Raw genomic sequence first — 72,089 nt, 5'->3', positions numbered from 1 at the left:
CAATAATAATACGCATCTATTGGAATGTGGATTATTAGTACCGTAAATATGCACCTACCACTAGCAATAAGGCCCCTAATGTAATAAAAGGCCCAGAGAAGGTCTAAATAAATGATTCCCTTGCTCAATCCTTGGAAGCTGTCACCGAGCACGCAGTCTTAACTTAAGAGACAGGTGTGTAAAACATTTTAAAACAACAATACATTAAATAAGTAAGACACAACATGCAATAAAAACCCACAACCAATTTATAACAATAGGAAATATTTTGTATAATTGAAATGACATGAAAATGACAATTATCCAACATAGGGAACTGGCAATATGATTGTTTTAAGAATAAACACCTCCTAGTGCTTAAAAACATGCAGAACCAACTTGGCCCATCTGGCCACAGACTGGGACAAAGTCAAAGTTTGGGGCTGACCGAGATGGAGCCCGGATACACTAAAGGGGAAGCCCCGGTTAAATTTTTACCTTCACATTTAGAAACCTTTCTGGAGGATTTTCTCTAGTCGTCGAGTGAGGCTCCCTTTCAGGCCAGGATTCAAATTGACAATGGCCGCTTGGCTCAGAGTGAGGCCTCAGTAAAATCCTTGGAATCTTCAGCTCAGAATCTTTCAGCGGACAAACCTGAAATCAAGGTCAGGTCAGGGTTTGAAATCAGCGGCCTGAGTCTCGACGGCGGGTCAGTCACCTTATGGAACGTTTTCCAAAAGTTGCTCCAATCTTCTCCAAACTTCTTGAACTTCTTCCTGAATTTCATCTGGAGGGTTCAAAGTGCCCATAAAAAAAATACAAGGTTCCAGAATCTCTGAGTTGCTCCTCTAAAGTTGGTGCTACAGTTCCCACAATGCACCTGGACAAATTCTTAAAGGTCTACTGGACACACTCCGGGCTAGGGACTTCTTGTGGAAGTTTGTGCAGGTGAGTTCTGTTAACCTGTTGCTTTCAGGTAGTCCACTCCTTAATCCTTTTTGAAGCAAGGCAAAGTCCTCTGGGCTGTAGATCCAAGTGTGCAGCAGGAGCAATCCTTCAGAGTGCAATCCTTTGAGGTGGAGAGCAGGGTTCCATCAGGGTTGCAGCAGGGCAGTCCTTCTTCTCCTTGTAGTTTCAGGCAGCAGAACTGAGTTGCTATGCTTATCTCACATATTTGTACAATGTTCTGGGCCAACAAGTAGGGGGCACGCCTGACCCCTGGGGTTTACAGGGTGCCACCCAAAAGCATGACACCTTCCTCCAAAGTGTGGAATTTTCTTGTCCCACAAAGCACTGCACTTTACAATTCAAGATGGAGAATTCTATCCCTGAGAGTAAGAGCTGGCTAAGCCATCCCACTGGTGTGGCTAATTTCCCTTAACACTCCATTTTCCAGACCTAATGCAAATTCCACACTTCGGGTTGCCATCTGGCTGGGGAGCACAGGAAACGGGTGTAGGCCTGGCTGGCATTCCTTACTGTCCTGCTCTCTTTGCAGTCCAGTTTGATATACCCAGCCACCATTCTGGCTTGTTCTGTGCAGCTGCAGAATTCACCCACCAGATAACCTATGTCTCAATGCAGGCCGCGTTCACCTCATCAAAGCAGTTTGGCTAAGCCTATTAAATGCTGACCTATCAGGAGAGGCTGGTAGAAGGCTGGATTTTGGCTCACAGAAAAGAAAGTTGTATAACTTTTCTTCTGTATTAGTTATGATAAATTCAACAGTGGCAAGTTGTTGGATCTATCATTACCAAGTCTTTGAAATATTATTTTAGCTCACTTCTGTCAATAGATACACTGTATTACAATATTCCCATGTTGGCCTATGGAGCTAAAAGGGCTACAATTGGGGGAAAACAAAATTGATAGTTTGTCCTCCACCAGCGCATTAAGACATTTTTTTAAAATGTCGCTGATTATTTCTACATGGCACCCTACCCTGGGGGCACCTAGGGTAGATTTTAAAGGTGACCTATATGTAAAATAAGGTAGTTTAATACTTTGGAAGAACCTTTAAATCCAAAATTTAATCTGCATGTCATTTCAATTTAAAAGCAGCTTGCAAAGCATGGCTGACCTTTAGAATCCAGCAGGCAACACACTGTCTCAAATTTGTTGGGCCTCTAAACCTAAATGCCCTACCATATACTAGGGACTTGTAGGTAGGTTGTAAGGGCCAATTGTAATTACACCCAATTACCATATACATTTTTAATGAGAGCACTGACCCGGGCCTGGTTAGCAGAACCCCGGGCACAGTACGAGTCAGTTACCAGAAATATCAGTCATAAAAATTGGGGTGATCAGGGCACAAAGGATAACTTTCTCACAGCATCTATCCACCCATGCTCAGATACCCACTACTTTTTGGGTCAGCATTGGGGTATGGTAGGTCTGGGTTCTAGTCCAGAGTGTGACAGTAAAAGTGCTTGGTTCAGGTGTGGGCTAGCTGTTGGAGAACCTGAAATTGCCTTGTTGCATGCCAGTGGTATAGTATGGTGCACATTTTGAGAAAAAAGTAAAAAAGGGGGGAAAGTGATGGAATTTGGTTCTTAAAGTGGACAAAGAGGTGGAATAGGTATGTTCTTGCTAGTAAATGTCTCTGTTATCTAATTGCAATTCTCTGCCTGTCTCACACAGTTGCTGATCTATGAAGCCATTCCCTGGAATTTCTCATTGTATCCAGTGACTCAAACTTTGTGCCCGGGGAGAGGTCACATGCTGTCTCAAAACACTGCATGCACTTTACAACAGCAATACAAATAATTTATTTACAAAACAACCCATGGTGTCTCCCAAGCTCCGAAGTGAGTGACAACAATTTTGAAAACTATTTGTTTAAGATGCAAAATACATTTCAACTACGTGTACCATTTTTATCACCAATTCTGGATCACACTGTCTGTGTATCTGGAAATATTCACAGTTTTTACAGCTCTCCACAGAGCTGCTGATCACAGCAATCCCTGAGCTTCAGCTGGAGGGTCATGATCTGAGAAGTTCTGGCTGAAAGTGTCACATGCTGCAGGGCTGCACTGTCGCTGGGGCCCGAAAGCAAGCTAGATCACGATCACTGTTGTAACAATGTTTTTCACATGTGTAGTGTTAATTTGAACTACTCACTCAGATATAAATGTGTCAATTGAGCTTAGTAAAATGAGGCAAAAGGGACAAGAGTTGGACAAGCCAACCTAGTGCTATTAAATGCATGAAGTTTACTACTGAATTCCATTAATTTAATTTGCAATTCTGTTGTGAGATACGTTCATTTAATTGCTACGTGACTTTTTTGCATGCTCTATTGACTCTTTTGAGTGCTGCCCTAGTAAAGTTTATGGACTGGGTTTGCACAAGCCAACCTAGTGCTATTAAACTCAAAAGTTTACTAATGAATTCCAAGAATGTAATTCGCAATTCAGTTGTAAGATACATTCAATTAATTGCTACGTGACTTTTTTTGCATGCTCTATTGTCTCTTTTGAGTGCTGCCCTGGTAAACGTTATGGACAGGTTTTGGACATACCAACCTAGTGCTATTAATTGCATAAAGTTTACTAATGAATTGCATGAATTTATTTGCAATTTAGTTGTAAAATACATTTATTGAATTGCTGCCTGGCTTTTATTGCAGGCTCTATTGAATATCATCCAGTGCAGCAGACTGGAAGCAGCAATGAGCTGGCACACTTTAGTGGTTTGCCTCAGGCAATGAGCAGTTCATGACCAGCTTCACAGTGTGATAATTATGTGAGGTACTGCATGGTATAGTGTTAATTTGCCAACAAAGGCCCTAGTAAAGTATGAAGATGCTGTCCATAAGCCACCCCATCATTTATATAATGAGAGCTCCATCCCCACCAGGACCAGCTCCAGGATTTTTATTTGGGTGGGTCAAGGGTGCATTTGGGTGGGCCACTATGAGCCTAATTTGTCCTTTCTCGAGGTAGCCTATAAGCTTTAGATTGCAATATATCCATGTGCAAACAGTCACCTTGATACAATGGTTAGATTATTTGTGTATATAGAGCATCTGTAGAGTTATTTGAATGTAAGATCAATGTCTGTTTCTAAGTGCAAGCCATCACATTTCAGCAGGCCAGGCTTCAAAACAAGTACTTGAATACCAAGCATATTGTAAATTTGTAATACATCAAGATTAAGGAGGTTCCTATTACTCCACGAATTGCTTGACACCATTGTACTAGAAAGGGTGGCTATTTACACTTTGCAATTTGTCCAACACATATTTCTCTGCACAATAGGAACGTTATCATTTTTATTTTCTTGTCATTCTTTTGCGATACACTTTCATAGATAAAAATCTTTGAAAAATAGTAACACATTTGAAAAAAGTGAAAGGAGAATTTTTGAAAACTGCTAGCAGATTTCATGCCTGACAATTGCAAAACTAGTAATACAGTCATAGAGGTTATTTTCTGTTGTTCTTTAAACCCCCCTTACAAAATCATCCATACAAAGGTTTGCTGTAAGCTCCTTCTCATGTGGTAAAACAGAATCTTTCTGTTTCCCATAATGATGAATCATTGTGCAATGGAAATGTATGAGGACACAAGATACTGTTGAAAAGGAGCTGTCATAAGCTGCAGTTGAAACCCCATAACCAGTGCAGATACATATATTTCATGAAGTGCTGGGAAAGGTTCAACATATTCATGTCCCAGTTCACAAATGGTTTCAACTTCTGCACCATCTGTGCCTTTTTTGTAACAATGGTTTTACAACAATTAGTTCTGCTGCAAGAGTCGCTTTGCTTACATTATTTAAACCTAGAATGGGTGCACATTTGTTCACAGAGGCAATGAAGAAATGGTTTCAATAAGTTCAATGTTCGTTTTGGAGAATCTGGGCTTCATGTCAGCATTGCTTTGCCCAGAATGTTCAAGAGGGGCTGCCTGAGCACTTGCTGCAGAGAATAGGAAGAGTCATCTGTGTATTGTCCAACTGTTAAAAGAACCACTGAGTCTGCAAATCAGCAGTTGAGAGTCCTTTTTCTTTTTGGTCCATGATTAACACGTGGTTTCATCGAACACATCAACAGAAGACAGAAAAAATTGGTTCTGCACTCATTGCTTTCAGGGCACTGAGTGTGGGCTGAACAACTTCCACTGCAAAGGACAAATTTGTTTGCTGTGTCTGTAACACATCATTAGCAGGTTTTAAAACTAAAAGTAGGTATTGTAAAACTTTCCCAATAACATGAACATTTTTCAGTTGAATATGAGATTATAAACCCCAAGCTTCTGCCTTCAACTCAGATGTAGCATTGTCATCATGATATATGTCTGATTTAAGTTTCAGAAATGGTGTCAATGTTTTCAACCATACATTTTGTAACCTCATAATGGCTAGTCTATCTAATTTCAAGAAGATGTTTTAGAGTTGGTCCATTCTCACATAATGACCATGAAATAAATTATACAGCATATTACAAAGATCAAAGAATCGCTTTGCCCTTGGTTCACTCTAGAAGGCATTTATGGCCAACAAGATGAAGCTGATGATTGGAACAGTGTATGTAAAGAATATATGTATTTAGTCTTTTCTGTATCACAGCCTGAACACCCCATTGCATCCACTCACCACTGATGCTCCATCATAGCACTGACTTCAAATGTCTTCTGGTTTGAAATCACAGGCAACCAAGTGGCTTAAAATCTGATCAGCTATATATTCAGCATCTAATTGTTCTATCTCTAATAGACCAAATAAACGTTCCTCAGGTTTGTCTTTGCTAAAAAACGCACCAAGAGCAACAGATTTTCGATATTACATTCATCATGAGTGCAATCACTTACTACAAAACTTTTTCGAATCACAACTTTTCTACTGCTTTTTGACTTGTGAGAGAACCATACCAGTTAAAGTATCTATTACTTTGTTTTGGATACATTTAGATGTATATTTTTCATTTAAGGGAAATAGAGTGTATCAGTTTGGCTAGCTTTTTATCTTTTTTCAAAGTGTATTGAAAAAGCATTAAAAATAATTAACTTGTTGAATCAAAAACATTTTTACTGTCACCATCCAGGGGTAGTTCATTTATAATAAGAAATTGAATGATGTCTCCAATGCTTTTTAAATTATATCAATTATTTTCTAATACTTTCATATCTAATAAAAAGGCAATTGTGTCTTCTCTTTCCCTTCTCTTAGATGCCTCTACTAGAGGTAGTACAGCATATGTGTGTGCTTGACTGGCTATATGTTTAGCAAAACCTATACCAGAGGATAGCTCACTGTTCCAGTTATGGAAACCAGTTACAGTAAAAACCATATCCTTATATTTTTTACCATTAGTAATCACGCAAAATGGGAAACAAAAGCATGTATCTAGACTAACAGAGTACTCCAGCCATGGTTGAGTTGTGTACCAGTCTGAGCTGAATGCCCTCTCGCAGTCACCAAATCTACTTTGTGGATAAGATTTAAGAAATGGTTGGCATGGTTTATCCCTATTCAGATCAGGAGCATTGCTGCTGAGATGACCTTGATGTTTTTCATTATTTTTCAACTTCCATGTGGGGTGCTGGAACAAGACTTAGATTATAACTCAAGGGATTATGGCTGGTGTCTGACGAACCTCTCCGAATGATGTATATGTCCATTATGCCCGAGCTAGGCTTAGAGGAAACTGTAAAAAAATTATTTATAATAAAAAAAAACATTGATTGGTTAAAAATGTTCCTGAAATATCATGTCAAAAATCCACAGGTCAAATACCTTAAAGCTTTTTTTTACTGAAAATTGATAAAAGTGCCCGTAAAATGATTTTTTTAAAATCATTAAGTCTGGGATTGGTATTAAACACCAGAAAACTTCTCAATAAACAGTGGTAAATTGCAGCCATGGATAGCTTTGGTATAATGAAATTATCTGGATATACAGAACAGAATCTCGAGAATGGCAGTCATGGTGTAGTTCTATATAAACCCTTCCTCCCCCCAGATTTCCAGATAAACACACAACAGGCCTGAACTGTATACAGCTAGCCATGGAAAATAATAGTCCAACCAGCAGTGATGTCAAGTGATTCAGAGGAGTCCAACTGTTACAAGCAGCCTGAATAGATGTGCTTAGCTAAAGTATTGCATGGACAATGGCATCTAGGCAGGTAGCTAGATGTATTTGGGTCCTTTAAGCCATAACAGATGAGCATGCCAATGCATGAGAAGGTTCAAAGGTGTTATAGGCAGCCAGGATATATATGCACTATGCATCCACCCAAGTACGACAGAGTGATATCTGAATCCTTGCACCAGATGCAGGTTGCCAATGTAAATTTAAGGCACTTGTACAAAGCACAATGTCATTCAATAATACAATGCCTCTAGGCATTGGCATTATGATTTCCTCCCCTACTGCATACACAGCTTAAGTAGGGAGTTGTTGACACATAATTATGAGTTCTGTCTGTAGCCCTTCAGAAAAATTATCCTAAAATACAAAGTAAGGGAAAACTGTACCAGAGATCAGTGATGTTAAGTCAATCACACTAAAGGAGCCCCAAAAGGTGAAATGAGAGAGTGGGGGAAATAGTGTGCAGGGAAGTAGCTTTCATTGGTGCAGCAGGTACAGTGGCACCATGGGCTGAGTGGCTCTCTGAACCTTTTTATTGTATGATTCAAGCAGCAGTCAGGGCGGCTCATGTTCTTCCTGCACTAGGGCCTACAGTACACTGGTTATGCTACTGGCCATGTGAGTGAGAGGGAGAGAGCAGGCTGGAATGAAGAGTGAAATGAATGACTTGTGAAAAGAAGAAACTGTACTCATGTATGTGGTAGTAGGGGCTGATTGGCAATTTACCTCTTTAGGCATTTCCACACAAAGGGGTTATGGAAACTTGGAAGGCCTATGGGACAATAGGGGCCTGATTCTGAAGGCACAGAGCCACCTTCTAGTAGAGCTAGATAGAGGTGGGCAAGTAACTGAAGGCTTGAGCCAGATGCCTGGCTCAGCTCAAGGTCCTCTTAGACCCTTATGCCCAAAACAATCCTAGCTTTCATTTGGCTTCTGCTTGCTGCCCAGGCTGTAACTTGCCCAGTGTAAGGTCGTATGCCAAGAATGAAAGATAAAGCATTAATCTATAATACAAAACAGGAGAATTAGATACCCATCTAGTGGCTGAATTGAACAATGGGAAACTAGAAAACCTGGAAACAATCCTGGCTTTCCTGATTGAACGAATTGTGTGATCCTAGCTGTGTCTTTATTTCCCTGAGTCTCCTTTTTTCATTATCACTTAAGAGGGCACCTCAAAATACATGTGTTTAAGATGTGCACTGTTCAAAAACATTTTCTGTTTGATTTAGTATACTATACAATATGCAATACGAGTAGAGCGCACTTGTCAACAGACTTGTCTTTTAGTTCACTAAAACCTTCTAGCGGGGGGGCATGAATGTTTCTGTTGATTTAAAAAAACGATCAATTTGAATAAATGCCTTTCAATTCAGGGATTTAATCTGATGTACTATGGTGAATCACTCCTGCATTTTAAAGAAAAGCACTGCTTTTTAATGTTGAAGAGATCTTACATGAGGTATGTTTCACAATTTACAATGCATTTTTCCGGGCTCGGCTTGTTTCTAGGTTCTTTGAACCAAGCCAAACATTTGGCTAAACTGTCTCAGTTCTTCCTGTTAATTTGTTGTCCCTCCCACCTTTAGAGCTGGGCCCATATGTCTAGCCAGGCCTGCATCAGGGCCCTCCTTTATCTCGACCTGGCATTACAAGGCCTAGTAAAATGAACTCTTTTCCAAGTCTCTAAATGTTAATTCTCTCTAAAAGTGATTTTTACATGTAATGTTCTTTGGTGGTAAAAGGAGGTTTCTGAGGTGGGATTATCAGGCAAGTGACATTGCTCAGGCTTCCAAACGAAATAAGAGACAGCTTTGACTGAATTATTATATATTGTTTACAAACTGTCCTTGTTAATTTTTCCAATAACCTTTTACACCTCCATTATTTTTTGTTTATTTATTTTTGTGAGGTTATGGTTTTCTTCACTGGGGTTCACTTTGCACTGCGAATGTAAGAAAGAGAGGAGTTGTGTATATACAATATGTTTTTATATGTGATTTAATGAAAAATTTGTGTTAAATAAAAGACCTCGGCTGAGGCTTGGTAAATTATGAAAGGTCGTGTGTAGGCTTACTGTGTTTAATACTGACTTCATGTTTGTTCTGTGAGAGATTAATTCAAACACAACTATTGATGTTGTATGCGATAGATGATCATTTTCAAATCAGTTCCTTGTGAACATTGTTTTGTAGTACTAGTGGGTGGGGACACAGGCCACTTTTTGAAAAGGACATGCGTGTTTCAAAATTTCTGTGAGGTAGAGTCCTGACCCAATCACCCAAATCCTAGAACAGGAAGAAAAAGAAAGTTTGGAGAAATGTTTTTAATCACAGTGGGTATTTTCTATTGGCCCTAATGTCATCACGGGGAGGGCCAAGGCTCATGATTGGGTGGGCCAGGATCATGTGTGGGTGGGCCTGGCCCATTTGGTTTACCCGCTTGAACCGGGCCTGATCCCCACTCTAAATCTAATCACCATCACAGCATATTACCTGACCAGTTCCCTTCCCCAAGGCAGCTCCCTGGTTCCCTCATGTAGATATTAGACATCGGAAGGTAACCTGGCCTTTGGCACCATCAATCAGAGCTATAGGTAGGGCCAAGTTAAAGTAACATTTATAAAAACCAATATGCGCAAGTTTATTTTTGTTTAGTGTAAGAAAAGCTGCACACCCTACCTTAATATTTCTGGAAGATGTTCCTTAAAACTTAATTCCTTTGCAGAGTGAATTTAGACAGACACGTGAGGAAGGGTCAAAGGAACATTTTTATAAACAGCAGCATGACACAAGTGAAGTAGAACTGAAAAACATCCTCCCACTAGAGGGCAGAGTTCAGGGATGATCTAATCAGCAAAAACACTCAAATTCAACAGTGGGAAGATTAGATTGGCCTTGGACACGTCACCACTAAGTAGGCCTTGTAGTTCACAAGGTAGGATGCCCTGTATTTAAACATGGGACATGTAGAAATGTAATGTTAGCATTTTCCTACAGTGACAAGCTGTCAACAGCTATTTTTACTATGGAAGGGTCTAGGTATCGTATGAGAAAAAACTAGAGTTTGTGTTAATATAGTAATTCTGACACACCACAGAAATGGTTCAACCACCATTTTTCATGTTTATTAAAATCCAAATTATTGATCAGATTAGACGTTTCCTGCCTGAAGCTCTTAAAGTCTAATTGCATGAGCCTTCCAGCACTTGCCAGTGCTTGACATCACAAGGTGTGAAAACTGCTCCCAGAACAACGACAATGGCTTTGACTTGGTGAAAGGATGCAATGGGGGTACAGAGTGTGACATCTGTCAGTCCAGGAAGCTGGAGGGTTCAAGATTTTAATGTACCCCAGATGCTTAAAGGAGAGGCCCATGAATTGATAATTTAGTGTAAGGAAAGACTTGGGAGAGGGAAACTATTTGATCCTAGGGCATATGGTAGTCAATCTCGATGTATCCCACTGGAAAAGAGAGCTGGTCCCAGAATTACTTTGGTGTAGCTTAGGTGGAGGCACACACTGCTCATTTCATTAAACACAACCCTGAATGGCATACAAGCTTCCTCTAAGGGCAGAAGGCCTGTCCCAACTTGGATTTCCCTTAGACCAGTGCGCTTGTGGATAGTTTGCAGTAAGGCAAACCGGATGTACAGTAAAAGTGGCTTGGTTCCCCCCCCCCCCCCAGGGACCTTTTTCTCTAATTGGTTCTGGGATGTCCAGGAGTCACTTCTGAACTGTAGTAAAATGTAACTCATGACCAGCGCCTCATATCAATTTCTGAACTTGCAGAAGAACAGAAGAGGACTCACCGAAACCTGTGAAGATATCTGCCTCCACCTCCTGAATGCTGTGTTTATTTGCACGTGGAAAGCTAATAACTTGTATGTGCGAATTCGAAGTGGTGGGAACACTATACAAATGCTGGGTTACAATAGAAAAATATTTGACAACTCTTTGCTCAAGGTTTCACAAGTCAGTCCATTTCTAGACGGAGCAGCACCGATTGCTCTACAAGCAGCAAATGTTCTCCTAAAAAGTTTATGTACGCATCAGATTCGTTTGAGAATGAGAATGCTGCTTTCTTTATCAACACTTTAGGTCTGGTGGATAAAACTGTGAAGTTCAACTCAAAATCCAGGGAAACCATGAAAGAGGAAATGAAGCGTATTCAAATGAAAATGTGAAAGAGAAGAATAGAAAGAAAAATATAGTGGAATATTAAAGTGAGGAGGTGTCACAGAAATGAACCAGATGACATGCAGATAGGCGTGATGGTTAACGTTAGATATGGGGAAAGAGCAATCAGACAGAGGTGCTGACATAAGCAGAATATACACAGATAGTGATGAGCACAAGTGATTCAGAGTTTAGAAAAGCTGAGTGCTCTACTGGGCAATGAAATTCCTTAACCTGCAAACACCACAGAACGGTGAAAGATAAAAAACAGGATACAAAACAGGAGGTCAGTGCTGGTAAAAAGTTGCATGCACCACTGGTGAAAAGGTAGATAATATGTATATTTTGCGGTAAGAGAAGAGTGGAAAGAAGGGGACAAGGACGGTTGGAAAAGGCAATACAATGATGTGCAAGGATTCCCCTATCTGGAGGCAAGTTGGCAGTGTGGGCCCGCACAGCTCTACGTGCAGCGGGCCTGTGAGTCGTACGGAGCTCCAGAGGAAATCTGCTACTGCAGTCCTATGACCGGGTGCTGCAGCACAGCCCGAGGCCTGGAGTGAGTCTTTAAGCTGCAGTGTGGGGGGACCCAATGGCAATGACATCAGCCATGGTTGGCCGTTGGAGCTTCCTCAGAGGGCTCGCCATAGTGCAGTGGGTGCACATACGCCCGTAGAACATTTGAAAGGGGGTGCTGACCCCTAGCCCTTGAGGCGGTCGAGACCGGCGGAGGACTGGGGCCCTTTCGGATGCCTAGCCACACTGCTGGTCCCATCGCGGGGCAAGATGTCTAGTCTACAACCTGGCTTGATTCCCCCGTGCAGTGCTGGATTTACCTGCAGACTCCTGCGCGCCGCCTTTGCCCACTACCACCCTGCCTTCTATCCCTACGGCCAGCACCAGCTCTGGGATCACTCCAGGCCCAAGAACACCGCCTGTGTGTGCAACTGCACCCTGATGGCCTGGCTGAAAGAGCACTGGAAGAACCCCAGCAATGGCGAGAAGATGATGCTCTGTAAATATGTAATATATATTTGTCTAACCCTAATCGCTTCAACTTTCCTTAAAATGTAATCTTGAGTGAATTTGCAACTTGTATATTTATAACTCTAACCACTAGTATGTGTAGTAGAGTTATGTACTTACTACCATTCTTATATGAGTTTAGAGTTTATCTGTTTTCGTATCTTTTATGTAATTCATGGACTCTGAAATCCTTATGTAATGTAACTGTCTCTTTTGTAAAGGGCTCTGACTCCTTCCGGTAAAGTTTGCGCTATGTAAAAATGCATAAATAAATAAATACTACTGTCCTCCACTGCTCACGGTTGTTGCTAAAGTAGCCTCAGTGCTTTAGACCCTATGATAAATAGTAGATCTTGTCAACACTTCAGCCATCTAAAGTAAGGTCTATAAATAGTTCCTTAACTGTTACAAAGCCCAGGGCTGAGAATGACCTGTACATCCCTGAGTTCTGGGTCATCAAGTGTCTCTGTTTCCTGTCTGCTTTTGACTGTTAGACTTCACACGATTTACAGGTTCCCCTTCCTTACTCAAGTCCAGGCCCCAGAGGCAGTACCTCTACTCTTAGTTGAATATGCTTTTAAGAGTGAAGAAGATGGAGAAAAGAGGTAAGTAGAAAGAAAGCTAGGAAGGAGAAGAGAAAGGTGGAGAGAGAACTTCAGTGGGTAGGAAATGAGGGGAGATGGGAGCAAGGAAAACATATTATGGAAAACGAAGAGGGCCGGGACGAGCAAAGAAGTAAGAATGAATGACGAAGGAGAGAGTGATTTTAAGAATGGAGGAGCAGATAAAAAGAAGGCATGGAGAGAAAGTCACAGAGATGTTATGTTAGAGAAACAGGAGGAGAAGGATTAAGATAAATAATATGGGAGTAAAAATGAGAAATGAGTGAAAATGATATGGGGAAAATCAGTACATGATGAAAAATATGTTGCATAAGGTACAATTTGTCCCCTCTTTCTAAAATGTCTTGGGTTGAATATCCCCCAAACACATCTTCTTGTGGCAAGGCTCACTGCTGTGCTTGGTCACTTCTCAGTCTGACCCTGGTATTGCCTCACCTCAACGTGGGGAAGTAGACATGTTTAATTGTGTGAAGGCAGGAGCGCAGCTGTTCTGAGACTTCCATCGTCATTAAACGTGGACACGTAGAGGAACAGAAACATCTATCTATATGTCGCAGTAGATGAACATTATATTTCGCTTTCATATCTATAATTCCACCGAGCAATAAATAGCTTCATCGCTGGTCGCACGATGAAATGTGTGTACCCTTCGTAGAGCAGGACATAACAAATTAAAAGTGCTGCCCTTAAATACCTTTTCAAGAATAATACAATGTAATCGCACTTCGTCCTTTTTATCGGCAGTGAAGATCAGACGCATTGATCAAAGGCTGTGACTAAACCGCCGTGATTACATTTCAGCTCATTTGTTACTTCACAAAACTTTGTAATAACCGAGAAATGCCGCAGCACGAGGCGAATTCCTGCTGCCAAATGGTTCTTCGTTTGGAATGGATCGGATGCGGAGAATCACAAAAAGTAATTTGGCAGGTCTGCAATTCAGTTTACAAAAAGATATATTATAAGTTGGTGCCTTGCAAGGGCAACGGGAAGAACACAGCTCGCAGCGGAGCTACTGTTTAGTTCTGACCAAAATGCAACTGGAACAGGAACAGGCATTGGATAGTCACTGGGGGCCTTATTTATGAGGCTTTGCAACACTTTTACACCTCTGTAAAGCCCTGCGCTACATTATATCTGCGTCAGGGTGGGCGTTCCCCCGCAAAAAGCCTCGTAGAAGTGGCGCAGTGAAATTTATCAGATTTCACTGCACCCCTTCTAGGACGCTACCGCGTCAATATCTTATGCCTGCCTCACAGCAGGGGTAAGACTGACGCAGGCCCTTTCACATGAGGTTGCCCCACGTGAAAGGACAAATTGCTGGAGTTGTGTCTGTTTTCAGACACACTTCAGCAATGCATCACTTTTGCGCCGACAGATACGTCAGTAAAACTGAGGTATCTGTCATTCCTTGCGACATGAAGCACCATAGAGTAAATGTGGCGCATGCATCGGGTCGCAAGGAGGGCACAATGAAAACTGTTACATTGCTGTTTACATGCAGCAATGCAACAGTTTTCTTAATGAGGCCCTGTGTGCAGACGTGTGCTGTGATTAGCAGATGTAGTTTACAGAAATCAGTGTTACCAATAGGCCACACCAATTATTGCTTTACAGCATGAATTACATATACAAGAACTGGGCCTTTTCATTGTTTGTAGTTCACAGGAAGTTTTTTATTCAGCAAAACTAAACAATATTGGGGCATATCAGCAACAACCGGCGATAATTATCGCTAAGCGCACTTAGCGCTAGGATAATTATCGCCGGCTAGCGTGGATTTTTATCGCTGAGATAGCGTGCTATTAGCAACGCTTATCTCAAAAACGATAAAAATCCTAGCGCTAACTGCCTAACGTGAGATTATCGCTGGAAACCCAGCGATAATCTCACGAAATGTGGAATTAGCTTGTTGATAGGGACTCACAAACTTAGCCATGATATCCACCTTCCATAGGATATCATGGCTAAGTCAGTCCTGAAGCAGGCATAAGGAAAGCAGCGATAACAGGGGTTATCGCTACTTTTCCTGCCGCTATGCTTCATAGCGTGGGTCTTGATGATAGGAGAAATGTCGCTTAGCGACATTTCTCCTGTCATGTCAGGTCAGGAACGCCCACTTTGCATCTCATTAGAGATGCAAAGCTGGGCGTTAAGAATAGGTGCACTAATGCAAGGTTTCACGCATTAGCGTGATCTTGCTAATTAGGCGATGAAACTATCACCGCTTTTCGGCCGAAAACGGCTGAAAAAGCGGCGATAATTTTCTATCGCCGCCTTGTAAATATGCCCCATTGTCCTTCAGCACAAGATCTTGAACTATATTGCCTGTCTTCACGTTTTACAGTCTCTTAAAATAACCTGCATGGCACCATCTTGCATCGTGTACCGCGCAATTTCGATACCAACATTTGTCAGCGTTTGAATGGGTACAGGTGCAATTCCGTAGTGACAATTGCACTGTCCAACAAGTGCAAATATTATATATAAACTTATTGACCAACGACAAAATTACATGTATGCTTTAGCTGGTCGAAATGTTGGTGGCCCCGTTGTTGTACATTTTTACCACTAGAATCTTTGTATAACAGCCCGTTCTGTGTCGATTCATTTATTGATATAGGGGGGCACAGGCCCTTTGAAATCAGGCCGAAAAGGTGTTTTTGCAATTTATTGTTTTATTGCATTATCTGCCTTTTTCTTATGACCTTTCTGCATTATCTAAGTGCGGGATCACTATACAGTAGGCAGGGGTTCTCGAAGTGTGGCTCGAGGACAGTTATTCTTGCACCTGGTCATTTGCTCACACCACGCCAGGTAGATGGTAGTGGTTATCACAAGAGTAGAGTCTACAAAAAGTAAAATAAAAGGCAGAAGCATACAATGGCCAAACCGTGGGTTATGATTTCCAGAAAGAGTCATCACTCAGCTCACCTGAACGTGGAGGTAGAAGGTTCTTTGAGTAGTTCTTCTCCACTCTCCTTTGAGGGTAAGGGAATGCTTCTTGGTGCGGCTTCCAAGCAAGCACAGTCAAATCAGAAGCATGGCAGGTTAGAACAGGGTCAGCAGGGCACATGACGATTTGTAGCTCTATTGGAAGTGGTTTCTGTGAGTCAACATAGGCCTCACAAACTGCAGTGGTATAAAATCATGCAACCACAGATGTTATTAGTTGGTAAGCAGCACAATTTCAGTCAGTGACTTTGCATCCACTAAATTTCAAATCGCAGCCTACACAGAGAATCTCTAGCAGTTTTTGCCTGGTTCATAGAATGCATTATGGAGGAAACCTTGTATTTTTTCTTCAGATGAGACCTGGAAACAAAGGAAGAAGAAAGAGTAAGAAGTGTGAAAAGAGCTGCCATTGTTGCTTTTGTATGGGTAGTCACCATCCTCCAGCTAGCTGACTTTCCCTGTTTTATACTCAGGAAGTTTGTCATCATTTAAGGTTAAATCTAATGTCAGGTGCACCGAAGGTGATTGTAATTAGCTTTAATTTAATTTCACAATGTTTTATATCAATACCACGCATACAAAATAAAATAACCATAATGGTCACTGAATGTAATTTCATTGAAAAGGCCAGTATTGCCTCTCAAAAATTATATACTGCAGTGACAAAACTAGACCTAACAGAAGGGGAAGAAGGGCACTAACTTTGTCAGATTCTGTTTGCTCCTGGAGTCAGAGAATAGTGTCGGAGGAGGATCGCATCAGGGGAGGTGGAGTTCAGCACCTCAGTCGAGAAACAGGAGAAACAGCCGCCAGGGAGCAGGAGCTCCGGCAGAGAGCTACGGCCAAGCCTGTCGGACAGAATTGAGTTGGAAGGTCTGACTTATCAGGGGCACTTGGAATCTTGGGGTTTGAGCGAGTCTGACGCCTTATGCTTCAGGTGTGTGGCTGAGCATTACAAGGACATGGAGGTGGCAAGCTTAGAAGCTGGTGAGGCTTGCACCTTCTCAACTCCCCTACCTGCCCCTGCGCCACTTCTGCTCTTCCTTGCCACCATCAGGCTCACCCCTCATCTGACTCTTACTTGGCCCCTGGCTCCGGCCCCTTCGATTTAGAGCAGCATATATTCTCTCTCCCCTCATTATTATTGATTAGGCCACATATGTATATTTTGGCCCTATGTATTAATGAGATATAATGTAACCCACAAGAAGAAAGTGCACTAAAAAGCAACATACGAAGTGCACATGCTATATAATCAGATTTATACATGTGTGTTCAGTAATACTTTGTTTTTAATAATAGTGAATGATAGCTTATATGCAGTTCTAAGAACATGTTTTGCTTTTGTTATGTAATGGAATATGTATATATGAGAAATGCATTTAATAACGTGAATGTTCATGAAAAAGCATTTATTTTATTTATAATGTGTATTGAAGTACCTCATTAGTTAATGTAGGAGGCTGGCACTCTATATAGTGTCCTAAAACGAAGTACACTGTGCAGAAAGTCCAGTGGATCCCTTACTGGTATACAGAGGCAAAAGTAAATTATACTGATGCTCTTTTTGTGGTAGTGTGGGCGAGCAGTTAGGCTTATCAGAGAGTAGTGCCAAGCATTTGTTGTACTCACAGAGGCAATACATGAGAAACACACTCAAGAATAAATTTGAGACCAATTTGTAAAAATCACATCGATTTTTATATAATTTTTCAGCCCAAGAACTTTGTTCTGTGGTAAGTACTTTTTAAGTTATGATTTTCCAAAGTTCGCAAAATAGAAGTCAAAGGGAGAAAATAGGAAAAAATCAAATAAACTCACACACTCATTTCTCAAGGTTCACCTTCTGGATTCAGGTTCAATGTTAAAGAAGCAGAAGATCAGGAGCGTCCCGAATTCAGCTGGGAGCAGGGTGCTGAGGTTTGGTAGCCGGTACTCTATGAAGAAGGGGGCCACCTGAAAAAAGCTACACAGAGGGACTAAAGTCCAGGGTTTCCTACTCAAGGGAGTAGGTCGCAAGGGCCTCAGGACCATGGGAGCACAGCTGGGTTATTGTTACATAGGCAGGCGGGCTGCGTCCAGAGCAGATAGGGCAGCAAAGCATCGTGTGATGGGATGGTCCTTGCGTTTAGGGACGATTCCGGGACAGCTGGACCACTTACAGAGTGGGTCTCAGGAGTCTCAGAGTCACTCGAGGTGTGTCTGCATCCTGGGTAGGTGGAGTCCAGATAGGGCTTTCTTTTCAGTCTTTGGCGTAGGGGATCCTGTACCTTGGGTATTGACATGGCTCCGGTAGTCCTGGAGTCCTCTCACTTGGTGGGGGCACAGATCATAACTTCTGTAGCTGATGCACCTCTTCTGGCGTGGCTGCTTTGTTGGAGTCACGGGGGAGCAGCAGCAGTTCTCTGTTCCAAGGGAGGTTCTCTGCAATTGGTCAAAGGCTGGCGGTGCTGCAGGGTTCCTGGGGGCCTCACAGTTGCAGGACAAGACAGCACACCACAACTGTAGAGTCCTGGAAACAGCCGCCAGATTTTGCCGCCAATTTCCTGCAGCAGGTCTTTGGTTCTCAGGTCAGCAGCTCTGCTTTCTCTGTTGCTCTTCCTGGGCCCGTTGAATCTAAATTCAGGGTCCGGGGATGGCACCTGAATACTACATTTAGGGGTATTAAAGGGGGTAACAGGAAGTGGGCTACCTACCTTTAGGTTGCCAACACCTTCTAAGTGCCCCAGCCCTGATAGGTTGATTTCCTACCATCACAAGATGGAAGAATTGGAAAAGTGGTGCCCACATTGCCTGCCCCACCTTAGGGGTGGTGCTGGCTGAATGTGAGCACACCTCCTAATCTAACTAATTTTCCTGACTGTCATCCTGACAAAAGGGGAGCAGGAAAGGGGGTTGGCATCCTCCACTATTTGGTGATGCATGTGTTTCACTTTGTTCCTGGCCTCTGAGAGCACTGGCTCTCCCCCATGATGTCAGAAACATGTCTGGTGGTGGCAGGCTGGCTAAGACTAGTCACAGACCAGTTCTTGGTAGGTTTCTAAATAGACAATGCTTGTGCCTTTGAATGCACACTACACTGACATTACTTAGGAGAGGAGAGGTTTATACCTCTGTGACTTATGTTTCTATGCTCTATTCTAGTTGTATGGCTTCATGCTATACCATTTTTTATTTTGGAAGCTTCTTCTGAAGTTTCACGCTGACACCTTTCTCTTTATCATTTGGATCTAATTGAAGCCTAGTTTAGTTTTTCATAGAGTATTTTAATTTAAGATTTGGAAATCTCCATACATCATGAGCAGAAAGATCAGACTTTCCAATCATCTCATTCTGATGTGTTTTGTTTGTTTTGTACCATCGCTACTGTGGTTCTCATTGGTTACTTACTTTTGAGAATTACCTTTGTTTATAGAGCCGGAAGTCCATTGACATCTTTTTATTGTTATGCGATGTTCTTGAGATTGATTTATATTACACTGACTTTAAATTTGTAATAAATACATGTTAAATCTGATTTCCTGACTTGGAGTTTTACTGTGTAGCCAAATGGGTTGCACTGAATTATGAAATTTAACTGAAATCTAACTCCTTTATTTTTAAGCTTCCAAAAAGATCAGTACCGAAGGGGACAAAAAAGGGCCCAAATACTCTTCCCTGGAGCACCTTCCTTTCACTTGTTTTCCCTCCATAATTCTGTGCCATATGTACGAAAACAACAAGCACATTTGCAAAATGTAATTTGTAAACCTTGCACATGGTGTCAAGGTAGCATGATAGTGTTCTTGCGAAGTTGATTTTGTAAGCAAGTACAGTTTCCAAGAAACTAATCCAGACTGTCACAGATGCAAAATTTGTGTCAGAAGTCCTCGCGTTAAAGTGATGGCAACCTTAGGAAAGACCTGTGTATTTGTAAAATGGCAGTGTTTCCCTCCGGGCCTAACTGGAAAATATGGTAAGTATTGCGACTGGAAGTGGTTTCTTCTGAGGGTTGAGAACAGGCCTTGCTAATGCTTCCCAACTAGGTCAGTGTTAATCCCGCCCACTCCTTTCCTTCTCTTTGTTGTCTGCCTGCCAGCCCAGCCACCCGCTCACTTGGCATCATTTTGATGGGCAGTGGTTAGTTGCTGCCACTCAGAAGATACCAGTTCCTGTCACCCACAATGCCATTTTCCAAACCTATTCACAGCTTTAATTAATTTTATCCAGACCATCATCTCCATCATCTTTTCACTGCACCCTTAGTAGGTTGAAGGGGGCAGGGAGCCAGGGAGGAGAACATACAGCTCTAACTTCTGAAAATGTGACCTGGCAAATCACTACTTCTGACCCACAAAAAAGAGAGGACCAAGAAAAACAACCTAAAACGATGTGAAAAGAAAATGGCTCTCTTGAGTGCTACACCCTTAAGAGAGTCATCAAGCGACAATTTACTAACTCTCCTAGAGCTAGAACTACAGGCGAAAGAGATTAAAAGCCCAGATGCCTTGATACAATAAGATAATGGCATTAAAAAAACAACTTGCAGTGGGGGAGCCATCAGACCTCTGCTGCTTTTTTAGACTTCAATCTTGGTGATGGGTTATTGCAAGATTTGCATCTGCCAACTCCACTACATCCTAAATTAATTAAATCTACCATGTTCGACTTTGATTGTAATTTATCTGTTAAGGAAAATGTATTGCCTATAGACAGTGGATATAAGAAATGCTGGGGACCTGATATGGTGATGAGAGCTTGATATTTCTAGACCTACTCACGGCCAACTATACGATATGTGCACTGGATACAACAATAATAGAGGTGGGCAGGTTCATGCCTCCCATGGAGCCAATATTTCAATGCTCTTTGGAGCACCTGCCTTGCACACTAAACCAGTGAATAAGGTTCCATTATCACCTACAGTCAAGGTCATCAAAGCATGTGCCCATGGTGCAGATTGGGGTGTACAAATTCTCCCTACTTCCACGGATAGAGTAAATTCACAGTTACACGCACATACACTCATCATACGCTTGGGCCCATTTCACTAACTTACACTCAGATTACTCCATTAGCACTGAACCTTTGGAAAGAAACCTTCTAAACACCCTGCATCTACACACATGGTCGATAAGACCTAATTGACACTGTCTCGAGTCATGATTTAACCAATAATAATCAACAATAATCAAAAATAGAGTACTCAATAATTGACAAGAAATAATAACCAATACTGTATTTAAAATTATGATTCTTTATCTAAAATTAGTTCAAATGGAAAAGCAATCAAAATAAAACATTATTCTCATAGTTACCTATTCTAGCTAAATGTCAGAATGGGTCAGGACAGGTCTCTCAGTAAAAGTCTCCCGAGTCGCCGTCCTCACAGCATAAATCCTCACCAACGCAGGTTTGGGAAGAAGTGGCAAAGTGGCAAAAACCCTCTCTAGGCTAACAATATTTATAATAATTCTAACAATAGAAGGCAACATAAAATGTTTTCGATATCCGCTGAACCGCTGAGCAAAGCGAGCAGGAAAGGATGTAGCATCGCTACATTTGGAAAATCTCCGCTCAGAAAAATCACAAAAATAAAAAGACGGAACACGGAACTAGATTTGAAAAAGTATCTTTTCATATTCACATTTCCTCGGAACCAGCATTATGATCTCAGAGTTCATTCATTATGGCTCCTTTGTCCTCCAAGGTTGCTCAGATGTATTTGGAAATTCGCCCAGAACTGCTGTCCTCACAGAAAACTTTAACCAGGCGAAGACTGTGGTCAGATGACTCTCGACCATGTTCAGCAAGGCCTTCTCATCACAAATCATTCACTCGAGGCCAGGCTGCAAACGCCAGCCATTTTATACTAGGCCAGAACGTATCATCTTAATTAAAAGAGACAAAAACAACGTTACCACAGCATAGTGATTAAACAGTGTTAACCCCACTAATACCCTTATGTGTATGTAATTATCTAGCCTTTGCAACACAAGAAAAGCATTAGTACATGACATTTAAAAAGCGTTTTCGTGCTTTAAAATAAACAGCACTCAGCAACATTTATTAATAAAACATGCACATTATTAATAAACGACACAAATGCTTCCCCACGTGTAGTTTTCTCTTGTTATTTCTTGTTGGTTAATTAGAACACTTACACAAAACAAATAATTAGTAATTATGAATTAATAATTTTAATTTCTTTCGACAACAGACAAACCAGAGCTTTAAAAAACCCAATAGATTTTCAACAGAAAACTCTGCTCCAGCAATCCCCCCTTTGGTGATATTATCATCAAATAAACAACCAAAAAAAAAAAATTAGTAAAATTTTAGTCCCAATTTTTAGGAGAAACTGGAAATGTCTTTTTCTTTTTGACAACACTAGACACCAGACTCCCTTTCATCATCCCTCTTTGTCTCCAAATAAACACTCTCCCTCAATTCTTCTAATTCTATTTCTTGTGGATCTCTTTTTCTTTTATTTATCCTTTCAATATTTCTTTTAATTAATTTCTTTTTCCCTCCCCTGTTTTTACAACACAAACACACCAATCTTAATATCAATAAAGCAACAATTATACAAGTCAAAGGAAACAATATCTTACCTATAATAGTACTACCTATCTTTGCAATAAAACTCTTAACAGCAATTATTTTATTAGCTATTTTAGTCCAAATACTCAGCTTTCAGTGGTACTAATTCTTCATGCAAATCAGTAATATTTTTGATATAGACCTTCAGGTCTTTGCTTTCGTCTGGAATGTAAGTGCAACAATGTTGAACTTTCAATATTCCACAGACCCCACCCTCTTTAGCTAATAGGATATCAAGGGCAAGTCGATTTTGCATAGACATGGCACGTACGGCAATCAATTCCGTATTCACCAAAACAAACCCTCCAGCGGTATTTGTCGATAAGCGATCCACCACTGTTGACAGTTTCCGAATTCCATATGCATTCAAAGAAATTCCCACTGCTGGAATTAAAGCTCCAAAAATGTCACCCACTATTTCTGACCAAGTTTCTCTCTTAAAACGTGTTAGTAAATTAATATGTTCTACATCTTCTATTCTATCTATATGAAAAATCTTTGGAAAGACCAGGCCCGCATAACACGTGCCATACCAATGGTCAGGCAACTTGTAATAAGCCTTGTTCCCACAAACATAATACACTCCTGGGAAAACTGGATCCTCTCCTCCTCTAAAACCCCATCCTGTCGCAATGAAGTATGTATCATGACACTCACTAGTCCCAACAAAGTATGTATCATATTGGGATTTCTTTCTTGTAATGCACAGCTTACGGTGGTGCATCTAAAGCTAAAGTTGGACTAGCTCCATTTCTCAATTCTTTTCCCATCTCAATGTCCCAAATTGTCTCACTCACTTTATATTTCCCTACCTTTTCATGCATGCTCAATCTCCTTTCCTCCACCATGTTTAGGAAAGCTTTCTCCTCTTCTTTCAAACTGCAGGTTAAATTATTCTTAAAAATGTAATCTAATGTTAATTCTTCTTTCTCAATAAAAATCTCACCAAAAATGTTAGCTTCTTTAGCTGGATTCAGCTTTTCATTCATAGGCAATTGCCCAAAAATACTATCTTTGTTAGACATCTTATAATCTATTTTCCCTAGCAAATAAAAAACACTACTCAACACACTACAAGAAATTCCATACGTAGCTGGTAAATGGTGATAAGTAACACCCACTGAAACGGATGCAGGTAATTGCATACAAACATAGCAATCCCTCACTTCCATTGTCTTCACATATTCGTACAACTTTGAAAAAACATTGCTAGAAAAATCATTAATTGACCTATCTTTATGCATATAAGTATTACTAATTCTAGTTGGAACTACTTTTTGTGAACTCTTCTCTACATTAGTCTCATTCTCAGTATGTATTTCAAATGTACCTATTGTAACTCTAAATGTAACTAATAAAGCTAAAACACCCCATAGTAGCATTAATAATCCAGTACAGCAACAGCACATTCTACACCATCTTTTCAAAAAGGCACATCTACATTCTCTATGTTAACCATTTTACTACTTTGACCGTGTCTTTTGACTTAGCCTCTACTACTCCACTACTGTATTACTTTTTATTTCTGGATTACTTCAAACAGCTGAATTTCAGACTTTCTCCTTTTCACTTTTCTCCAAGTGATTCCTTCAGTTCACTCAATTTGGATATTCATCACTTTTCACTCCTTCTTCTTCAGCAACAAAAAATTGTATCAGATCATCAACAACATCCTGTGCATCCGACTCTTCTCCAATGTCTGTCAGGATAACTTTTAAGATTCCAACAGATTTGTCCTTTTCCTCAACCACTTTTCTCAAGATCCCCTCCGGATTGTCTCGATTCACTGTTTCTTCTTCTTCTCCTCCTTCAGACAGTGCCACATAAGACCATTCCGGTGATCTGTACGTTTGGTTGGGTTTTCTAATTCTCTTTATCTCCTCAGGTTCTCTTGACTCCTTTTGCTCCTTCCTTTTTACTTCGTTTTGACTCGACACCTCATTCACTTGTTCAGCTTTCGATGTATTTGCTCTTATCAGTCTGTATCTCAGCCTCTTTACTCTGTTGTTAGGCCAAAAATCTCCTCTTACAACCTTTTTCGGTCTTGTTTCTGTATTATTTCTTTCTCCAATCCAAGTTCTCTTTCTCAGAACTCGACCTTCTGATTTTTCATTCTCACTTTCATCCGATTCTGTTTCAAATGCCTCTTGTTCTTCAGCAGTTTTCTTTCGCTCCACAGTCTTTTTCACCACTGTTTGAGACTTCCCTACTTCTTTCCCTCCTGGAGTCTCCGACACGCAATCTTCTTGCTGTCTACTTGTCCCTTTACCTAGCTTATCAGGAATGTTCCCTACACCTCCTCGGGGGTCTTCCACAATCTGTCCCTCTCTATCTTCTTCTGACCCTACTTCTTCTTCAGGTATAATCTCAAGTGGTTCTTCAATCTCCTCCTCTTCTGATTCAGGAGTAATTTCTGTGGAACTGCTCTTTTCTTTTCTTTTTCCTCCACTGCTTTTTGGAACTTCAGGCTCTCTTACAGAATCTGATCTCCCTTCTGAGACTATCAATGGTTCTCTTGAAGTCTTTTCTGCTTCTTTTTCTGAACTTTGATTTTTTCTCACTGGTTCTGGGTCTTCATCATCACTGGAATCTGATTCTTCAAAATACTCCTTGCCAGTCCCATCCTTTGGGTTTGGAACTCTCAGAGTATGACTCGCATGTACCCAGTTTTTCACACCAGCACACTTCACTGCAGTTGTCGTAGTCAAAATAACTTGTCTTGGTCTTCCCCACCTTGGAACCAAGCAATTTCTTTTTCTGTGTACTTTAATCCTCACCCAGTCCCCTGGACTCAGATCATGAGCTTGCTTCTTCTCAAGTGTGGTAGCTTCTTCTCCAACCTGGTGAAACACAGAATGAACTGCGTCAGCCAGGCCTTTACAGTAATCCAAAATCATGTCATCAGTTATTGTCATCAACTTATTGACAGGCACATATGCATGTCGCATTGCGCGTCCCATCAAGATTTCGTGCGGACTCAACCCAGTAGTTCTATCTGGAGTAGATCTAATAGTCATTAGCACTAGAGGCAAGACATCAGGCCATTTCATTCCAGTGGCTAAACACATCTTACCAATCCTGTTCTTGATTGTGCCATTTATCTGCTCAACAACACCAGAAGCCTCTGGCCTGTATGCACAATGTAGCTTTTGCTGTATGCCCAATGCTTCACAAGTCAAACTCATGAGCTCATTATAGAAGTGTCCACCTCTATCAGACTCAATCGTTACTGTAAACCCGTACCTAGGAATCAACTCTCTTAACAGTAACTTTGCCACTGTTATTCCATCATTTCTCCTAGTCGGATAGGCCTCCACCCATCTTGAGAACAAACAGACTACCACTAGAACATACCTCAGTCTGTTCACTTGGGGCATTTCAATGAAATCTACCTGCATTCTCGTGAAAGGACCACCTTCTCTGCCTATTGTTCCCAGACTCACCACTGTCTTTTTCCCAGTGTTAAATTGCTGGCAAATCAAACATCTCTGACAGATGCTCTCTGCAATTGTCCTGAACTTTGCATTGTACCAAGTCTGTTTAAAAGACCTGATCATCGCATCCCTTCCCAAATGTCCCTGGCCATGATACATGCTTGCCATTGTCGACAACATGGAATTAGGCATGACTGGTCTGCCATCTCTATAGACCCAAACATGGTCTGTTTCTCTTGGGGCACAACCTGCCTTGATCCAGTCTTTCTTTTCTTCCTTTCCTGCCTCATCCTGCAACTGTTTCACTTCATCCCACGTTTCTAAGACATTAGTAAACATCACAGAACAAAAAGACATTTCTCCTTCTCGTTCCCTATTAATCGAGTGATTGTTCTTAGCACAATATTGTGCAATGTCGTTAGCAAATCTATTGCCAACAGTCACAAAATCATCTCCTTGTCCATGAGCAGCACATTTCACAACTGCTAATTCTTTAGGCAGCTGTATCGCCTCAAGCAATTTCCCAATCACTTCAGCATTCTTTATTGGAGTCCCCTTCGACGTCAAGAAACCTCTCTGTAGCCAAAGTTGGCCAAAATCATGCACAACTCCAAATCCATACTGACTATCAGTCATCACAGTCACTCTCAGATCTTTCCCAATTTCACAAGCTTTCGTCAATGCCACCAATTCTGCAACTTGTGCAGATTTCACTCCTTTCAATGATGATGCTTCCATAACTTCTGAAACCTTGCACACTGCATATGCTGCACTCAGCACACCCTCATCATTCCTCAGGCATGATCCATCTACAAACAGCACATGATCACTCTCAAGTAAGGGAAGATCCCTTATGTCTGGTCTCGGTTTTGTACAGTAATCCAACACATCCAAACAATTGTGATCATCTTCTGTCTTCACACCCACATTTTCAATATCCGGCAACAATGTCGCTGGATTCACATTCACACATCTCTCCAGAGTCACATTTGATGCTCCCAGAATGACTTTCTCATATTTAGTCAGCCGACTATGTGACATATACTGAGTTCTGCTTCTTGTCAAAAGAATTGCCACATTATGAGGTACGAATACCCTTACAGGATATCCCATTATGATTCCCTCACTCTGTTCCAGACTTCTACATGTTGCAGCCACAGATTTCAGACAACCTTGTAAACCCACAGCTACAGGGACAAGTGTCGATGAGAAGTACGCAATATGTCTTCTCAGTAATCAATGTTTCTGAATTAACACTGAAAGTGCACATCCATTTCTTTCACTGCAGTACAATTCAAACTCTTTCTCATAGTCTGGCATACCCAAAGCAGGGGCTTCACACATTCTGCTCTTCAGCTCCTCAAATGCTGCCATTTGTTCTCCATCTAGTTCCAATGGATCTGTCATTTCACTTTTTGTCAGCTTAATCAGTGGCTTTGCTATCAGCGAGAAATTAATTATCCACTGACGACAATAACCCACCATTCCCAGGAACATTCTCACTTCCCTTTGGGTCTTTGGGGCTTTCATTTCTCTGATAATTCTAATCCTGTCATTAGTCACTTTTCTCAGACCTTTTTCAATATTGTGTCCAAGATAATGCACCTCTTTCTTGCAAAATTGCAATTTAGCTGGAGATAACCCTCCATCTGCCAGATGATTCAGTAAAGCTATGGTATCTACTTCACAAGCTTCACGTGTCTTTGATGGCACAAGTAGGTCATCAATATATTGCACTAGCACTGAGTTTTCAGGCATGATCAAACTCTCTAATGACTTTTTCAATAACTGATTGAATATCGAAGGACTCTCCGTATACCCCTGTGGGATACGACACCATGCTAAAATACGCTGGCCAAACCTAAATGCAAAAATCGGCTGGCTGTCATGATGCAATGGAATTGAAAAGAAAGCATGACACAAATCAATCACTGTGTACCACTGTGTACCACTCAGCATCATGTGGAATCTGATACAAAATCACTGACGGATTTGGCACAATAGGACAACATGCCACCACAATTTGATTAACTTTTCTCAAATCCTGTACAATCCTGAACTTCCCATTAGGTTTCTTTAGCCCCATTATCGGTGAGTTACACGGACTACTCAATAGTTCTCTCAAAACTCCTTGCTGAATCATTTTCTCAATTATAGGAGTTATTCCCTCAATTATTTCTGGTGTCATTTTGTACTGAGGAATGTTAGGATAAGTAATTCCTTCTTTCACTGCAATTTTCACAGGATCTACATTATTCATCAATCCCACATCCTCTCCAGTAAAATCCCAAACTGTCCTTTTCACTGTGTCTCTCAGCTCTTGAGGCAAATCCTCCGGATCAAACACAGCATATGCACCAATTAACTCACTCTCTCTATTTTCTAGAGTCACTCGGTACAAAACATCCTCATCTGGTGTTTCAAAAGCTATTCCATCCGGTGTACAAAAAATTGTACAATTCATCTTACAAAGTAGATCCCTACCTAACAAGTTCACTGGACTAGTGTCACAGACAATAAATCTGTGCATGTCTGAAAATTTCCCTATTTGTACTCTTACTGGTTCAGTAAGACGTGTCTTGATTTGTGTATTGGCTACACCAACTACTTGGATTGCTTCATCCGAGAGAGGAAGATTTTTAATATCTGTTGACCTGACAGTTGATCTTGTTGCACCTGTGTCTACTAAAAAAGTAACACCTTCTTCATTTATTTTTCCATCCACAAATGGTCCTGCCTGGTCTATTTCTAGAGTTGCACCAAGTATGCACTCTTCCTCCTCTCTTCGGCACCGTCAATAATCACCTTCAGACTCACTCCCTTCATTCTTTAACAAGTACTGCTGTACCTGGTTAGAACGCCTTGGTTTGTTTACCTGCTCATCATTGTAGAATCCCGAATCCTTATTATACTTTTGTGATCCTCTATTCTGCGGCAAGGGCGGTTTTGGCTCTTGACTCTGCTGTTTCACAACAGAAAGTTGTTGCTGCTGTCGATTATTCCCTTCGTTCTGCACCTGTTGATTTAATGATTTACTTTCATTATTCGCTAATGGTGGATTGGTACATTCAGATCTCCAATGTCCCAGTTGGCCACAGTTGTGACACGGGAACTTTTTTTGGCTTCCTCAAGATTCCCCTTTCCTTTCCCTGCATATCTAGGTCTATTCCCTGGATTATTTCCTGCATTATTCGCCTGTTCCACCAACTGTGCTTCCTGTCTTTCCGCAACTTTCACTTGTGCCCACATTGCTTTCTCTTTCAGCTTTCTCTGTTTTGCTTCAATTTCATCACTGAAGTATTTTGCATGTCTCAAAATCTCATCTATTTTCTTACTCTGCCAGTCCACTGTATGCTCACGAATTCTCTCACTAATCTCAGGTCTCAGGCCATATACAAATCTGTATACAAAATGACTCAAATCCTTGTCACCCAGGTGTTCATCCCCACTGAATTGTTTAAAAGCCAGTATCAGCCTCTCATAAAAAGCATGAACCGATTCTTTTGCTTCCTGATGTGTTCGATCTATTTTAACCCAGTCTGTCTCTTTTGGAGGTACTTTATTTTTCAGGTATACGATCACCTGCTCATACTTTCTCATTACCTCTGGATCTGGTGCTCCTGTTCTCTGATCTCTTGGATATTCCTCAGTAGGCCAACTTACAACTATTTTACATTCAACCCACAAGTCTGCTGGAACAATGATATCAAACAGACTATTCAGGTCAATCCACAGCACTTTTGACAATTTCACAAACCTGTCTACCTGCCTATACCACTCGACGGGCTTTTCTCTCAGTCGAGGGAAATCATTCGTAAATGATAAAATTTCCTGTCTGGTCCATGGAACATGTACATATCCTCCTCCAGGTATTTCTCTCATAGGATAAGCATCCACTGTTTTCTCTTTTTCTCTCACAGGAAATGCTGAATAAGTCTTATTCCCTGATTCTTCTCTTTTCTTGTACCACCTATCCTTCCACTTCTCAACATCACCCCATTTTCGCAATAAAGCGATCATCTCTTTAATCTGTCCTGTTCTACCAGCACCATTCAGATTTTCAATATCTTTGTCTGTGAAATCCATCCTGTAAGACTTCTGCAAAACTTTCACTTTATCAATGTCAACTCCATGATCATTTGCTATTGCTCTTAATCTGTCATGTGTATTTTTAGTTCTCCAGGTGATATTTTTACACATAAATAACAATTCACCATCATGATGATTTTTTAGAATTTCTGTAGGAACTGTCCCTGCAACAAGCTCTTCTAATTCTACACGTAACCTAGCCACATCAATTGCCTGTGAATCTTTATCCCTCTTTTGAAGAACTTTCATCCATTCATTCAAATCCTCAGCTGTTATTTCAGTAGATTTTCTCACTGGAACCACTTTCTTCTGCGGTTCTAAAATCGGCATCCCTGAACAACTAGCTTCACCAGCATCCAATCCTGAATTAGACTGTATCTCTAATCCTTTACTACATGTCTCATGTCTGGATTTTTCTGTCCTTTTTCCTGAATCTCCTGAAGGACCAGCCAAACTTGTCAATCTATTCCCAACATATGGAATCACCAAACCATTCTCACCTGTCCTCTGCTTATCAAAAACAGGCATAATCGGACCTATGGGTACGGGCACCGTAACAGCGTCTAAATTCTTCGTCAGCTCTTTAATTTTTTCAGTCAACTCCGATGTAGTTCTGGCTAATTCTCTCGTATTTTCACCACCGCTTCTATTCTCTCTTTCCCTGAAAGGATTACCACTTCTTAACTCAGGTGTCACATTTTCTGTCTCAATGATACGCAATGTATCTCTTATCGGAGAAACAACTGGTGTGCTCTCTTCTGGTTCTGGTCTATATGGAGGTGGTCTTTTGTAAATCATGTCATTCAAGACTTCATCCTCATACTCATTAACTCCATATCTTCTCACTTCTGCCTCAGGAACCCTTTCTGTACCCTTCTCTTCAATTGTTCTCATAGGGTATAATCCCTCTGACATACTAGCATTTCGCCATCTCTTCATTCGATCATGATGAGTTTCACGATCATGTCTCCTCCCAAACATGTACCTATAATTTCCCCCAGACCTCTGTTTTTCTCGCTCATGTACTTCCTCTTCCCATTCCACTAAAGCCTCAAACTGTGTCGGCCTTGGTCTTGGGTCAAGACATAACATCTTTTCCCGCAAATTTTTCAACACGGCCAGATTAAATGAACCATGTTCTGGAAATGCTAGAACACCATCCTCCTTTGTATACCTAACCCAATTCTCCAACCATATACAGGTATGATACCCATATCTCGCAGCCATGAAGGATGCAGGCATTTTCGATGGAGGTAACAATTCACCTTCTCTCGTTTTAACATCTTTGTCCTTGTCGAACCAATTTTTAATCTTTCTGAACAAAGATTTTTTCTTTTTCTCTTCTTGGTAATACATTTTAGTTTTTACCAAACTTTCTAATCCTTTCCGTAATACAACTGTACAGTACGATATTTAATCCAATAACAGCGCGACTCACACTAACGCACCAATCCTGGAGCGTCTACGTCACAAGAATACAAGATGATTCTTTCCAATCCTTGCACGGCTCACACCAACGCACCAATCTCAGCGCGAGCACTGTTCTGATCTAATATCCAATCAGAGTGCGGTCTGTTTGACGTCAGCAGTCGCTGCAGTCTCTTGCTCCTGTCTCCTGTCAGTCGTCTACCCCTCCTTTACAAAACTTCTCAGTAGACTTTGTGTCAAATTCTACAAATCTATTAGTTACAACATATAAACATCTCCATTGTCTGCTTCGCTAACCAAAGAATAGTAAAGAAAATCTATTTCACAAGAATACCGTTGACACAGTATCATGCATTCATTAACTGTTTCCTCTAGGACTGCTCCAAAGAGTATTACAATTAACTAAATATATGAGCATTCACGCACATTCATACAAGAAAATGTAGTACATACACACAGAATCCTGCTTTTCCCGAGAACAGCGAACAATCTGCCCCACTACAGAATTATAACATACGTTAACCAAGCAGTGTTTACCTCTGCCCAGTCCTTCAAACAAGCTCAGAGAATACCTATTACTCCTCCCGCGATAAGCTTTAACGGTGAACCTTACGGATCCCTGGGACTTAAGACCAGAGTTTCACAGATAACCTTCGCTACCATTCACACTCCTTTTATACCAGAAATATTTCTAATAGTAACACACAACAATGTCACTAATTCCGAACACAGACAATGTGACGCGTAACTTCAATTGTCACACGTTTTTCCTGCATACGTACAGGACCAACAATCCCGTCTTTCCCGAGAGCAGCATATACTTCCCTCTGCCCTACTACGGAACTGCTACCAGCTCCCAAATTCCAGAAGCACTACATAAAACTCAACATGACGACCTCAACATATAGTATTAGTATATATACCAACATCAATCAATAATCAATAAATCAAAGCCAATATACAAGCAATCTAATCAGATCAAGACAATCATCAATAACCATCAAATTCTGCTACCAGGAAATTGGTGCAGATTGGGGTGTACAAATTCTCCCTACTTCCACGGATAGAGTAAATTCACAGTTACACGCACATACACTCATCATACGCTTGGGCCCATTTCACTAACTTACACTCAGATTACTCCATTAGCACTGAACCTGTGGAAAGAAACCTTCTAAACACCCTGCATCTACACACATGGTCGATAAGACCTAATTGACACTGTCTCGAGTCATGATTTAACCAATAATAATCAACAATAATCAAAAATAGAGTACTCAATAATTGACAAGAAATAATAACCAACACTGTATTTAAAATTATTATTCTTTATCTAAAATTAGTTCAAATGGAAAAGCAATCAAAATAAAACATTATTCTCATAGTTACCTATTCTAGCTAAATGTCAGAATGGGTCAGGACAGGTCTCTCAGTAAAAGTCTCCCGAGTCGCCGTCCTCACAGCATAAATCCTCACCAACGCAGGTTTGGGAAGAAGTGGCAAAGTGGCAAAAACCCTCTCTAGGCTAACAATATTTATAATAATTCTAACAATAGAAGGCAACATAAAATGTTTTCGATATCCGCTGAACCGCTGAGCAAAGCGAGCAGGAAAGGATGTAGCATCGCTACATTTGGAAAATCTCCGCTCAGAAAAATCACAAAAATAAAAAGACGGAACACGGAACTAGATTTGAAAAAGTATCTTTTCATATTCACATTTCCTCGGAACCAGCATTATGATCTCAGAGTTCATTCATTATGGCTCCTTTGTCCAGGCTAAGACAGTGCTTCTCCTTGTGAGTACCACTGCAGGCTAGATGCTGACAAAGAAGCATCCGACCATCGACTGGTGGGGATATTCAGCCGCCCTGACAAAAATCCAACCTCAGTATCTAAGGCTCCATTAGAAGTTAGATATTCTTCTCTAGGCCTGCTAGCAAGCAAATGTCCTACAAAAGTGATCACCTGGCGGCGAACGTTTAAAAAAGCGGTCTTCTCAATAGGGAGAGCACCTGAGATGCAAGCAGATAAACTGAACATTCAAATTGCGATCTTGCAAAACCTAGCAGACTTTACCTAAAACATTGACCACAAATTGTACAAATAAAGCACTTTAATCATGCGACTACAGTGATCCACTCTGACGATTATGTCAGCATTAATTGTGAATTTGAAAAATTAGGTCCACAATAAAGGAAACGTCCTTCACGCCTCTACAACTGCTATTCCTCCGCCAAAAGATCATGCAGAAGAAGGTAATGGCCCTGAAAAGCCACAAGATATCTCTCTTGTATCAAAGCAGGTACCTACATTTACCCTTGACCATTAGGGGTTGTCAGCCTCTGACATCGACATTAACATGGATATACATTTAAATAAAGAAAATGATCTGGAAAGTGTAACCTGTTTTAGGAAACAATCCTAAGGCAAACAATGAGCAGCTTCGAAAGTCACCAATCACCTCAAGAAAGAATAAAAAAATGTTTACGAAAAAGTCAAATTTAATGGTCTCTTCATGGCAAAACCTCTTTTCCATCTTTTTCAAAATTGGCTCGCTGCATGCAGACACTAACAATATCATGGAATCACGACCTATGATAGGTAATATTGTGGGCACTTCTAACTCCTCATCCACGATATCTAAGCCATTTTCTAAATCTGGAGAGGTAGTGCTCCCGATAACTCATCTATCGCCACCGGGGCTGAGCCACTTCCATCTGCTAAGCAATCAAATAAGTGGAATTCTCCTATCAGTAAGTGCAAATACTCACAGGCCACACAAACTGAGCAATGTACAAATACTATTACACCAAGCAATGTGGATGACGGTACTCAGTCATGTGCCTTGGTGAGGGCATCTTCAGGCATGGTCATGCCACCTCAACAACTGTATAGTGGATCCGGCACGGTCATTCATGATTCTGCCTTGCTCATTAGTCCTTTAAACGCAGATGGTGTTGATAGAGCTCCGCAAGGTGCAGGGGCGTGGGAAAGACCGTCCTTTCAGCCAGTTTTCTCAGGTACTGAGCAGAATCAGCCGAATAAGGCTGGTTTCCACATTAGTCGTGCTTACGATTCTGGCAGCTCCCAAGACACCAAGTTGAGGATCACTCCAACCGATTCAGAGACTGCTGCACAACAGTGTAATATTATACCCTGAATACATGTCTTATGGCAAAGTAGACATACTTAATAGAGGAAACGTACTAAAATTATTTTCTGCCAACCAAAATCTAGGGAATGACATAGATTTCATAGTATTCATGCCACAGTTAAAGAAGAAATCACTGAAAAAACTGAGATACTTTTTTTGATAGGAAAATTATTCAATGAGTCTACACAGAAAAATGTTTGAGCAATAAGTATAGTTGAACCACCAAGACCAAAAAATCCATAAACCTTTGAAATCTCCAGTCCGTCTATAAGAAATCAACATGGGGTCTGTGACTTTCTTTCATGGAACTCAGTTCCACTACATCAAAACATTTTAGAAATCTGAGTCCCCGTTGGGACGCTTCTTTTGAAAAATCAGGGTTTTTCCATCGATTGTCCACTGCAAGAAAACATTTTAGATCACATATCACTCTTATAAGACGCTGCTGTGCCATTTTGCCAGCAGTCCTTTGGGCAACCTCACTGTTTGTCCCCTGGGTGTTGTGTGATTTTTGTGGGTATCTGAAAAGGTCCAGAAGAAGGTGGTCAATCTACTCTTCCCAAGCCACTGAAACGCGCGTCAACCCAATGTTCAGACCCTTTTGAACATATATATCAAACTTGGTCGTGGAGATTTTGCAATCTGTAGTCTCCCCTTTTCCCAGATGCGTTCTGTGTGAATGTTATATGAGTCTGTATGTGTTTGGAGGAGTTTTGTATTTTTGATATACTTATGTGGTTTTCTCCGGGGGTTTTATTGTTCGACAGTACATTGTATGTATTTTTTACTTCTATGTGGAAATACTGTCGATTTTTATTGTAATATATACCCAAAAAAAGTTCGAAAGATGGAATAGAAAGAAAATGAACTGCTATGAAATATATCAAGAAATTAAATAAACAGTCATGATGAAATCAAGCATGTTAGCGTCATTGAAATTAATTAACAAGTTGTTGAGCCCTCGTCGAATTCGGTAACAAAATAAATATAGGGTGGTTGGCCTTCAAGAGATGTCTCAATATATGTACACAAACAATTGAACCTGACCGCCACTGTCTTAGCACATTTGAGTGGCTCATTGATTATAATAAAACTTTCATCACTGGCTGATCAACAACACTCTTCTTGTTCTATGATGCTATAGAATATTTACAGAAACCCAAACGCGGGCAAAAGAAATTAGGCTTTAGAGTGCCTAATCGAAATTCTAGGTTGATTAGGACCTGACACCTTAAGAAGCATATGGCAATTAAGAGGAGATTATAGCGCCAGCCTGCTATCCATAATGAATGATCAGAACTGGCTCGATGTGGAGGACTAAGATGCATTTAGCTGAGCAACACACTACTGCCCTGAACACTCTAATCTTGCAGTCACTGAATGGCAGAAGTATAACTGATCAGGCCGCAGCTTACACGTCTACATCGCATCAAAGATCGCCCATGCTAGATTACTTATGGGTAAAAATCCAGCACTTCAGTCACACTATAAACTTCAAAATCGACCATACGCTTGTAAGTAATCATGCTATTTTGTCCTGCAAATTTAACCTGCATGTTGAACCTTGACAGAGAGAAATTATGCTGGGAAAATAATAAGAGATGGAATAATTTAGAAGGCTCCTGTGGGATGGTGTTGTAGCAGCCAGGACCTTCCCTGGTAGGTCGCTCCCCCCCGCTGCAGCTCTGCCTGCACCCCCACTGTCTCTACTGCCGCCGGTGAAATCGAGGCCCTCCACCACCCGCAGGCATCCACCTGCACCTCATCCCTGGTGGCCAGTGGTGGTCTTAGGTTTGTTTCCGCTTGTTGTGTGTGCCTGTAACTGTCTGCCCGCTCCTCTTCTGTGCCCCTCTGCCCCCCGCTCACCGCTTTGCATCTGTGCCCCCTTTTGAATTCTGTATCCCTCGCCAACCTCCGTGCCCCCTTTTATTTTGAACCGACTGACTTCTGTGCCTTCTGTGACTTCTGTGCCCCCTTTGATTTTGTACCCCTTGTGCTGACTTCTGTGCCCCCTTCTCGAGTCCATGCCCCGCGCCGGTCTCCTTTCCCCCGACCCCGCCGCTGCTTCCCCTGTGGCCCCACCCCCTCTGCGCCCATTCGCTCTACCCGACCCTCACCTCCCGCCTCCCAGCTGCTCCTCCCTCCCCACCTCCCCATATATAGCGGCCGCTGCGCGGTGAGGAGAGTGACCCTTGACCTTTCCTGGAAGGTCGCGCCCCCCCGCTGCAGCTCCGCCTGCACCCCAGCTGTCTCTACTGCCGCCGGTGAAATCGAGGCCCTCCACCACCCGCAGGCATCCACATGCGCCTCATCCCTGGTGGCCAGTGATGGCCTTAGGTTTGTTTCCGCTTGTTGTGTGTGCCTGTAACTGTCTGCCCGCTCCTCTTCTGTGCCCCCCTGCCCCCCACTCGCTGCTTTGCTTCTGTGCCCCCTTTTGAATTCTGTACCCATCGCCAACCTCTGTGCCCCCTTTTATTTTGTACCGACTGACTTCTGTGCCTTCTGTGACTTCTGTGCCCCCTTTGATTTTGTACCCCTTGTGCTGACCTCTGTGCCCCCTTCTCGAGTCCGTGCCCCGCGTCTGTCTCCTTTCCCCTGTCCCCGCCGCTGCTTCCTCTGCGGCCCAGCTCCCTCTGCACCCATTCGCTCCACCTGACCCTTGCCTCCTGCCTCCCAGTTGCTCCTCCCTCCCCAGATCCCCATATTTGGCGGCCACTGCGCGAGCGCACGCAGTAGGCGCGCCACCGGCGCGCTGCTGGGGCGCGGCTGGCGTGCCGCTGGGGCGCCGAAGGCATGCCTAAGGCAAGCACGTCTGCGCCCGTCCGTGCCTGGACCGCACCCAGCGCCAGAACCCCTGCGCCCCGCAGCAGCCACGAGGACCGCCGCCACTCGAACGCCAACACCCAGGAAGGACCCACACCTGCTGCAAGGCCGCCCCGAAGTGCCCCCACAGCCCTTTCACCTGCCTGAACTGCAGCTTCTCCTGCCTCGTAAGCGCCGAGACGCCCACCACGACAGAACCCAACCAGCTTAGATGCATCCTGATCAACACCCGCTCCGCACACAAACACGCCGTCGAACTCTGGGACCTACTCGACACCGCATCACCGGACGTCGCCTTCCTGACCGAGACCTGGATGAACGAAGCCTCCTCGCCAGACATCGCCATAGCCATCCCAGACGGGTACAAGCTCACCCGCAGAGACCGCACCAACATGGCCGGAGGAGGAATCGCCATCGTCCACAAAAACACCATCAGGGTCTCAACAAACACCAACGACACCCTCAGCACCGCCGAACACATGCACACAGACCCCAAGACCACCCTAAGAGGCACCCTCGCCTACAGACCACCAGGACCCCGGCCTCAATTCTGCGACTCCATCGCCGACCTCATCAGCACGCACGTGCTGACCTCCACCAACTACATCCTCCTCGGAGACCTGAACTATCATCTGGAGAACAACAACGACAACAACTCTTCCACCCTGGTCGACAACCTCGCCAACCTCGGACTGAAACAGCTCGTCACGACTCCGGCCCACATCGCCGGTCACATGCTGGATGCCATCTTCTCCTCAAGCCCCCACGTCACCTTCAGCCATGCCTCTGAACTCACCTGGACAGACCACCACTGCATCCACTTCTCCTTCCGAAAACCCCTCACACACCACCGCACCCTACAGACACCCCGCCGCTACTGGGGCAACCATTCAACCAACCCCACCAACCCCAATGATGGTGCACTCACCCTCGAACGCTGGATGAACGACTGCGCCAACACCGTAGCCCCGCTGAAAAAACCCACCAACAGAGACACCAGCAAAAAAGTCAGCTGGTTCACCCCGGAACGCCTCGACTCAAAGCGCACCTGCCGGAAATTGGAGAACATATGGCACAGCGACAAGACACCGGACAGCCACGCTGCCCACAAAGACGCCATCCGCAACCACCACCTCCTGATCAGGACCGCCAAAAGGACCTCCTTCACAGACCTCCTTGACAACAACGCACACAAGAGCAAGGAGCTCTTCACCATCGTGAAGGAACTCTCCAACCCCAGCTCCAGCGCCAACGACATCCCACCATCACAAGCCCTGTGCGACTCCCTCACCACCTTCTTTCACCGGAAAATCACCGACATCCATGACAGTTTCAAACCCCGGACGACCCCTGCAGACCTCGCCACACCGGACCCACCGCACCCCAATGCCCATGACACCCTGAGAACCTGGGCCAACGTGAGCATCGAGGACACAATCAAGACCATGGGCACAATCCACTCCAGATCCCCGTCCGACCCTCTCCCACACCATATCTTCAACAAAGCCAGCAATTCCATCGCACCCCACTTGCACAAAATCATCAACCTCTCCTTCGAGACCGCCACCTTCCCTGAGAACTGGAAGCACGCAGAGATCAACGCCCTACTGAAGAAACCCAAGGCGAATCCGAGCGACCTCAAGAACTTCCGACCCATCTCCCAGCTTCCGTTCCCAGCAAAGGTCATCAAGAAGGTAGTTAACACCCAGCTCACCCATCACCTCGAAGACAACAACATCCTGGACCCCTCCCAATTAGGATTCCGCAGCAACCACAGCACCGAGACCGCCCTCATCGCCACCACAGATGACATCGGGATCCTTCTAGACAACGGCGAGACGGCGGCCCTCATCCTCCTGGATCTCTCCGCCGCCTCCGACATCATCTGCCACCGCACACTACGTACATGACTCCAAGATGCAGGGATCCGGGAGAAGGCCTTGGAATGGACCACCTCCTTCCTCTCCGGCAGAACTCAGAGAGTCCGCCTCCCCCCGTTCCGGTCTGAGGCCTCCGAGATCATCTGCTGTGTCCCACAAGGATCTTCCCTCAGCCCAACACTGTTCAATGTCTGCATGGCACCACTTGCACGCATCGCCCGACAGCACGACCTCAACATAATCTCCTATGCCGACGACACGCAGCTGATCCTCTCCCTCACCAAGGACCCTCTCACCGCTAAATCCAACTTCCACCAGGAAATGAAGGCAGTCGACGACTGGATGAAGGAAAGCCAACTCAAGCTGAACTCAGACAAGACAGAGATCCTCATCCTTGGGTCCAACCCCTCAGCATGGGATGACTCATGGTGGCCCGCATCACTGGGGGCCCCCACCGACCACGCACGCAACCTGGGAGTCATCCTCGACTCAAAACTCACCATGACCAAACAAGTCAACGCAGTCTCCTCCACCTGCTTCAACACCCTCTGCATGCTCCGCAAGATCTACAGATGGATCCCGACAAACACAAAGAAAACAGTCACCCAGGCCCTAGTCAGCAGCAGACTCGACTAAGGAAACGCCCTCTACGCCAGAGCCTTGTCCAAGCTCATCAACAGACTGCAGAGAATCCAGAACGCCTCTGCACGCCTGATCCTCGACGTCCTGCACCGTGACCACATCACCCCCCACCTGAGGAACCTGCACTGGCTCCCCGTCGACAGGAGAATGTCCTTCATGGTCCTGATCCATGCACACAAGGCACTCCACAAGACCGGACCAGCCTATCTCAACAGTCGACTCTCCTTCTACGTACCCAACAGGAAACTCCGCTCTGCCGACCACGCCCTGGCCACGGTCCCGCGCATTCTCAGAACCACTTCTGGAGGCAGGTCCTTCTCCCACCGCGCCGCCAAGACCTGGAACACCCTCCCCCTCTACCTACAACAAACCGAAGACCTGCTGACATTCAGGAGACAACTAAAGACCTGGCTCTTCGACCAGATAGCAGCAGCACCACCCCCCCCCAGCGCCTTGAAACCCTTACGGGTAAGTAGTGTGCTTTACAAATTAAATGATTGATTGATTGAGTGCGATTGAACAGCTGCAAGCATACTTGTTGGACTCAAAAAATAAAAAATGCATCATTATGCTCATGCGAAGGCTGGTCTGAATTAACTAATGGTTAACTTAAGTCCTTCGCCCGCTCAAAGGCATTCGGGTTTACATCCTTGCATCTCTGGATTATTAAAAAAATCAATAATTACTATCATTTTAAAGACTGTTAAATAGTAAGTACAATGCTGGTGAAAAAGGATACAGCTAACCTTGCTTTGAAGAAGAATTTCAAAATGATATGCAAACACAATTGGTGCCACCTTTATGAAGAAAAACAGTGGCTTCAAGGTGAGAAATGGAAGGCTATTTTTAAGTGTAATGGAGTAACATCCAAGGACTCAAAATAATTTTGGCTTATGGCTCACAACTTCTCATAAGGCCAACAGGTAAGAGGATTGATCAAGATCTCAGTGTCTGGAGTGTCAGTGTACCTTTGCTTGCTGGACTTAGACCCTCTTATCCCGCTGCATGAACCAATGATTATCCCTGGAACACAAACAGGCATTCAAAAGGGCATTGGGACAGAGACAAATTTGTTATGCCTAGAGGCATTGATTGATCTCTCCACAAAAATGGTGCAGGTCCACTGTACAATTCATTAATTAACTTTGCCACAGTGTTCAATTAGGTGGATAGAGGCCTCTTGTGGACCACACCATAAGCCTGGGGCATTTATTTGGTCCTGCTGGTGGCCATCATCAGTCTCTACTCCAACATATGGGTGAAAGTGACAGTGTCAATCAAACTGTCAACCTCAACAAAAATGTATGCAAACAGGGGCCGGAAACAGGGTTGCATCTCAGTCCCTTTACTTTTCAAGCAGACTTAAATGACCATTTAAGCACAGTAAAATCCTTCCCTCCCAAAATAGTTAGCCCTCTACTCAATCAAGAAAACCACTCTCATTTTCGCTTTTCAACACCAGTTTAAAATCCTCTCTGATCCCTGTCTTTCTGAAGTCTTAAAAGTCATTGATAGTAAACTGATGTCTATCCTTACATCTGGCGCCTTTGTTTACAAAAATCTATCATTTTTGCTGGATCTCTTGCATTGCTAGTGCAATAGGCATCAATTCCAGTTACCATCTAGCGCTGTGCAGTCCCAAATTTGGCTAGAATTCAATTTAGCTTGCCAAGACTATGGGCCAGATGCATCAAAGGGTTTTGCCCTTCTGTGTCTATGGGAAAATGGGTTCATGCATATGGCCCTATGTGCTTTATGCCTACTTCCTATCTTCTTGCACAGAGTTAGCATTAGCTGATCTTTGGTCAATGAAGCAGCTGTTGTGGGGTATCATCCAAGGGAATCTGAACAATACAACTTTCACCAGACTGCGATAGACTGGCTCGCAGCCTATGAGCTAATTAAAGATTTTTTACATGAGGAAATTGAGCAAAATACGCTTGAAACACACCAGCTTGCTGTCAGTTCAGGATGACCTGCAAGTTATTCTCACAAAAGCTCAACCACACTTAGTCATGGATTATTATAAACCATTAACATTACCGTCATATCTATTACGTCCATCTAACCTTACTGTCAAAGTGCAAATGCTTCGTCTCCTGCTTGGCCTGATTCGTCTAAAAGCATAAAGTATAAATGACAGATAGATTGATTATTTATTGCTTAATTAATCAAAATAATTGCAATTAAAACATTAAAATACAATGATAAAAAAAAGCATAGTTCTCACTTTCTTTAGACAATATGCGACTGAACAAAGGAATGTTACTATGGTTACATGCCGTCACACAACACTAACACCATACATAAACATCGCTTTTAAACAAACACAATATATTCTTAAAACTGATAATGTATTATCATTACATTCCCAGAAATATGCAGGTAAAACTTTCTTACCAAGGTTATATTACATTTTGCAAATATGCGATAAAGTGCAAATGTACATGAACTGAATCATTACATGACAATGTGCAAGTGAGCAATAAGGTGTCGCTGTATGATTAAAACCTGTTATCTAAAGTTTTAAGCCAACGGTTACATTGTACAAATAAGCACACAAAAAAGTGCATCCGTATGTTTTTTACAAATTTCCTATAAGGTCTAATTTAAGTGGTCATTTGGGCACTAAATTGTTCAAGATGTCGAGGAATGGCCCAACCTACCAGTGTTTTCCATATTAAAGATTGAGGTACTGAATCAAAAGCTGCTTTTAAATCTATAAAAGAGATATATAGATTTTGTGTTTTCAAAACTGCCTGTTCCGCTAATAATGTAAGGGCAAACAGATTTGTGATAATAGATTGGCCTTATAATATTTATAATTATATATTGTTGTGCTGTCCAGTGTTCCAAATCAATCAATAGACAGGGGGCAAAAACCTAAGTATCAACATCATTAAGGAAAAGTATAAATGTTTGACCGGCGAACAGGATGAACTTTGCAGGGGCTGCTTAATCGCAAAGGAGGCTCTTTCGCACATTATTTGCCTGTGCCCTATCTTGTTTTGGGCATTATTGCCGCCTACCTAATTTTAGACAACTGAATATAAGATATTGGAAAGCTGCTGTTGATGAATGTCTGAAGGGAGAATCGTACTAGTTATCTGCTAGATATGTAAAATGAAGCTTGTAACCAGGACATTAAACGGAACAAGCTCCCGGTCAACATCAGACGCTCTCCCACTCTGCACACCTTCAAGAAGAGCCTCAAGACCTGGCTCTTTGGCTGACTCGGAGCTGCACCCCCCCACACCCTCAGCGCCTTGAGACCCTCACCTATCCAACTATGTGACTGGACTAACTGTTTGAAAGGTAACTAGTCTGGGTTTGCAAAAATGACATCTAGGATGAGTCCAATAATGTGAGTGGGTTTGTGGATGATCTGATGTAGGTACAGAGTATCTAGGCCAGTGGTGATTGTTTTTGCATGTGACATACTGGGTTTGTCAGATTAAATGTTTAGGTCACCAAGAATACATAGGTTGGAGTGTAGTGTTTTAAGGTTTGAAACTGTGACTTGAAGTGTGTCTGAGAATGTAGAATTGCTAGGTGGAAGTCTGTAAAGGAGTAGGAAGTTGCTGTAGGAAGATTGTGTAGGGTTACATCTGGTGAAGAGGTTCTCACAACCTTATATGGAGATGTCGTCAGCTTTAGTAATATTTAATGTTTGCTTGAATACAACAGCTAGGCCACCTCCTCTTTTACCTATATGATTTTATGTGATAGTTTGATAGCCTAGAAGAACAGCTTAATGCCACACTGAAGCAATGTCATCTCCCAACCATGATTAAGTTATGAAGAGTAAGTCAGGTTGTGTGTCAGTGAGAAGTTTGTATATGTAATGCTTGTTTTTAGAGAAATTGAGTGTTTATTAGTAGGTAGTTTAAACAATGTGTTTTGGTGATGGTGTGCCTTTGTATTGTAGAAGAGTGAGCCGTGTTTTGTGGATTGGCAGCAAATGTGTCCTTAGTGTTGATATTAGCAATAGTGAAGCTGTTCTGCATCATATTCCATATCCAGCAGTCTAAGTAGGCATTTTGATGGGTCTGCTTGTGAAGGTGATGGAGATGGTGGTTGAGAGTGTGTTGGTGGGTAAAGGGGCGGTGATGTGTTTTGTCAAATAATGTATGTGGTGTGTGAGATGGGATGAATAGGAGTCAAGTGTGTTTGTGTTAGATTTCATGGCTAAAAGAGGTAATGTGTGTGATGCAGTGAAATGTAAGGGTTGGGTGGTTGTGTTTTAAAAAGAAGAGTTAGGATTGGTGGATGAAAAGATGGAAGGTTGACTATAGGTTTGTTAGTGACAGAAAGGGGTTTGTTAGGAGCAATTAGAGCAGGGAGTTTGTGTCTGGATGGGATATAGTTATGTATGGTGTGGATTTGGTTTGTGTTGGCGATGAGTGGATTGGTTAGTGTTATAGGATACAGGGGTGTTTTGTGCTTGAGTGAAGGTGCAAATGTGTGGTTGTTGGGGTAGATGGGTGTATAGATGCGGTTTGTGGTGTTTTGAAGTTTGGTTTTGAGACATTGAAATGTGTGTATGTTTCCCTTGTACTAAAGGATTAGAGTACCTTTGCTGTGAGTGTGTTAAGTTGTTTGTGGATGTGTTAGGTTGGGTGCTGCTGAATGAGAAAAAGGCCAGCATTTCTGATTCTAGGCCTGACCAGTCCTGAACAGACTCATTCAAGCAACAGTCCTTGTCCTCTCCATCCTTAGCTGTGATGACTGGGCTGAGATCATATAAAATACAAAAGAACTACCCTGCCCAAACACAATAGCAAAGTGGAATGTCTCACCTCTATCTGGAATAATCATTCCCCATACTTGACCAAGCTAATCATATCAAAACAATACATCAAAACCAAGTTTAAATGCATTTAATACAAAAATATCTAGAAAAGTTTAATTCAAGTTACATATACATATAGTATCAATCTGAAATTAAGTAGATTAATATTCGTATTTTACTTTTTTTCAACACAACATTAAATAACAAAAAAAGACGACTCCAATCTATATCTCACATCCCCATTCATGCACCAATCAAAAAATCCTCATCCATTTCCTTATCCATTTATATCCACAATCACTCAAACCATTCACATAATTCTATTATCCACCACAGCAAAATACATATGAAAGGTTACATATACAGGAACAAAAAATAGCATCTGAGATTTGAACAAACAGTAGTACAATTTCAAAATTCATATGTTATGTGTTTTAAGAGACAATTTCTTCAAATGTATAAAAAGTGAAAAACAACATCAAGTTCATTTAGATAGAAGATGCAATCAATATAGCTTGCTTTCCAGTATTGTGTAACCTGAAATAGTTTTATCCATTTAGGCATAATGTCCTAATGTTCATGCTGTAGCCAGCACCGACCCGCATTTCGGTGACTTCAGGGTGCTAAAGTAAGATGTTTTTAACTTCAATAAGGCTCGAAGTGGAGGGGAGGAACTCAACAGCACACTAGTTGTGTTTTTCTATCTAGAGGGGTTATGCATCGATATAAATACTAAATGGCAAAATGACTGGATGTCTAATCCAAGGGGCACCAATACAATCAGGGTCCCTCAGTCCCCAAAAAGCTGTCAAATGTCACTGGGTGTATATACATTTTCTGGAACCACACTAGTGCCTAAAGTCCCGCATGGTGGAAGTCATTATAGTGAAATTCTACCTGGCATCAAGGGGTAAACACAACAAGTGATGCAACAAGCCAGTCAGCATTCCAAACAGGGCTTCACCTCATTCGCTAGGCAAGCATCTCTTTGAGATGCCCTAGACTTAAATAGACCTGGTGATCCAGTGACCCCTTCGGCCAATGAGAACCCTAGCCCAAACAACTAAGACCAATAGGAGACCAGGCACTTACAATCAATAACAGCACTAGTCCGAGCAGCCAATTAGAAATGAAACCCTAAGCCCTAGGTGGTCCATTTGAATCCGTAGCTCCATGAACCAATCAGGCCCCTTGACATATCAGCCAATCAGAACACTTACCCTAAGCACACTAGAAACACCAGCTACAGCTGCCAGTCAGAGCAAATCAGAGCACAGATGTAACATCCAATAGCAAGCTTATAGAAGGAGTGTGTTAACTCAAGCACCGGCTTCTGGACAGGGGGCAGCGTATGTTCTCCTGAAGTCTGAATCTCCTTGGATACAGACAAGCTCAATACACCCTTGTCAGGTACTGTTTTAGCTAGCAGGGAAGAACCAAATCTTAATCTAAAACCACTGAAAATACAGCATTGCGTGCACTTGAACAAACCAGTTTTTCTAGCCATAAACAAGCGCTACATACCCTTTCCAAACACAGTTTAAACCATAAAGCAGATTAATCAACATCTATTTTGCATAATCCCAGTAACCTTCACAATGGTTAATGTCTGCATAGGGGTTAGGGGCAGTTGAAATCCATAGTCCACAGTTCTCGAGAAACTGTGAAAGATTTTCCATGTTTCACGGTGTCCTGAGAAACATGTGTTTATATCACTCCAATATATGCAAGAAAAACCACCACACATTTGCTATATCACAGCAATATAATAGAGTGACTCTTCTGATATACTATTTTCCAATGTAAATGGTAATATTAATACAATTACATCGACTATACTTAACTGCAATGTAGTGTATGTGATGTCATTTTCCCTCGATGTTGTTCCCTACAATGTGGTGGCGATGCACATAATACATAGATTTTGTGAAAAATGCATATCAGTTTTTTACATTTGCGATATAGCCCATAATAACGTACTGCTTATAACAATATTCCGCATAATTCAAGAGTAAAAAGGTGCTTCTATAACACGTTGTAAGGCATGATGCTTCTATATTGGATAAGGTGTTATTGGTCGAACTGCACCCTGCAGCTCTAAAAACCTTGGGGCTCATTTATGAGCCCCTGCATCAATTTTGCGCCACCGGTGCGTCACTTTTTGCACCAGTGGCATAAAACATGCGCCATGTTGCGCGATATTTACGAAGTGACGCATCTAGGTAGATGCGTCACTTCGTAAACCCCTGTACTACATTATACCTGCGCCAGGTATAATGTATGCAGGGTGGGCGTACCCCCGCAAGAAAGGGTCGCAGGAGTGGCGCAGCGAAATCTATGAGATTTCACTGCGCCACTACTAGGATGCCAATGCGTCAAAACCTTACACCTGCCTCATGGCAGGTGTAAGGGTGACGCAGGCCCTTTCACATGGGGCTTGCCCCATGCGAAAGGAACATTGCTGGAGTTGCGTCAGGCTTCCGACACAACTCCAGCAATGCGTCACTTTTTGCGCCGACAGATACGTCAGTTATACTGACGTATCTGTCCTTCCTTGCGTCATGATGCGTCATGTTATAAATATGAAGAATCATTGGTGTCGCAAGGAGGGTGCACTGAGAGGTGACGCATCGCTGCTTTCACGCAGCGATCTGTCACTTCTCATAAATAAGGCCCATTGTCTGAATAATCTCATACATTCTATGATAAGCACAACATCATGTTCATGCGAGCACCTTAGACGTGGATTATTTGAAACCTTTTCCTAAACACACCGATCTGTCTTTCTGACCCGCTCTTCTTGAGGTTACATCACCTGGCCATGTGTGGACTTTGAATCTAACTACTGGGAGCCTACATACACCGACCAGCATGAATGCTCTCTAAAACAAGAAAAAACCATTAGGACTTTGATATATCAATCCTTTGCAATTTTATTACTCACATTGCATTTTCATTTCTTAGTGAAATGAAGGGTTAGCAAGTCATGAATGACTTCCCAGCAATCAATGCTGTTCTGCAGTGAAAAGAGGCAAAAAATATTCCTTTTACTTTATGACTTATTCAATAGAATGGCTCACTACTTATCATCTTGTAATGACGCAAGTGACTGTTAAAAGCTTCATACATCTTGTTGACGCTTTGTCAGAGAAAAGGAGAGAAAAGTAATAAGAAATTTAGATTTATAGATTGCCATTCTTGCAGCCAAGATCCACATGTGTAATCGTGTATCATCACCTCAGAATTTGCAAGACACAGAACTCGGATTAGATATAGTGCCCATCAATTCTGCCCTCTCATTGACAGCGGAATATGATGAATACATTATTTCACCACATTAAGTAGAGATTATTGTTACTGCTTTAATAGTTTGATGGTGGCTCCCAGACCCAAACACAGGAGAAAGGAATGCTAAAGTTCGGTGAGCATGTCAGTTAAAACATATCGATTTAAATGAACAAAACAACAGAAATTCACCATTTTTGTTATCTCACGAAACTATAACGCTTGCCCCAAAGGAACTATAAATCGCATCCCCACCGTGCACACTGTTGTGATCAATTATGTCATTTAAGATTTTGCAGTGATGTTATCAGTGGTATCATAGAACATGCCTATAAGTGTGTTATATGGGTTGTAATTAGCCCTACATCCAACCCACCAGCAGGCACCCCACTCCCCACAGGGTGCATGCGTGTGGTTGGACATAGGGCTTGGACTACCACTGCGGGCATGTACAGCTGACAATATGATGTAACAATATAAACTGTCTCATTTTAAGTAAGGCAAATCTAATGACTTTGTCAAAGCAGGGACAGAACACCAAAATATAAAATGTTGGCCTAATGGCTTTATCCGTGGTCAGCATATCCACATATTTAAAGCAGACCTAATGTCTTTGTTAAAACTTCACCAATAATTATAATCAAATGTATATTTTATTAAATCACATAGTGCTTAATCCAGACAATTTTCAAAAGTTTTGTTTAATAAAGCTGCAATAAAAGAACCATCAACCTATGAGTCTTTCTTATAACATTTTCCAAGGCACAACGTGCAACCCTAGAACCCACCACACGTGTGCTCTGTTCTCCAAATGAGAGTGCTTTAAAAAATATGCTAAGCTCTCATGGGACCAAGGATTGAATGACCCAGGACTTACAATGTTTTTATTTAATGGTCCTGGGAGGGATGTTGCACTACCTGCAGCCCCCACAACACAAAAAACGGTTGGTAGTGCACCTTCCTCTTCTGAGGGCACTACCAAGAACTAAAATATAATTTAAAAAAGCCCTATGTCATTCCGTCTGGAGTGGCATGTGGCCTACCTCCCCTAGGGACTCCATCCCCCAGGCCCGAGGGACTCCATCCCCCAGGGTGAGATCCATCCAGTGTCTTTGTGATACTATCCACAGAACACAGTTTTTTCCTGGCCAGGAGTATGTAATCATATGCTGCCTTCACTCTCCTGGTCAGAAAACGCAACTTTGTTGTGTTTGCATTATTAATGATGAATAATGATTATTAATGTAAAATCAAAATATATATATACTTTGTACATTAGGTAAATAACATTAATACAAAACCAGAAAACATAAAATCTAAATAAAAATTACAAAACACTTATGTTTATACATTATAGAACATTACAAAAAAATATCAATTATCCATCCAAACTAAGCAATAGTAGGGAAAGTGTTAGCCTTTGCAAGAGTCAGATTTACTATTTTACTCCAACTTCAAAAACACCAAGGGAATGTGTTGTACTTTGGAAGGGGTCACTTTTACTATTCTTATTCCAAAGTATAAACAAGTAGGGAAAGTGTTAAACTTTGGAGGGTTAACATGTAGTATTTCCACTCCAACATTAGCTAAAACAGGGACAGGGTTGAATTTTGGAAGGTTAGATTTAGAATTTCCACTACAACGTAAGCAAAAGTAGAAAAAATTGTTGGACTTTGGAGAGGTAAACATTACTATTGCATATCTGATCTGAGCAGCAGGGAAAATATTGGACTTTGAATGAGTTATATTTACTAATCCCACTCAAGCATAAGCAAAATCGGGGATAATTACTTTAGAGAGGTTAGATTTTTCTATTCCCACTCAAATTCGAACAAAGGTACTATTTCCACTCCTAACCTATTTTTTTTAAAAGCATTTAAGTATACAAGAATCTTTTTTTAAAATATTATTCAAAATAAAAAATGTATTCACTAAAGATAGTTAAAATACATCAAGTACTCTTTGTGATATTTATTGATAGATCCATTCAGATGTGTTGGATTTTTAATAAATGTAAAGAAAAGGGTACTTTTTTAAAGTAAATCTTTCCCTGTCTATAGTCTCTGAAGGCTAATTTGCATTAGCCTCCAGCTTCAGCATCAGAGTACTCAAGCCCTGAAATGAGATTAAAAAAACTGCACCCAGAGCAGAGACAAATGGCAGGATGTGTGGAGGTATTTTCAATTCCTCCGCAATTTATGCCCAGGAACTTAATTTACTACAAAGGGGGCCTCCGCTGTCACAAGCAGATGACACCTGTACAGGACCCTTCTTTTGTTCCCCAGTCAGACAAGCACCAATGCCATAGAGAGGGAGCTACCCCCAGGACTGGTTTAGAGTGACCCCAGAGGAAGGCCTGCTAATTTCCATGGTCGCATCTCTGGGGTGGGCATGCAGACTCTGTGCAAGTGGTGAAGAGTTTCACCATCTTGTACTTAGGCTTAGAGTGATACTGTGGGATTATTTGCAGTAGGGCACCCAGATAATCCCTGGGAGATTGTATCCTATTGGCTAGCAAGAACCCAGTAGTCATCCCCATCCATATGCTTGTGTCAGGTATTAATGCTGAATCCCAAGTACCCTTGTTAGAAAACTACTGAAAACCATTTCACCAAGAGAGTTTCAGCAGAGGATAGAACCTGCTTGTCTGCCACCTGAGAGGACCACTGCTGGAATGGACATGCTCCATCTTGTACACAGGACAAAGAAAGAATAAGACTGAAAAGGTCATAAGCCTACCTAATATTAAAGCTCAATGGTCACATACCGCTTCAAGAAGCCTTTCCTGAAGATTCCCATGTGGGTCTCATGCTCACTACACCACTGAATTCAAGCTAGCCTGGCTGATAAAGGGTGATGCCCTGAAACTGGCCCCAGGATGCTTGTTTCCGGTCCAGTGAGAACCTGGCTTGGCAGTTCAGGCTGGACTTTTCCCACAAGACTGATTTGCATATAGCTCTGTCTGAACTGGGGTGGCAAAGTGAGCTAAAGAATGATGATGGATTCAACCCAGATCTCTGACTGGGTGAGTGTTTGAAAAGTTTCAGCACTTCGTCCATCATCTCCCTGTGTTTGCTTTGTTAGCCCTAAGTTGGCAGGGTATGCCCAGACGTGGGTCCCTTACTAATTTTGCCACTGGATTCAAGCTAACCTCGCTGAAGAGGGCTGTTAGCCCGAAACTGGTCCCAGGATGCTTGTTTCCGTTCCAGGAAAGACATGGCTTGGCAGTTCGGCAGGATTGTTCCCATGAGGCACATGGTCAAGACTGATTTGCATTTAGCTGTGTCAGAGCTGGGGTGGCAAAGTGAGCTAAAGAATGATGATGGATTCAACCCAGATCTGTGACTGGGAGTGAGTGTTTGAAAAGTTTCAGCACTCCGTCCATCATCTCCTTGTGCTTGATTTGAGACAGAATGTCACAAATGTTAAAGACGGCTCACAGAAAGATAACATCCACATTTAAGGAGCATCAGAACAGCTTGAAAAAGGAGCAATGACATCCTGCTTCTAAAGCTTTATTATACAAGTGTTGGACATGCAGCTCATGAAACTGTTGGGCTTCCAAAAGCACATAAAAATCCGACAAGAGCCCCTTGGAAATCAGATAGTCCAAAGCATATGATATATTGTGTACTCCACCAGCAACACACACAGATCATTCTCTCAACCCCTCCACAAAAATGTCTTTTATTTTTTGAGGGCCACCACTTCCAGTTAACTGCAGACTATTCTCAGGATACTACTAACAATAAAAAGAAATCTATATCTCTAATGCTCAGGCTGCAGTAATATAACATCACATTTGGCCTACTGCACCCAGCCATGATGATGCTCATCGAAGGTACACCATCTGAATTCTATGAACTTCATAATCTGCCCAATTTATTGGACAGTATCACTCCCAATCATATAGATGTGGATTCCTTGATCCAAAAATCAAGACACAGAAGATAAAATAAACAAGAAATGAATATTCTCTATCAAACTTAATTCATCATCTTGTAACCATGGACCAAAGAACAGAGGAAATGATTGAGAAGGCATGAATAGAGTGGGTGAATTGTTGAGAGCCGAGACTCCCCTTAAAGATTGCAGCATCTCCTCTGATTGATAATAAAATATAAAAGAATCACCCTGGACATTTCATATCCTTTTATACTGTAGCTATGGTTTTCTACTGCACTTCTAATTGTAATGTTACAATGGATGTAATATTCTGCTTTTGTTGCAAACCCACATTCCCACATGTCAATAGCCTCACTCTCTCTCTGGGTGGCAATACCTTCTCTTTTTCTGGTATCTAGACCCGTCTCTTTGACTGCTCTTCAAGGGCTCAATTACTACATACATTCTGTTGGCATTCTTAGTAGACAGGCCTCATATCCTGCTATTTGATGCATAGTTATAACTAGGGCTCCCGGTTTTATGGTATTTATTTTTTTGTCATTTCCGTCTGTATTTATCCATATTTATTTTTTTGTCAACTTTATCTCTATTTATCCATATTTATTATGGGTTTTGTGAAAAAAGTAAAGATAAAACTGGTATATTTCCACATTTATTTAACCAAAAAATATGCAGTCATGCTTGAATGCCTGCCAGGTTTCAGTGATATAAACACCCGCAGAAGATAACTCAATGCACTTATACGAAAATGTGCACATTTCAGGATCAGCCTTGTGCATAGCTACTGCTGTTTAAGCCTGTTTACAAAAAATTCCGTTCTTTTTTAACCCCCTTACCTATCAATGCACACATTTATTGGCTTGGCAGTCATGGCAAAGTGTATTTAGAGTCACTCAAAAAGAACATAATTTCAATTTTTATCCATGTTTAAAAATAAAAACAGACAAGAAAATAAATGGTTTTCTGTCTGTATCTGTAAAAATCAGTAAAAACGGAAAACAGGGAGCCTTAGTTATAACACATAGGCTCCTTCCCTGTTATTGATGATACCCCACACACACACACACACACAGACACACACACACACATATATATATATTACCTACTGGCAGTCGCCAGTAGGTAGTTATAATTAGGACCAAGTTATCATAGGAAGAGCATTTTTTGTTTTGCTTATAACATTGGCGTCGTTTGATGAATCTTCATGAAATTTTCCAAACTAATTCTTCGTTCATATCATCTCCTATGTTGAAATTTTGGGGGTGATTCGTTACAAGGGAGGCGCCGAGAAAAAAGGGGGTCCCAAAACGTGTTTTCTCCATGTTAATTTCCATAGGAAACTTTAGACAAGGTTACAGGTCGAACGGGTGAACGGAATTACCCCAAATTTGGCAGGGAGAAAGGTCTTGGTCTAGAAAGCATGCGTTTGTTTATTTGGTATACATCCTTTCAGTAGTTTTGGAGAAATATTTAAATTTACAGATATTGATATTTGGGAATTCTGCCATCTGATTGGCTGAGGCGTTACGAGCACGAGCTTGCTGCTTATTGGCTGCTAGCGGTGCGAGTGGTTGCAACTAGGAAGTGGTGGCAGCCATTTTGTGATTCAGTTGAAGTGAGTAAGTGGAAAAAAGGGCAAAAAAAGTAGGAAAGAGGAGGGTAGGAGCACTGTAACCTCTGTGGGGTGTTTAGGGTGTGCTATACAGGGGGTGCGAAGTGAGCTACTCATCCCTACTGGTCTGAAAGTGCTGGGGTACGGAAATTAAGTGAGGTATTCCCTAGAGTCTAATGCTGCTAAGGTGAGCTGATGCGGGACTCGGGGATTAAAGCGTGAGCCCAAACTGTGTGTCTCATGCTGTGAAGTCTTGTGCCCTGGCCGCTGCACCACACCTGTGGAAGTAGTGCTAGCATGTGTTTATACCTACTAGGACAAACTACTGACCCCTGCTGGTCTGAAAGTGCTGGGGTACGGAAAATATGTGAGGTATTGTCTAGAGTCTCATGATGTTAAGCTGAGCTGCTGCCGGACTCTGGATGAAAGCGTGAGTCCAAACTGTGTGTCATATGCTCTGAAGTCATGTGCTCTGGCCGCTGTTCCACATCTGTCCAAGTAGTGTCAGCATGTAGTTATATCTACTCAGAGAAACTTTTGTTTCGAACATTGTAACTTGTGTATGGTGCTTAGGGGGTGTTATACAGGGTAAATTTACACGTATCAAATCAATTCGGTATTTGTAAAGTGCAAACTACTCACTCGTACGGGTCTGATGGTGCTGGGGGCATAAGTTGAGCTGCTGCCGGACTCGGGGATAAAGCCGCTGACCTACTGACCCCTACCTGTCTGAAAGTGCGGGGTACAGAAATTAAGTGAGGTATTACCTAGAGTGTCATGCTGCTAAATTGAGCTGCTGCTGGACTCGGGGATGAAACCGTGAGCCCAGACTGTGTGTCCTATGCTGTGAAGTCATGTGCTGGGCACTGTGCCACACCTGTCCAAGTAGTGTTGGCAATATTTTATACATAGTAGGAGGAAGTTTTGTTTGGAACACGGTAACTTGTATATGGTGCTTAGGTGGTGTTATACAGGGAGTGGGAAGGTAAATCAATATGGTATTTGTCAAGCGCAAACTGCTCACCCCTATGGGTCTGAAGGCCCTGGAGGCCTGCGTGGAAATTATGTGAGCTATTAAGTGAGCTATTGCCCAGAGTCACATGGTGCTGAGCTGAGCTGCTGCCGGAGCAGGGGACTAAACAGTGAGCCCTGTGCTCTGAACTCATGTTTTCTGGCCACTGCGGCACACCTGACCAAGTAGTGTCAGCATGTGTGCATACGTCCTAGGAGGAACTTTTGCTTTAAACAGTGTGACGTCTGTAGGGTGATTGGGGGTGCTACAGAGGGAGTGTGAAGTTCAATTCTGCCGTTTCCAATCAATCCGGTATTTGTAAAGTGCAAACTACTCACTCGTACGGGTCTGCAGGCGCTGGGGGCCGGCGTGGAAATTAGAGCTATTGCCCAGAGTCTCATGGTGCTATCCTGAGCTGTCACTAGAGCCGGTGATCACAGTGAGAGCTCTGTGCTCCAAAGTCAGATGGTCTGGCCGCTGCACCACAGCTATGTGGAGAATACATTTTGGTGAGGGTCCGGGAGTTGCCATTACCTGGCCCTAAAATAGCGGGCCTAAGTTGTCAGTTATAGGGTGTCTCTTAAAAGAGCCCTTGTGTTCACTAGTTGGAGCTACATGTAGGTGAGGATGCACAACTTCACGTTATTCAGAAAAACTCTGTTTCCTTGATCTGTACTCCATCACTTCTGTAGATATGAGGCATATCAAAACGTATGTTGTTGTTGTAGATTAACCCCATTCTGTGGTCTCCAAGGTATGCAGACACAGCTTTGTTGACATTTTTCCTAGATTTTTCAACCTGAGGACAAAATTGGTTTGACCATTTCCACTTCTGTCTTTGGCATATATTGGAATATACAAAGAAAGTTTGAGGCAAAAGTAACATCAATTGTGCAAAGGTGTCCTTCATAAGCATTTCCAAACCTACCCCAGTCAATGTGCCTAGGTCATTTCCAACACAATGCACAATCATGATGTCAGGGTTTGGAAGATGCAAAGAGGTTTTAACCAAAGGTAGCAATTGGTGCCACTTCAATCCTCTCTGTGCAAACCATTTAATGTCCACATTTTGTCAACCTAGGTCTAAGTCAATACGTCTCTGTTCTGCATACCTCTTGCACCAGAAAACATAGCTATGTCCTACGATCCACATTAGCATTTTGAAGGTATGGAGAGATGTCTGTAGCTCATGCAGTTCATTCGTAGAGTAAGAGATATGTTTAAAGATGGGGGAAAACGTTTTTTTTCCACAGAAAACGATAATTGATTGGAAGATAAGAAGCATTGGGTACTAAAAACTAGGGTGCATATTAGTTGCGTGAAAAAGCATGTTTATCATTGGTTAATAAAGAGCAGTCTAAACGTGGAGTACATACGAAAGGATGAAATGTGCTCAACTCAACCAGACATGCTACTTGCATTTGGAAGGTACATTTGGAACATAAAACAATGATGAACTTTTAGCCCGGAGGTGGTGTTAAATGTTTGAGAATATGCTGGAAAAAAAAACCTTACGTTTAAAAAAATTATGAACTTTAACCTGCAGGTGTCGTAGAATGGTCCAGAAAGTGTGGCGATAGAATATGTTGAACTTCTGACCTGTATGTGGCGTGGAATATTAAGAAGCTTTTCATATGAAAAATTCAAAAATAACCAATGGAGATACGTCTTGGAATGTCGATGAAGGAATGAAGTATTCTGATTGGTTCTTTACATGTATTTATATGTGGAGCGACAGAGAAATTGTTCCATTACTGGTTCTATTCTTGATGAAAGCGGTGCATTACATGTACTGTGTGACAAAGAAAGAATTGCATGCGTGTGTGACATTTAAAATCTGCATACTAACTACAAAGGTGAGGTAGAAATGAACAAGGTGTGTTATGTGTTCTGTAGTAGTGATTAAGTATTTGAGGTGATATTTTTAAGTTTGAAAGTATTTTTTATTTCAAAATTTATTACTGTTAGTAAAGTGTGGTGTTTCATATTGGTTATAAAATATGCATAAAGTTTGACCTGTTGTTAAATAAGTACTTTATAAATGTTTAGGAATTCTTCACAAAGAAGAAGTGTAGTTTGTCATCTATAAAGGACTGTATGGTTTTGAAAATGAGGTTTCAAATGAGGCGTTAATTTGGGTTTGCTAATGTATTCAGGCGAGATAAACAAAATGTCCCACGTTTGCAAATTATACTTTTTGTGGAAATAGTGGGGAAGGGGGGTGGGTAGGAGATGTATGTGTTGAGTTAAAAGTGATAAAACCAAACCCAGACATGTTATGTGGACAGGTTGTGGTCTCATTTTTGACACTGAAAGGTAGATTTGCATGTGAGTCGAGGTAGGTTGTTGCACTCTGAGGCCATCTACAGTGTTTGGAGAATACATGGAGAGGAGATGGAGATAGTAAAAGTGATACGTTTCTTTTATATGTACGCATAGTTTGAATCATTTGATCATAGGTTGAGATATAATATAAACATGGTTTCTGGTTTACATTGGGGTATAGTTAATAGTTTTAGTAGTTTCTGATGAGTGAATAATAAAAAGGTAGATATACTAAAATATATGGTAGTAAACGTATTATTGATTGTCTGTTCTTATGAAATAGAAGTGGTTGGGGAGTGTTTCTTTAGAAGAGATGTTTTATAAATGTGTGAGAGATAAAAAAGAAATGAAAATGTTCTGTATATTTTCTGTATGACTTTCTTGACATTAGTAAACTACATGTGATTATAAGTGATACTAATTGTCAGGCTGTGTCCCTGTGCTGAATATACGTAGGTGTTTAAGTGGTCCGGGTTTTACCGGTGCTCAGTTTCACTATCCCTTTTGAGACACTCGTCAATTTTTTAATTCCATTTAATGTCCTTAAGCTACATAAATTAAAGGGACGGTATATCAAAAGTTTGGGAATTAGAACTTTGTTTACTCTCCCCATCCTCTGCTAATCACTCTACAGAGTGTTTAAACGACTTTAGTAACATACAGATGTCTAGCTAGTAAAGGTGGTGTAGTGCCACTGGGCCCATTTATAAACCGTGCTATGGGATGGTTTATGTTTTACCCGCAAATTTGTATGTTTGAATACTTTTTGCAGATAAGCTTTCCGGCAGACACCTGTTAAAATTAACCCCGTGTATGGATATAGTGGCACTACCAGGAATGGTGGGGGTTTCTGTTAAGTATGCAAGTTGGGGCAAGTTTCTTGTTACAGTTAAGCAAGGGCGGGGGTGGGGGAGGTGGGTATGTTGGTGATTAAAACATAGACTTTAGTAAAGTGCAGATGTCTCGCTACTAAAGGTGATGTAGTATCACTGGGACCATTTATAAAGCGCCCTATGGCATGGTATATGTTTTACCCCCAAATTTGCATGTTTTAATACGTTTTGCTGATGAGCGTTTCGGGAGACATCTGTTGAAATTAAGCCTCTGTATGGGTATAGTGGCGCTTCCAGGTTTGCTGGGGCTCTTTGTTTTATTGCATAAAGTTAAGCAAGGGTGGGTGTGGAGGTGGTGTAGTCGTACTGGGACTATTGATAAACCTCCTTATGGTATGGTGTATGTTTTACTTGCAAAATTGCAGGTTTCAATACCTTTTGCTGATGAGCGTTCCGGCAGACACCTGTTGAAAATTAAGTCTATGTATGGCTATAGTGGCGCTAACGGGAGTGCTGGGGCTCGTTGTTTGATTTCATAAGGTTAAGCAAGGGCAGGGGTGGGGGTGGGAGAGGTGGGTATGTTGCTGATTATAACATGGACATTTGTAATGTGCACATGTGTAGCTAGTAAAGGTGATATAGTGCCACTGGGTCCATTTATAAAGCGCTCCATGGCATGGTATATGTTTTATCCGGAAATTTGCATGTTTTAATACCTTTTGTTGCTGAGCATTCCGGCAGACACCGGTTGAAATTAAGTCCCTGTATTGCTATAGTGGCTCTGCCAGGTTTGCTGGGGCTCTTTCTTTGATTTCGTATGGTTAAGCAAGGATGGGGATGAGGGTGGTGTAGTGGCACTGGTACCATTTATGAATCGCTTTATGGTATGGTATATGTTTTACTCGCAAATTTGCATGTTTTAATACCTTTTAGTGATGAATGTTCCAGCAGACACCTACGCAAATCACACAACATTTCTGTGCATAACAAATCTTCGTGCTGATAAACACTCTTGCACTGCGGTAGAAGGCTGCCAGCGTTGATGGCAAAATATGAAACTTGGCGCCATTGTAGATTTAAATGGAAGCTTGGACCATTTCTTTGTTACTATGGTGCAGTCAGGGCTTTAAGTGGGAACAAAATGGGGGTGCTCTAAAAGGTGTGGGGCAAACCTCTTAAAGGGGTGTGGGCTATCCAAGTAGAGGTGTGGTCTAAATTAAGATAACTAGCATCGTGTGCTTAAGAAAATCCCCTCCAATTATCCTACCTTCGGACAACACACTCTTTAAAGGATTTCCCTTCCTCCTACAACGTGGCTCACCTAGCATGATGTCTCCACTTCTCAGTAGTGAGCAAAATGAGCATGCGCACATCGATGTGCATGCTCTCACTGGAGTCCAATTAAAAAAAAAAGAATACTGAGTACCTTAGCGAGGGTCGAAAATAGAGCCCAATAGAGACCCATTTCGAGGCCCCCCGAAAATAACTGCCGGTATTCAGACCCGGCCCACTTAAAGCCCTGCATCCATCCATCCTAAGCACTGCGCTATCTAACCATCTTTCAATTCATCCATACATCCCTACCTACATACATACATACATCTGTCCCTGCACTTATCCTAAGCATCCATCAGCCCACTCGCCTATGGTAAGCACTATGCCGTCCTTCCAGCCATACGCCCATATATCCATACATACATCTGTTCCAGAACAAATTCTAAGCATCTATCAGCCCACCCGTCTATCCTAAGCACTGGTCTATGCATCCATTCATCGTTCCATCCATTCATACATCCATACATCCATCCATCTAGCCATCCATTCATACATCTGGCCATCCATCCACTTGCACTTTATTCAACTATCCGTCCTTATTTCCGTGCACACTCCGCCCTCGATCCTAAATACTGCGTATTATACTCAGCCACCCAGCCTCTTAAGGGGCCGAAAAGTCTGGCGATAAGCATTGACAGGCAGATGTTTCTGATAAAGAACAAGAAAGCTTTGAGTTTCTCTTTGTGGACCATAGTTCACCACCCTTCTCTGGTGGTGTATTAAACAAAGGTTGATCCAGCGAAAGAAATGTAATGCAGCTTTTCAGTGTAAGACGTTAATTTAGAAACATAACATTTTGTCCATTTCTATATAGGAACACTGCTTTAAACTGGCCAACACGGACAGATACTGAATAGCTGTAGTTCATACATTTGAGAGCGTATACCAGACAGCTAATTTGGGGTGGTGAGAACCTGCATTGCTATATTAACATGTGAAGCACAGTATAGGAATATAAAGGTAATTCCAAAGCTACTATCTTCATATTAAAGAGGGGGTGTGAGAACTAAGTGAGCCAGGCAAAGCATGTGTTTTTGCAGCACTAAAACAAGAAAATGTGAAAAGTCAGAGCAGGGTCGTGCTTGAGTTGGCTGCCTGTGGTCGTCTCCAGAGGCGTAACCAGAGCGAAATTTCGGGGGAGGCTAATTCTTTCAGCAATAGGCAGAGTGGGGATGTAGGGGCTCTAAATAGGGGTGAAAAAGAACACAGCCACGTTTACAAGCAAATGGTCTTTTGAAGACCTGTGAAGTACTCAGGTGCGGCTCTGTGTGTGCGCCTGGGAAGCTGTCTCAGGGAGTCGGGGGCAATGGGCGTTGCGCGCCTAATCACGCCACAATGATGTTGCTCCTGCGCTGCAAAAAGAGGAGGTAAATCCTGAGAGAAAATGGCTCTCTTTAAAGGATTTTCCTTCTCCTACAACACGACTCACCTGGCATGATGTCTCCACTTCCCAGTAGTGAGCAATGTGCATGCTCTCACTGTCTCACTGCAGTCCAATAAATAAAAAAATAACAACGGACTACCTTTGCGAGGCCCGAAAATAGAGCCCCATAGACACCTGTTTTGAGGCCCCCAAAAATAAACTGCCGGTGCTCAAACCCCCACAGACCCCCCCCCACTTAAAGCTTTGGGTGCAGTGTTATGTTTGCGAAGTTGTAGATAAAAGTGTTAGGCTAATAATGGTAATTTTTGTGTGTGCCGTTTGGTTGAAAATATCATCCTAAGTACATAGATTACAATTTTTAAAAATACTATCTATAAAGTTGTCTGCGGTGGGTTGCAGAGGGAGTGCTGTGGGGTGGTGGGGTGCAGCGGAGAGGTGAAAAGTACGAGGTAGTGCAGTTACTTATAATTTGTAAAGGTGTATGTAAATAATTAAATAAATACTTGCTGTATGTTCTATGGCACTACCCGCCATCCTACTGCTCCCTTGCCCTGCTCCATCATGTTGGAGCACTGCCTCTGGAAGCCGTCAGTAGAACTTATATAATTGTATGTTATTATTTTAACATATTGAACAGATGTAAAAAATAATTGAATCTATTTTTTCTTTTTCAGAAAATTATTTCGTTTAGATTATAATTTGAAAATGCCTAGAAGAACTGAGAAAAAAGGAAAGAGAAAGAAATATATATTTGAACAAAAGTAAAGGTTTTCAATTAGAAACAAATGAGAGTACTATAGAAACAGTTTCTTGTGGTAAAAACACGAAACTTTACAGAAACACACATTCACTGGATGATGTCATCAGTGATGTAATTTGAGATGTCATCAGTGATGTCATGAGTGATGTCACTGACCATGTCATGAGTGATGTAATATGTGACGTCATCACCAGTGCATTGCGGGCGCGCGAGTTATAGTTAGCTCAACTAACTATAACAGGCATATTTTTCTGGTTTTATATGAGTTAAATGTCCAAGTAACTATAACGTCTCTGGAACCTATGGTTTTTTCAGTGAATTTCTAAGGTTTTTTAAATGCTAATTTCTAACTATAACGTCCCTGAAACCTGTGGTTTTTTCAGTGAATTTCTAAGGTTTTAAAATGCTAATTTCTAAATATAACGTCCCTGAAACCCATGGTTTTTTCAGTGAATTTCTAAGGATTTTTAAATGCAAAATTTCTAACTATAACGTCTGTAAAACCTATGAATTTTTCAGTGAATATATCTAAATATATATGTACATTCACTGAAAAAAAACATAGGTTTCAGGCCTGATATAGTTAGGAATTAGCATTTAAAAAACCTTAGAAATTCACTGAAAAAACAATAGGTTTTAGGGGTGTTATAGTTAGCTGGACATTTCACTTGAACAAAACCATTGAAATTCCTCCGATGTAGTTAGTTGTACTAACTACATCTCGCGCGCTCGCAATCCACTGCTTATGATGTCACATATTACATCATTCATGACATGGTCAGTGACATCACTGATGACATCTCAAATGACATCACTGATGACATCACTGATGACATCATCCAGTGAATGTGGTTTAGTTTGTTATTTAAATATGTATTATATATATATAGCAATTTGCATTGAAGAATGAGTGGATATATAAATATAAATATCTGGATGGAGGATTTAGTAGCAGAGTGATCGACTGTTTACTTGACTAATTTATAGTGTCTCACTAAATATATAGGATAATGACTGAACTGTGTGAATATCTGTATCACTTTGTAAGTTGTTGTGTAAACTGCTGCACCAGTTGGTTACTAGCTACGTGAAAGTCTATATTATTGATTGATTAGTTAACTGAGTATTTGTATGGGAGAGTGAATGTGTGTGTGGTTCAGTGGGGGCTGTGTGACTACCCAAAGATGTGTGAATAGTTGATTCAGTAGGTATATGAAGTTAAAACTACATGGTATAACAGTTGTTTGGGTGAGTGAATATCTTTATGGGTGTGGTGATGAGCCAATACATGTCTCAATGGTACATGTCCAACAAACTAGGAAAATAAAAGCCAGTGTATGTGTCAGTTGTTCTATATAAATAAGTATATATACGACTCAGTGATTGTATGAGTGACTGTATGGATAACTGTATACTTGTAATAGTGTTTTTATAACACACTAAGTATGATTTATTATCTATATGAATAAATGAAGTGGTGTTTTTATAAGTGTATAGGTAAGTAAAAGTAACTATGATCCATTGTTTGCATAAGTGAGTAGGATGACTTCTTAAGTGATTAGGATGTGTGCTGGTGGGTAATGTCGATATGGGTGTATAAGTGACAGTGTTCTATTGATCATTGACAGCATGTATGAGTGAATCTATAGGTAAGTGATTAGGTGTGTGTATAGATCTTGGAATCACTGAGTGGGTGTTTAAAAACTTGCATTGGTGTGTCAATGGTTTTAAATCTGGCACTCTGTATTTTACAGTGAGTGATGAAAGGTTATACTAGTGTATGATGAGGTGTATCTGATTGTCACTTGGAAGATGCCATCAGTGATGTCATCAGTGATGTCATTTGAAATGTCATCAGTGATGTCACTGACCATGTCATGAATGATGTAATATGTGACATCATCAGCAGTGGATTGCAGGCGCGCGAGATGTAGTTAGTACAACTAGCTATATCGGAGGAATTTCAATGGTTTTGTTCGAGTGAAATGTCCAGCTAGCTATAACACCCCTAAAACCTATTGTTTTTTTCAGTGAATTTTTAAGGTTTTTTAAATGCTAATTCCTAACTATATCAGGCCTGAAACCTATGGTTTTTTCAGTGAATTTCAAAGGTTTTTAAAATGCTAATTCCTAACTATATCAGGCCTGAAACCTATGGTTTTTTCAGTGAATTTCAAAGGTTTTTTAAATGCTAATTCCTGACTATGTCAGGCCTGAAACCTATGGTTTTTTCAGTGATTTTCAAAGGTTTTGTAAATGACAATTTTTTATGTATTAATTGTTATACTGATTTTTTTAATACTGATTCACTACATTTTTTAAACTATTTATTTTTAGATATATTTTTTTTAATTACATTATAATTACATTATACATTACAATACAAAATACACTTTCTCAGAATGAATTACTTTAGTTTAAATTCCTGGCAAATAGGCAACAGACTTTCAAGTACAGTAGTTACAGTTGTTGCAATGGGCAAACACAAAGCAACATTGAGCTCAATGTGAATTTCTAGTTAAATGCAATTAGTTACTTTATGGATTACTTTTTGAACCACAGAACTGGATCCTAGATTCAGTCCTTGGACATCTCCTGTAAACAGTTGAGTAAAAGTGTTTTGGTTACAGTAGTAATTTTAAAGGAATATTATTTTATTTTAAAAGATGACACTTAGAAACATTTTCACATAGAATCACCAATGTTATCCTATCGCTGAAAATTCACTTAGCAGGTAAGTAGTGTTATCATTACTTTTTCTTACTCAGTGGTGGATCCTGAATTCAGCGCTGGCCAACCCCCTGTAAACAGTTGAAAGAATGTGTTTAAGTCATACAGACGATTTTTTAGGAATATTTTTAGTTTGGGAAAATAGATACTTAGAAACTTTTCTGCTGAAAACCACACAATGGATTCCTATGGAAGGAAATACAAGTTACTGCTAAGTACGCTTGAATTACTTTTTAGGGTCAGTGCTGGGCTAAAAGATGCAGCACTGGGTTCTCTCCTGATTACAGGTGAGTAGATCGGAATTCGTAGTTCGGCTGATTTTAGAGGAATATTTGTACGTTTCAAAAATGGACACTTTGAAAATTTTCTGGTGAAAACCACATAATGGATTCCTATGGAAGGAAATACAAGTTACTGGTATGTATGCTTAGAATTACTTTTCAGGGTCAGTGCTGGGCTAAAAGATGCAGCCCTGGGTTCTCTCCTGATAACAGGTGAGTAAATCAGACTTCGTGGTTCGGCTGATTTAAGAGGAATATTTGTACATCTCAAAAATGGACACTGAAAATTTTCTGGTGAAAACCACACAATGAATTCATATGGAAGGAAATACAAGTTACTGGTAGAATTACTTTTCAGGGTCAGAGCTGGGCTAAAAGATGCAGCACTGGGCTCTCTCCTGATTACAGGTGAGTAAATCGGAATTTACCCCATAATTCTGATAATCCCCGGGGTGGCAGGCCCCGGGGCTGGGGGGTTATGATAAAGATATTGCTCCCGGGACTTGGCCCCTCTTCCCCCGCTAAATATTTTTTTTTCTTCAGCGGGATGCGCATCCCACGATTTGGGCCTTGGGGGTCCTTGTGGGACCCCCTGAGCAGGCCTAGGGTGTCAGGGTGTTTCTACCCTGCCCCCTTGTCGCGATTGTGCCTTTCTTTTCGGTTTTCTTGTGCCTCGGTTCTACCGAGGCACAAGATGGCTGCCAACACTTCCTGATTCAGAGTGTTGGGAGACAATTAGCATTCAGCTCGTGCTCGGGAGGGTTCGGGGAGGGTGTGCTGATCATCCGAGGCCATAGATATCACTAACTTTTTGACCCTAATTTTCTCAGGAACTACTGAACGGATTTACACCATTTAAGCAAAAGGCACGAGTCTGAACTGAGGACTACCTCTTTGCCAAATTTGGTGTAATTCCGTTCAGCAGTTCGGGCTGTAGCTGCGTCAACAGGTCCTATGGGAAAATGCATGAAGAAAACGCGTTTTGGGACCCCCCTTTTGTCTCGGCCCCCGCTTGACGAATCACCATGAAATTTTCAGGATAGGAGCGGACAGGAGCTGGCCAAAAGTTTGAAAATTTTTGCGGTGAATTCATCAATTGGCACCAACGTTATTCTAAATAGAATGTTTATAGGATGTTCTATGTCCTGCACTCCAGATATTGCCACCTTCACATTCCCTTGATTACCTTCCTCACATTTTTGTAATCCAATCTCATTTTATGTGCTTTTGGGACTCCAGGAACTCCCCCTGACCAGCTGGAATAGGGGATGGGCTCACAGCTCAAAGTTTAAATAGCGCCTGAATTGTACAAGTTAACCATTAAAAATCAAAGTCCAATATATTGATATCATAGGACACATTACCACACAGGTGTCTTTTTACATCTGATTGATCCCATAGCCTTTTTACACCCGAAACCAACACTGTCAAATTTAGTGTAATCATTTTCGCTATCACCACAGCATCCTCAATTTTCCCCTACCCTTCATGCCCTCCTCTTATTCCTAACAGGGCAGATGCATTCAACCCATTAGCCAATTCTTAGCTCATTGATTCCTGTCTTCTAATGAACCATAGACAATCAGCAATAAAACACGAGTATATTTTCCATGAATGAAAATGGTATGTCTACTTTTGTGAAAAGGAAAAAGATCCTACAATGACAAATAATGAAATGTTAAACATAGCTCTAATAGAAGAGACACATCTCCAAGCTAGAGTAGCAAGAATGTAGATAGAGCATTTGGAAGTAGGCTCTAAAGTTTTTAAAAGAACACTACAGTAAAAACCACTCAATCTAGGAAGTGTGGAGGTCCATATTACTTCCCAAACCTCTCCATCACATAGTACTCGCCACTTGGAATTATCCCGAGTGCGACATCATTTTGTAAAACTCAAGTCTATGGACCTGATACTGGTACTCGGTTCAATGTACGGTCCCAACTCCTTTAAATCCAGATTATTAGCAAACATTACTAGATGACGGATTGTTAGAAATTGGGTCTCTAGTTGGCAGAGCCTTGTGTCCTGTCCAAGTAGGGACCACTATCCTAGAGAGGGTAAGTCAGTTATAAAACCAAAATTAACCTGTCCTCACTGTCTGTTAGCCTGCACAGAGCAGACAGGATTAACTTAAGAGGCAATATGTAAAGTGTTTGTGCAACACTTAAATTACAGTAACACAGTGACAGCACCACAAAAAGACTCCACATCAGTTTAGAAAAGTAAAGAATAAATCAAGACCAAAACAACAAAAATAAAGCAAGTAGAACTTGTGATATGTGTTTTTAAAGAATAAACTGCAATATAGTGCTTAAAAGCAAATAGCGGTTGGGGTTATTGGAGGTTGTGCTTCACCAGGTCAAATCCAAAATTCAGCTCAACTGCCCTGGAGGGCAGGCCAGCTACAGGACCCACACAGGCCCACTGAAAAAGTACCTTGGATGGATCAATTTTCAGCATCAAAGACTCAATGCGTAGATTCCGATCTACATAGTCGTGTTGATGAGTCGTCATTGAGCCTCACATTTGGATCCCAAGTCATTGTCGAACCCCTTACAATGCAGTTGCTGCATCATCGTTGGGACTCACAGTCTGGGTCTGTGTCATTGTCGAGCTGCGCAAGCATGTTCTTGAAGTGGCACTGCATCGGCATCGAAGGGAACTGCATTGGTTACGATCAGCGCAAAGTCATCACTGCATCACGGTTTGTAGGAAAACAGCTGCAGAACCCACTTTCAGGCCCAGAACTGAATTGGCACCTCTTGGCAGGGCAGGACTCATAGTTGGCAGAGTCCAGCAATGCGGAACTGAGTTGAAGGAAGTCGTTGATGGCCCTGAGACTTCAAAACAGGAGACAAGCCAGCAAGCCGTTGGAGTCACTTAAGTTTTTAAAGGATGTAGAGATACAGGTCCAGTACTTCTCACTCCAAGGAAAGAGGCAGCAATCCCACACGTGAAAGCAGTTCAGCAGAGTAACAGTTCCTCCTGGCAGCACAGAAGCCCTTCTTACTGGCAGAATGTCCTCAGATCCAGAACTTTCCTGAAGTAATAGTGTCAGACGTTCAGTACTTATACCCATTTGAACCTTTGAAGAGGAGGAGACTTCAAAGAGAGGCTTTTGAAGTACACAAAGTCCCTTTCTTCCCTGCCCTGGCTCCATACTAGCTACAGCACTTTGTGTGGGGGCAGGCACAGCCCTATTAAGGTGCAAGTGTCAGCTGTGAATGGCCCATTAGGAACACCACAACTCCCTTTGTGTGTGACTATCTAAAGGGAAAGCACAAGGCACAATTGTCACCTACCCCAGACAGCCATTTGGAGACAGGCAGAGGCACAGATTTCAGTAAGGAATTGCCAATTATCAAAAAGTGGCATTTTTGGACTTGCAACCTAAAATCCAACTTCTTCATAAGTTGGGATTTTTAATTGAGTCCAGAGACACCAAACTGCAAATGTCTATCTTTTCCCAATTGGAAATGACACTTATAAAATGTAACAAAGTAATCCCAATGTTAAACTATGTGAGAGATAGGACTTGAAGTAGTGAAAAACAAATTAGTAGTTTTTCAGTATTAACTCTTCAAAAACTTGAAAGTACATGTTCAACTATTTAAATACACTGCACCCTGCACTTGAGGTTGTACAGGGCCTACCTTAGGGATAACTTATATGTATTAAACAGGAGGGTTTGGGCATGCCAAGAAGGTTAACTTGCCAGGTCGACATGCAGTTTAAAGCTAGCTGCACACATAGGCTCTGCGGTGGCAGGCCTGAGACATGTTTAAAAGGTTAATGAAGTGGGTGGAAAAATCAGTGCTGCAGACCCACTTTTAGCATTCCATTTACAAGCCCTAGGGCACAGAGAGTGCTCTTTACTAGGGATTTATAAGTCAATTGAAGTTGCAAATTGTGGACAAGCCAATGTTACATTGTTTTAAGTTGAGAGCACATGCACTTTAGCACTGATTAGCAGTCATAAAGTGCCCAGAGTAGTAAAGCCAACAAAAACGAGTTCAGCAAAAAGGGGAGGAGAAAGGCAATTAGTTTCGGGAGGACCCTACAGAAAGGGCCTGGTCCAACACTGATTGGATTTGGTTAAAAGTTGACCGTAAAAGATGGTGATTGGAATTTGGCTATTGGCCGTTATTGGATAAAACATAGACCATAGAAAAATGCAGTATGTCAGACAGTAATTGAAATTTGGCTATCAGAAAGACATTGGATAAAAGAAGGTTAAAAATGTGATACTATATACAGGGAAAGACTGAGAGATAGCCAATTTTATTATAATCTACTTGAAATATGGCATAAATTTGAGTAAGTTATCACATTTGAGTAAATTTACTAATTTTTGGTATTCTCAAACTCAAAGTGTAAGTTACTACTAAAAAACAGTAATAAGTCAAATACTGCACATTGCCTACCCCTGGAATTGCATCAACTCCCAATGAAAATATTGGATGGGTAGGGACTTAAAGCATAACCCCATAGGAAATAATGTTACATTTAATTACATTTTTTATATAAAATGATTAAAAATATAAATCAATATAAATTAATTTTAATTAAATACATAAACATAGTACATATTAATTTGATTATAAAAATGTGTAACCTATTTTCAATTGAAAAATTAGTCTGTCAATACATTTATTAAAAAATAAATATAATAATTTAATTGATTTTATACACCACTATAAATGATTAGAAAGGCATATTTATTTTACTTTAGGTGTGAATTTATTTTTCAATTTAAACTTCAGAAAAAATAATTTTGATTCAATTTATTTTCCATTATTAATATTTTAAATCACAATTAATTTAATGGTGCTGTTACATTATTTTTATTTTGCTCTACTATTAATACATAAACAGAGAATAGATTTACGTGAATATTTAACATATGAAATGCTTTTCATATTTATTTTTTAGTTAAATAACCTTTTTTTAAATTTTCCCCGTACTTTACCATGCAGAAGTCTCTGCCCTGACTCTGGAGTTTCCCTATGATAAAGCAAAGGGAACATTTTAAAGATTAATTTAATTATATATTTGGAATGTTGCAATTGTAATCTGGAAATCACTCTTCAATCATACTGAAATATATCAGGTAGCTTATAAATGCCTCTTTTAGGAACATAGGGCTTCATTATGATACCAAGTTGTCAGACTAAGGGCTGCTATTGCAGCTGTCTGGACACCACCCGATGAGTCTGACTGCCATATTTGGGTATAACCGCTGGTCCGGGGGGGCATGGCTCGGCCACTTAGGAGGGCCACAGCAGATGCCGGTGTGGTGCTGCGCCTTCTGCACGTCCATGCACCATTTGCCATGCACCATGTCATACATGGCACACGGTGCATGGAGGTGAGTGAGGGCACAACATGTGCCCCCAAGTGGCACTTTTCAGTGGCCTACAAAGGACGGGGGCCCTGCTTTGGGCCCGCATATCCCTTTCTTACAACCTTTACATGGCAATATTTTGAAAGAGCAAAAATATTTGGAAAAATACAAGTATTTCTCTTCATTGTGCCACTCTTACGCCTCCCCTGGGTAGGCATAGGATTCTGACATATTCCCAGGTTTAAAACACTTTGTAAATCAAGAAATGTGTCAGGTACCATGGATGTTGCGTGGGAACACCCACAGCAACACCCATGGAACACCCTTTTCATGCAGAGTAATGCGTGAAAGGAGCCCATATTTACAAGTGAATTAGAAGTCACAAAGAGTGACCTTATGTGGCCTTGTAAATATGGGCCAGCACACTGCACCGCCAGTGCATCATAAAAAGTGATTCACCGGTGGTGTGATGGGCTTGTAAATAGGCCCCCTAGTGTAAGGGTCAGATTTCTGTGCAGTTCAAATGATGTGTTACATGTTAATGTGATGTTGTACATGTGACATATTACCACCATGCATTGGCAAGGCTGATGGGGATGATGTGAATATTCAAATTGCATGGTGTTAACAGAAGATTAATCATGTTATGGAGTTGACCCACTGTAGTGAGCACTCAAAAATAAAATTTTCGATTCGAAATATCCAAATGTGTATGAGGCTGTTTCAGCAACCCACAGCACAATGGATACTTGTGATGTTGAGGATAGATGGGGTATACATTATAGTTAAATGGGCAGGGGAGATGATCAATCAGAGTTAGGAGAGGAACGAGAGTAAGAAGTATCATGTTCATTCTAGATCTTTTATGATGGAAGGTCTGAAAGTATTAACTCTCAACATAAATGGGCTTAATAACCAGGTGAAGAAAAGGGCCATTATTTCTTATTTAGAAAAGTCTCAGGCAGATATTTGCCGTCTTCAAAAATCCCTTTACTCCCCAGATATTGTCATAGGTTGAGGACCAGGGCTTTCCCCCTACAGTTTTTCTCTTCTATGCCACGTAAAGCTGTGGGGGTAGCTATACTCTTTGAACGTACATTTACAGGGAAAGTTAAAGTAAATATAGCAGAAATAAAAGGCTATTTTTTGGGATACCAGGTGTAGGTGGGCGCACAGCTGATGGTGGTGTGCTCGATCTATGCTCCAAATGAAGCTCAGGAAAAATTCCTACAGGTAATATAGAAGATATTATGGCTACAAAGAAGAGTGGGTGATCCTCAGGGGAGGTTTTAATTTGGTAATGCACAGCGAGTTGGATTGCTCAGTACAGAGACAGAGCGGCACAGGGACACTATCACTGGAAGGGGTCCAACGGCTACAATAAGTGGGACTGCATGACTTATGGAGGGTTAAGCATCCAGACACGAGAAACTACACCTTTTTCTCTCATGCGCATACAACGTTTGCCAGACTGGACTATCTACTGGGGACCTGGGTGGTACTGGATGTCCTAGAGATGAAAGAGATAGAACCACAGGCCCTGTCTGATCATTCTGCAATTCTCATGGCAATATCTCTCCCTAAGGTAGGAGACTGGTCACATTCATGGAGATTGAGGGAAGCTTTGCTTAGCAGGAAAGAAGTAGTGGAGCAGATTAGAATCGCTATTTAAAACTACATGACATTAATGATACCCCTGAGGGGAAACCAGCTACAGTATGGGAAGCATTGAAGGTAGTTATACGGGGGTAGTTTATTAGCATTTCAGCAGGAGATAATAAGATACAGGTCCAACAGCAAGTAAGGGAGCTGGAGCGGGTCCATCATCATTCAGGAGTGTCTAGAATTTGGAGGCCGTTAAAAGCAGCTAGAAAACATCTTGCAGGACTTGACTTAGATTATGCAGAATATGCCGTTCTATACCTCAGGCACTCCTTCTGCATTGGGGGTAACAAGTGTGGCAAGTTATTACCTAATAAACTCAAGGGCCTGCTACAATCCTATGCGAGTACTGCCCTGAAAGAAGAGGATGGCACTTTATTACCTGGGGATAAGAAGATGGCGGAGAAGTTTAGATCATATTATTTAGCTCTCTATGGCTCCCAGGATTGCCCGGCTTCCAATATTGAACGCTATTTGGTGGGTGCCAAGGTCGCGATCATATCAAAACAGCAAACAGAGGCTCTTGATGCACCCCTAGGGATAGAGGAAGTTATATCTGCGATAACCTGACTAGAATTACGCAAGTCCCCGGGCCATACAGCTTCTCGGCGGCCTTTTATAAAACCTTTTGTAAAGAATTGGCTCCAATTTTAACCACAGTCTTTAATTCAATTGAGGGCCCAGGCACTCTCCCACCATTGATGGCTGATGCATCAGACCCATATCACTCCTGAATGTTGACTGGAAATTGCTAACCGGGATATTAGCAGCTTGTTTAGGTCCGCTAATGCCAGGTTAGTTGAGACAGATCACGCAGGGTTTATTTCGTCCAGGCAGTGTGCATACAACACAAAAAGGATCCTACACCTGATAGATAAGGTTACTCGTAAAAAGGGGGAAGTTATACTACTCTAAATAGATGCAGAGATGGA

This window comes from Triturus cristatus, chromosome 5_1 (assembly GCF_964204655.1).
Source record: "Triturus cristatus chromosome 5_1, aTriCri1.1, whole genome shotgun sequence".
Classification (NCBI taxonomy): domain Eukaryota; kingdom Metazoa; phylum Chordata; class Amphibia; order Caudata; family Salamandridae; genus Triturus; species Triturus cristatus.
This window is presented reverse-complemented; position numbering follows the sequence as displayed.